Source organism: Rhinolophus hipposideros (assembly GCF_964194185.1).
Source record: "Rhinolophus hipposideros genome assembly, chromosome: 14".
Classification (NCBI taxonomy): domain Eukaryota; kingdom Metazoa; phylum Chordata; class Mammalia; order Chiroptera; family Rhinolophidae; genus Rhinolophus; species Rhinolophus hipposideros.
In genome coordinates, this window is record NC_138060.1 from 7,464,160 (window position 1) to 7,536,248 (window position 72,089).

The following is a 72,089-nucleotide window of genomic DNA, read 5'->3' on the forward strand; positions in this document are numbered from 1 at the left end:
GGAGCCTGACAGTGAGAGAGTGAGGCTTGGAGATAAGGGGAGGAACAACGGTTCACGCAGAAGGAATTGCCACTGCGAGTGGGGAGCCTGTCTGTGTTGAAGGCGCAGCCAGGAGGCCAATATGGCAGACACTGAGTGTGGGTGGAGGGGAGGTTAGGGGATAAGGAGACCAGCAAGGACTAAGGCAGTAATGCCAAAGAGGTATTGGTGGCTTGGATTAACCAGATGGAGAGAAGGAGAGGAAAGGGTCATTTTCAAAGTATAGCTAAGAAGGTTGATGGATTAGGTTAAAGAGTGTGCAAAAAAGAGAGAAGTCAAGAATGACTCTAACTCAGTGGTTTGCAACCAGGGGTGATTTTAACCCCCAGGGACATATGTCAATATCTGGAGATATAGGTCACAGTTGGGGATGGGGCTGTGGTTTGCTACTGACATCTAGTGGGTGAAACCAGAGATGCTGCTAAAGATACTACACGAGGCCGGGGGCAGGCAGCCCCACAGCACAGAATTATCTGTTCCAAACTGTCACTAGTGCCTAGGCTGAGAAATCCTGCTAAGGTGCTGGGCCTAACTAACTAGGATAAACAACAAAGAAAACCAGACTAAAGTGATTAATTTGACGTCAGCCTCAAGACTGGGAAACAAAACAGAACAATCATAATAGCTATACTTAATAATAGCTAACTTTTATTACTATGCTCACTACTTCAGGGATTGATGATCCCATCTAATTGTCACAACAGTGCTATGGAGGATGCTTTGATAGTCCCCAGAACAGGTGGGAAGATAGATGGTCTAGTCATTTGCCGTACACGGAGGAAGTTGGGTTAAGCCAAGATCTGCTGGGCTATGAGGCTCAGGGCCTTAACAGCCTGCCACATGGACCTCCGAAATTCACCTCGTTTCCAAGGAAAGCCACACAACAGAGGTAGTGCAAGCAAAAGCTACATATACATACACACATACATATTTATATCTTTCTATTTTTGATATTTTTCTCAAAGCATGGGTCTCACCACATGAAAAAAACAATCCGCAATGAATTGCCACCATCAAGATGTCAGATAACACTGTTAGCTGCTTAGAACAGTAAGAATGGTGAGAGATTCCTACCATCAAAAATCTTGCGTCTGGCTTTATACTTAGAAAGCTGCTGGTGGAGAGATTTCAGACGTCCTCTCAGTAGCTGTATGTTTCTGGCCTTGGGTTACCTCCTAACCCACCAAAGCCCATAGCTACCTGGGTAATTTTTAGATTTGCAAGAGAAATGATTAAGAACAAACAGAAGTAGGTTTTCCAGAAACTCAGATGTACAGCCCATCCAGGCATGGGTGTCATCCTTCATTGACTTAGTGGTGGGGGCTGGGAATGGGGTAGGGAGGCTGGGCGCTGGCTGACAACAAAGTCCAGACAGCCGTGTCTAACATGAGACCAGCCTACCGGCTGGAAGACAAAGGCCAAGGGATCCCTTCCATGGGCAGCGACAAAGACGGCAGCATTCCTGTCCTGACTTTGTACTACTTCCCAGGACTTCTGAACCATGTTTGGAAAGAATGAAAGGAAAGGGCAGGCAAGAAAGGGACTTAGTATGTTCTCCTTTTCTGTCGCTACGCAATCTATTTTCAGACTAGTGATTATTTCACTCTAGTTTTGCCTTCCCGTACATGTTTTGAATTATAGGAAATATTTAGCAAACAGAGCTGCTTTTAGACTGTAAGTTACATTCTTTGGATGATCCTAGAGATTTGGTTTTTGCTCTGCCCTCATAAATAAGGAACTACATTTAATAAGCCGACCTAAACTATGTACTTCAAGGCTCAGCTCAACTCTTCCTTCCTCCGTGGTGTGTCTGAGGGCCTCTCCATCCACACAGGTCTCTCCCCCTGAATCCCATCATCCCCTCTTGCCTGTGCTGCTCATTCATTCAGAAAAAGGGGAAAAGAATATTGAACACTAAGTATGTGCTTGTTACATATATGAGCTGAGGATACTGCAGTGACAAAACACCCGTACTCCTAGAGCTGATGTTGAAGTCTGTCATCAGTACTGGTTAAATGTTCCCTCAAATGCTGGTTAAGTTTTTGTGTATATCATTTGTCTCTGCAATTTTTTTTAAAGAGTGTAGATATAACTTATATATTTTATTTTATTTTTTGTACCCTATGCTTTGACTAGTTTATCCTCAGAGCAGTAAATGCTCATTAAATGTTTGTTTCAGAATTCAGGAACAGAAGCATTCTCGAATCCTGCTAGTAATATACTCACAGGAAATCATTGTTGGTGGTTCCCATTCTGAATGGGTGATGATTTCCACCATAGTTAGCAACTTAAAGTACCCACAAAGGATGTGTTCATGAAATAAACAGCATCTTCCCCAGCTTTGGAAAACACCCTGACTAGAGCAGAAAAATTACATGGTGAGACCAACATCACTAGTTAATGGAGGATCTAAGTTTGTGTTGTCATGTATGTTTTTCGTCTCTTATAATGTCTGTAAGGTGGTTCTGTACCTGAAGAGTGGAGATTTACCACGTCGGCTGCAATGTTACTCAAGTCAAGTGAGATCATGTATGGTGAGAGTACAAAGTGCTGTGATTACCATGGACAGTTACACGTGACTTGGAGTAAAGTGAAGCCAGTGGTTACATGGTGGTTTAGGCAGCTCCTTACATGGGAAACTTTTGGTCTAAGAGATGCTGTTTTAGAAAAATAAAGGACCATTTGGAAAGCCCAAATCTCAGTTGGATTTAGTTGGCATGTATTGATGAAATGGCATTTGGGAGAAGGGTTTCAAGGAGAGCCACTACTACCACCCAAAATAAATTCCCCATCTGCTTACTAATAGTTTAGATAGGGCTTTTTTTTTAATCATAACTACAGAAAGCTTAAAAATTCAACTATGAAAAGTTATACATATATTCCAAGGGGATAAAAAATTCATTACTGAAGGCTTTTAAGGCAATGGGTCTGTCTGAGACCAGATCATCCTAGATAAATCCATGTGCTGTAATCTAATACCATTTATATAAAGAAAAAAATATCTTGAACAAACCACAAATTCATCTCTTGTGTCAGAGTTTTCTACTTTTTAGTAATTTGATATATATTTTTTTCTGCCAAAAGTACAATAAATCTGTATCAAATGATGGAAGTTGTAAGGTTATCTTTTTATTCCTAAATAGTGTACTTAATGTAGAGTTTTGGCACATGACCATATGAAGAGGGTGTATACAATTTTCTTTTTTGTACTGCCTTATGTTGTTTTTGCTTCAAATATTGTCAACGAGTAACCTTTCTTTTTGATACTTCATCTGCCCTATAAGAACATATTCCGATTTAATTTAGCTCCAAAATTTTTGTTGACTGCTGGCCCAGTGTTAGGTGCTGGAGGAGCAAGAGCCCCAAAATAAGTAAAGCGAGAACTGTGTTTTCTGAGTGAAATTCATATACTGACTTCACAAAACTGGAATCCCAAGTAGCCATAAAAACTAAATTATTGGCACTATCATTAAAAAGAAATAATTGTACTCAAAACTGATCCGAAGTTACAAAGCAAGTGCCTAACTTTTGTGTTTGTGTATTGATATGCTGATTTATTTTCAGATAAAATTGTATCAAATGAGTAGGTATGCATTTTTTGCAGAAGTCTTTTGTTTGTTCCTGCTCCTGCAACAGTTTGCCCATATTTTGGCTGTTGCACTATGATTATTGGTTAAATAAATGTGTGAAATTATTTGTCCACTCTCCCTGACTGGAAGTGAACTCTGCCAGGCCAGAGACTGTCTTTGTCATTTGTGCTCATGTTCACGTCCACAATATCCAGTACCACACCTGGGACAAAGGAAGGTTTATTACATGTTTTTTTTAGAATATATTCTTCAAACGTCCTGAGTTTATGTCACAATTCCGTTCTTTGTCACTACATGGATGGATTCAGAATACATAGATCTTTTTCCCACTTCTTAAACCAGGATTAGGTTTGTAAATAAGAGTTGGTTTATGCACGTTGCATAGAATTATTATAACTGAAAAGATTTTTTTTTCCTGACACTATCTTCATCTATTCCAACGGAATGTCTATCCCACAACCATTTCATGTTTACCTTGTAGTTTTTTCTCATCTCTTTCTCAGCATCTCGTATGAGTAATAATAGAAATCTTATTCTCCTTCATACGACTGCCTTAAGCTTCACTGCCTTCAGGAGTCCATTTATATTCAGAGGCTCCAATAGTAAATAATTTCAACAGGATGAGGCTCTTTAATCCGATTTTTTTATCTAAAAGGCATGCTGAATACTATCTACTGCCTTCTCTTAAGAATCCAATTTCCTAAGGTTATGTTCCTGAGACTGAGTGGAAATTTTCAAAACCTAGAGTTCAAAGTTAAGTATAAGATTCCAACAAAGCCCACACAATCCAGGCTGAGACTGATTGGTGTGGCCGTAAAGAGCAACCAAGTCTTTCAGTGGCTATTGATATAATTACTATGATGATGGCCGAGCAAAGTCGAGTCTCTATCTTCTGGCCCTGAGCATGTGTGGGCTGTTTATCCTCCACAGAATTTTTAGAGAATGTAGCACTCACAATACAAGCAACCAGAACATGATAACAGAGATCCATGTAAGTACTAGGTATCAAAACAGTGAGCCATAATTTGAGAGTAAATTCGGTTATAAATAAAAATTCTGTTGCTGAGACACAGAAAAGTAGCATCTGGGTAGACTCCTAGGGAGTACAACTAGTGGAGGAAGCTTCTAGTCACTTCTGGCTGCCAACTTTCATCACCAACATGCTAAGGTCAAGTGATCTTTTCTAAACCATTTTTTTGTGTGTCCATGAAATACAGAGATGAAGAATTAATTGTGACTTGGGTAAATGTAATGAAAGTTAAAAAACAAAAATAAATTGAGCAGGTTAAATACCCTTAAGCTGCTGGTTTACTGAAGTTTCTAGCTAATACTTAATTCTAAAATCACTAATTGACCAAGGCACTTTGTAATCCTTATAAGCACTTCACTACCAATTGGATCTTTCTTCTTATGTTCTTAGGAAGCATATTTGTGTGACTAAGTAGCATAGTTGAAAGATCTACAAGCATCTTATCTATCTCACTTCTAGCGAGTTAGTAATCACTTGTCCTACACACATATCTGTTCTTTATTGAAAATGATCAATGCTGCAATGGTAAGGGATTAGTGAAGACATTTATTTCTGTATCATGGGGAAAGTTTGAGTTAAAACCATCTGCCCTTTAGATGATCAATACAGGTGAATATAGGAATTATGTGCCACCAGAAACCAACTTTCATTTCTGAAAGTCCAGGATGAGATGGAGCCCGCGTAAACATGAATCCACCAATAACAAGTTACTCCAGTTTTACAGCCCCTTAGCCAATTCTTAAACTATAAATAAAGTGAAAAGAAGGAAATAAAAATTCAGATAAAATAAGTGTTTAATAAAGAGGTTGAGGAACAGAAATAAGACTATACGGCTTTTTTTCAGAGAAGGTTGTTAGAATACCCTAACTTCCAAATAGGCAAATTCCACTTCTTCAGGAGTTTGAATCATTTGTATAATTGGAGATGAGATAAAATTTGCCCATGCCAGTAAGTCCCATCCTAGACATAACAGGACTCCTTAGCAATTTCTCTCTGAAAGGGGCTGGACTTTAGGCACAGCCTGACATCTTCCTTGGTCTTTGCTCCCCATGGAAAGGACTCTGCTGCCCTCTATCGTCACTTACAGCCGATGACACGGAGAGAAATAACTTCCCTGTGAATGCGAGAGGAAGGGAATCCCTCCTCACTGGAAGGCCAGACAAGTCAAAATTCCTTCTGAGGAAAACAACCCCAGGGTTGTTTTCCTCAGGTTGAAGCTGATCCTTCAACCTTACTGACAGATGTGGTACAAATGTGGTGGGAGCTCAGTCAGATTTGACATATCAAACCTGAGAGATGAGACACTCCGTCTAGGTGGGCAAAGTTTCTTTTAAAAATTGGACATTATCCAAAAAGTTGGTTACGAGAAAACAGGAAAACCCATTTCACCCATCTGTCCATTTATTCCACTGTAATAGAAATGGCAGTGACAGAGGATTCAATACCAATTTAAGCGGTTCTTTATGGACTGTTAAGGGGAGAAGACCCTTGTCCCCATACACACACACACACACACTCACACTCCCCTGTCTCAGCTTCACCCAGCCCAGTGCTATCAGAGGATGTGCAGAGCAGCGGTTAGGAGCTCATGTGCTGGATCCTGACTCCTGGTTTTGCTGCTTAGTAGCTATGTGACCTCGAGTGGGATACTCAAGTTTTTGTGCCTCAGTTTTCTCATTCACAATGCAAGGCAGTCATGAGGATTAAATTAGTCAATGTCCAGTGCTTAAAACAGTGCCTGATGTATATAATCAGTGTCTAATGATGAGAGCCATCTGTGTGGGACATCTCTTATCTGTCACTATAAAAGTCCTCTCAACCACTACTTGGTGACAGTTCTGTGCAGGTTTTGACAGATACAGTGGCAGAGTCCTACACTGGGCCACAGCCCTGTCCCTTTGCTTTCAGTCCTGGGGCTTTTTGGAAGCCACAGCATGGGACATCTGTGGGACCTGCTTTACCATCACAGTTTCTCATCCCAGAAATGCAAAGGAGTTAATCCAGTGGACCACCTTTGACCTAGGAGAAAGGGAAACAGAAGATTTCCCCCCCTTTTTGTCCCTAGGTAGGCAGTTCTGAAATGTGTTTTATGAGATTTTCAGGAGGTTCAGTGGAATTAAGTACCAGGTGCCTGTACAGAAGGGGACCCCCTTGTTTAAACTTCTCTTCCTACCTGTTTCCCTCCTGCTCTCTTGCACTCCTGCTCTCTAGAATCATATTCCCGAATAAACTACATGCACTTGAGCCTTTGTCTCACACTCTGATTTCAGGGTGACCCAGGATAAGACACTACTATTTTTTCTCTTTCTTTGAAGAATGCTTATCCAGTTATTCATCTGATATGTCCATTTCCATGATGGCCTTGCCTCAGGTCCTTATGACCTTGACCCTCATCTCTGGCATCTCCAATCATACTTCTTTGTTTGGTTCCTTTTCAGTGGTTTAGAAACATGAGCAAATTCTCTACATCCTGCAGAGATCTTCCCCGACTCAAGCCATTGCCCAATTTCTTGACAGAGGAGTCTGCTTTTGCTACCTTCATTTGCGTCACTCTCCTTCACTCCTCGACCTACTGTGACCTGGAATCCATCTCTTGTACCACTCTAAAGCCACTCTCTAAATTGACCTGTTAAGTGATGACTCCAGTTACCTCAGAAGTAAAGTGAAATTATTAAGCTGTGGAAGGATGAGTTATTATGTAAACTGGAATCCATTCTGCAGAGTTCCAAGAAAAATAAGAACAAATATGATAATATTAACATATAATGAGTGCTTACAATATTCCAGGAATGCTGCTAAATGCTTAATAAGCATTCTCATTTAATACTCAAAACAAGCCCATGAAGTAGAAATTATTACTACCATTTTGCAGTTGAGAAAATAGATCCCCTGAGGTTAACTTGTCTGACAACACACAGCTAGCCTGAGCAGAGCCAGGACTTAAATTCAGGTCATCTTCCTAGATGCTCGGTTCTTACTCAGTTCACTGAGATCGAGACCGTCTGAACCTGTGTGTTTAATCCAGTCCTAACACTACTCCTCAGCACTGTGAGATAGAGATTTTCTTTCCTTGGTTTAAAAGGCAGGAGTTAAAAGGATCCCGTTATATAGCAACAGAGAGTAAATTAGAGGTTGCTTAGAGCTCAAGTGTTAAGGGGAAATGGATAGTGACTGGGTTTCATTTGGGATGATGAAAATCTTGTAAAATTGATTATGGTGATTATTGCACAATTCTATGAATATGCTAAAAACCCTTGAATTTACACTTTAAATGGGTGATTTGTAGGCCGGGGGATTATATCTTAATAAAGCTGTGATTGAAAAAAAAATCCCACTAGAGGTATTTAGCTTACTTATCTGACAGCCAATACAACATATGTATGCAATGTAGATAATGCCACTGTTATTTATCAAATTCACAACCAGTAATCTTCATAAAGTGGTGCTTGGTTTACACTTGCAAACACTTATGGGGTGCAGGATTTGGGGGTTCCAAAAGGTGTTCCCTTTTAGATCATTGCTGAGCAGGCACAGAATTACTGAGACCCATTAGCCAGGAAGCCTTGCAAGCAGCTCTGGAAACAACCAGACTCTTCCGTTTCTTAAAAAAAATAAAAATAAAAACAAAAGGGAAGAAAGATAATCAGGCCCTGAAAGAAAGCAGCACCAGGTTATTTGAATCCTGCCAGTGCTGCTAATGGCCTTAGTTAGGGGACTACATCCAGATGTTTCATCAATTTTGATGACCACACTGCCTCCCAATACGTGGTTATTGTCCTAACTCCCAAAAACAAAAGGGAAAAGAAAAAGCGAAGGGCAATTCAGTTCCACCACCTGAGTGCTGTTCATTCCCTTCCACTGGATGTTGACTTTTAATGGAGCCGCACGGTGTGAAGGGTGGCTTTTAGCTTTGAAAATTTGAACTCAAAATGAGCCTCTGTTCACCCAAGGGAGGGGCATCGTGCGCGCAAGACAACTGGCTTGGCAGCACTGTTAACTATCGACTTAGACTGGCCCAATTACTTCCGTATCTTGATGAATTTCTCCCTAAACAGGGTAGCAGTGGCGAATTTCCTCATCTCCACCTGTGATCTTATAACTAAAGATTGCTCAGAGTTGCCTCTCGGTCCTAAACCACCCTTAGCCCCCACAATTTTCCTTCTTACTCACAAAACTAGAGCTGATGGATATAGCAGCACAGAAGGCCTGGTATCATCTTGTGTGAAATAACTTTTTCTCAGCTTCCCCCTCACTACCTCCCCAGCTCCAGGAAGAGAATCCCAGAATTGGAGGTTGTTTTCTCCCTACTGCCTAGTCCTAAAGAGGAAACTTCTCTGGGTTGGAAAAAATGCCTTGTACTTCTACATGATGAAAGACCAGAGAAAGGCATAAAGGGAAGATTGAGGCAGTAAAAGATGGCTACTCGGGGGTGGGGGTGGGGGGGGTGGGGAGGGGGCGGCCTGTGCTGGGTGAAGGAGGAGCAAGGCAGGGACGTAGATAAGAAAGGCAGGGAGGGTGTGTAGTACTACAGATGCCCCTCCTACCATGTTTCCCCGAAAATAAGACCTAATCTGAAAATAAGCCCTAGCATGATTTTTCAGAATGACATCCCCTGAACTTAAGCTTTAATGCATCTTTTGGAGAAAAACTTAATATAAGACCTGGTCTTGTTTTCGGGAAAATACGGTATATTCCTGAGCTTTGAAAGAGGGATTTGAGCTCTCAACAATTCTTCGGATCATGAGCCTCTCATGTCTTTGCCTGATACACTGCCCTGAGACTGACCATAAGAGTCAAAGATTCTCCCAGGATGTGCCCATGGAGGGGACCCCTTAGATTTGTTTTAAAAAGCAATTGGTGGTGCATTTAGACAGTAAGCTGTTTTAGAACCCTGGGGACAAAGTATAAGGACATTGCACCTACCTAAAGGGAAGCAGACTTTCTCGTTGGTGCACCAGAATCTGATTTTCTAAATCAGTAAGATTGGACAGGATTACTACAGTTAACAGTTTGCTTTATAAAATGCTAACTAAATTGATAAAACTTTTAGAATGGATGCGGGATAAGTAGTGAAAGGTATTTTGTTAGAGGAATTTCAGATTCCTCATTACATAGGAATTGTAAAAGTCCTTCAATTTTATTTTCTATTTTTTAAAAAATGTAGGAAAGAGCTTTGACCCTGGGGAGAGAAAGTCTGAGAACAAATCCTTGACCCACTTCTTAGCTACGGGACTCTAGGCAGGACAGGTGACCTCTCCAATTGTCCCTGTTTTGTAAATGGGTAATGAAGAAAACTATTTCATCAGCCATTCCTACATTATTGTTACCATAGGGAGAAAGAATGGGGCCGTGGGGAGAGGGGAGAGCTCAGAAAGGACAATGTGAAGGGAGAAAAAGGAAGGTGGAGATGAGATCATTCTTAAGAAAAGATGCAGCTACCAGACCGGCCAGAACTAGATTTTGGTGACTCAGAACACCATCTTGCCCTCAAGGTGAACTTTAGTTAATTGTAATGGATTATAATACCATTAGCATTGCCTGCAGGGAAAAGTCTCCACCCCCTGTGTTGCCATGACAGTTCTGACAAGGGCCCAATGAGGACCAGGGAATCCCACCTCCCTATGGGAAGGAATGGTCAGCGAGGACCCACCTGGGAATACCTGAGACACCACCCCTAAATCTTGAATATTTCGCACCCTCATTCTAATACAATCCTAAACCTCTTTGTTCTTCAGTGCAGTTGCCCTCCCAGTATTTTGAGAGTGTACTCTTTTCCTTTCTTTTAATAAATCTGCTGCTTGCTTGGCTTATTCAGTATGTCCTTGAATTCTTCATGTGAAGTTCACCAAGAACCCATTTTGGGGGGGCGACATAATTACTATATTTAATTTATTTCTTATGTGAATTCACTATATATAAATATATATAAAAAGAAAAGGAAGAAATAGTAGCATCTATTGAGTGCACCTGAGTAAGGAACTTTATCATTTTAGAGGGGAGCAAGGTAGGTCTCAGAAAACTATACAAAGTCAAACAAACACCTAGGAAGTGGCAAGACTAAGATTTAAGCCCAGTTTGTCTCCTTTCAAAGTGTCTCTTCCAGTGATCACGGTCCCTTTCATTAAAAATGAAGTATTTATTATACATGGTAGTGTTATTTAGATCACCAAATTTTCTCTTGACAATTTTTTCTTTGTCTGATTGAAGATTTGTGTTATAATCAGCAGTGTTGTTTCTCTCAACATAATTGTGAGTTGCTTTTGCAATATAATCTTTCAATAGCTATGTTTTTTAATATCACATTGAGTTTTTCAAGGCTTTGTACCATTTACAACTAGCTGAGACAATCCTGATGAAAATTCAAGTGGAACTTTGCCTGTCCTGTAACATCTCATAGTTAAGCTTCCCTTCAGTAACTGAAAATGCACTAAATGAATGAATATCTTTGTTTAAACTCAACTTGGGTTTGCAGTGGGAGGCAGCTGACTGCAGAATAATGGTATATATACAAAGTAATTTATGATTTTCTTTGTTCTTCTTTTCCTTATTCTTCTCAGCAAGAAAGACAAAAGAGTATTCAAAGAGATAAAAAGACTTTTGTTTGGCCCTAGGTAACAACTTTCCTGCTTTAGGCATATTCTACAAGTTAAGCATAATACAAAACTGCTCATAAAAAAGGTTGATGATTAGTCTATCAGTTGCTGGGTATTATCTACCAGCAATTCAACCTCAGTTAACAAGCAAAGTTCAGATTCCTTCAGCTAACTTAAATAACCCATTAAAAAGTGAAAACATAATCAAATTAAAACACCCACGAGATTTCAAGAAAAAGGAGGGAGGTGGAAAAACTTTGAAGAGGTCCAGGAAGAAATGCATCAGTAATTTCTCTGTCAGGTAACACTTTCTCAAACTGGCCTGAAAGCCAAAGATGAAATAGAAGTTTCTGTACCAAACAGGAATATGAAGGAGGGCTGACCTTTGATCAAATGTCCCTTTGTAGTTTTGACACGGAAATTTGCATGAAAAAAAAAAGTATGCTGGACACACTACATGAAAAGTTAAGTTCCAGCAATGCAAAGGAAGCCAGAGGTCAAGCTTCTTAAACAGCCTTGTCAGATAAAAGCTGGATTCCTTCCGCTGTGCACGTGGGAAGTTTTACAAGCTGCAGATAATTTTTAAGGAGGACAAAGTATTTTTGTTCTGCGCTTCAACACAAAGTACTTTCCATATTTTCAGGCCTGAATTTGGGTTCATAATTTTTCATCTTAGACATATTAGGGGTTGGGATGGAGAAAAGCAAAAATGGTAACATAAACATTATCAGGCATTTAATCTGCCTTTGGTAGTTATTCTATAGGAGAATTATTTATAAACGTATCAATTCCTGTTTAGTTTCCCCTTTAAAATGCTATCAGAAGACTAGTAGCTGTTTTTAAGTGTTAACTAAAAATGATCTGTGTGTTACATAACAATCCAAATGAACATGAAAATATTTATAAGTAAAATCACTGTGGTACAGAAATATGACTATTTTCGTATCATTCATAGTATTTGTCTGATAGTTGGTCGTAATCCTATTTGTACAGAAATCCTTAACATGAAATCCAACTACACTGCTAACTCAAAATAGTTAAAATGATATAGTGCAATTTCCCCTGACTTCTCACTGACTCAGTTTTCCATTCTAAGTATGCAGAGTGTTGTAAAGACTGTGTTTCAGGCACATGGCCGGCAGTTAATAAATATTGGTGGAATGAAAGAATATTGTACACAGTGTTAGCAGTTATTTGGAAAAGGCAAATGAATGAAGAATGTTCTGCTTTTGTCTTTGTCACAGAGGTCTTCACTGGATGAGACTTATTTTCAGTTGGGAAAGCAATATAGTATTATGGTGACCAGCATGGGCTTTAGACTTTCACATGTTGGTGCAAATTCCAGATAAAAATTACCAACTTGGTCACCTTGCATTTAGTCAATAAACCTCCCTAAACTTACGTTTCTTTCTCTTTAAACTAGAGATAATGGCATCTATCACATAAGATAATATATATAAAGAGCTGGGGTGTAGAAGTGTGGTAAGTGGCAGCTACATAGTTTTTCAGTTTTATGAATGATCCCAGGTGACTTGTCCACAAAATTCCCATTCTTGGCTCCACCGTCTTCTGGGTCATACCTTTAGATATGTGCATTTGCTGTATCTATCCATCCATGTTAACACAAGAGAGTGTTCTTTCAGTTGGCTTATTGGTCCTCTTCCTTGTGGTATGTACCATAGCACTAATCTGTATATAGACGGTATGCCTGATAAACAATTTTGTCTTATGAGGTGACTTCTCCCTGTGAAGAGACTGAACTGGTGGCAGTTGTCCATAAGAAGGGGCTTAAATGGATTATCTCAAAGTCAAGATAAAAATAAAAGTATTTTCTAAAAATCAAAAGTTGAAATAAATATCTAGCTCCTGATTATTGGTTTGTTTCTACTATAAGCTTTGCTATGCAAACCCGTTCTTTTTTCTTTAATAGTCCCTCCAAAAGACATAAGATGGCGTGAAAGAATCTTTCAGTGTGTGATAACGGGTTTCTTCAAATAGCCTGAGGCTTTTTTCTTTCTTCTCTGTGTCTACTTAATCTAAGAAGTCAAAAAAGAAGCAAGCAGGGAAATGGAATCTGAAATTAGAGTTAGTGACCTAGGCCTTGCCGCTCTCCATTCATGAAATATTTATTTCATTACTTATCCTTGGAAGCTTGTTAGCCTAGTGTTTTGAAAGTAAGCAATCCATAATTTAGGAGTCCAGATGAGCTAATCTTACGAAGACCAACATCTGGCACAGAGGAATAGGGGAGACGCTTAAATGTGCTTCTTTGATTCTAACCAAAAGGGTGAAAAACATGACATCTCGTCTGCTACCCACAATTCTGACCTATTGATGATCTTATATTACAAATTGAACACTTTGCAAAATAAGACTTCTTATAATTTTTCATAAAGGGCCTTAAAATTGTTATTCCACTGAAGAACATTTACAGGGCCAGAACTGACCACACCTGGGAATGTTGCTTATTATGGGCATACTTAAAGATTCTTAGGAACATCAATTTCTGCAATGACTAATTATGCTGAACTCAAGACATTAAATTATATTACTTTCTAGAAAATAATTCTGAATTAATTGCTAAATAAAGAATAAATATACCAATATCTCTTAGTGTGAAGGAAATACCATGTTTCCCCAAAAATAAGACCTAGTGGGACAATCAGCTCTAATGCGTCTTTTGGAGCAAAAATTAATATAAGACCCAGTCTTGTATTATATTATATAAAGCTCTGTATTATGTTATGTTATATTATATTATGTTATATTATATTATATTATATTATATTATATTATATTATATTATATTATACTCTGTCTTATAGTAAAATAAGACCGGGTTCTTACATTAATTTTTGCTCCAAAAAATGCATTAGAGCTGATTGTCCAGCTAGGTCTTATTTCGGGGAAACATGGTAGGAGGAAAGCAAACTCTATATCATCAGTACATTTGGCCTGACATGTCTGCCACAAGTTTTCCTAAAAACAGCTATATTGAGATCTAATTCACATGCCAAAAAAATTCACCTTTTTAAAGTATACAATTTAGTGGGTTTTTAGTATGTTCATAGAGTTGTACAACTATGAGCACTATTTAATTCCAGAACATTATCATCACCTCAAAATATCACGTTATTTTCAAGATTATTTCAGCTATTTTGGGTCCCTTGTATTTTAATATGAATTTTAGGATCACCTTTTCCATTTCTGAAAAAGTAGCAGGTGGTATTTTGATAGGAAATAGGTAGAGTCTGTAGATCAATTTGTACAGTATTGCCATATCAACAATGTTAAGTCTTCTGATCCATGGATATGGGATGTCTTTCCATTTATTTAGGGGTTTTTTAATTTCTTTCAAAAATATATAAATGTATTTTAAATTTTTATTGGGGAATATTGAGGAATAGTGTTTCTCCAGGGCCTATCAGCTCCAAGTCCGTTTTCAATCTTTAGTTGCAGGGGGCGCACCCCACCATTCCATGCATGGAATTGAACCAGCAACCTTGTTACTGAGAGCTCGCACTCTAACCAACTGAGCCATCTAGCCAACCCTCAAAAATATTTTATAGTTTTTGGTGACAAGTTTTATACTTCTTTTATTGCACTTATTCCTAGGTATTTTATTATTTTTGATACTATTGTAAATGTATTTGTTTTCTATTTTTATTTTATAATTATTCATTACTAGAGTATAGAAATACAATTCATTTTAAAATTGACTTTGTATCGTGCACCCTTTCTGAACTCACTTATTATATCTAATATTTATTAGTGGATTCCTTGGGTTTTCTATATACAGATCATGTGATCTGCAAGATCACATGTGATCATTTTACTTTTTTCTTTCTAATCTGAATGCCTAATTGCCTAATTGCCCTGACTGAAACCTCCAGTACAAGGCTGAATAAAGGCATCAGAAGTGGACATCTGTCTGGCTCCTGATCTTAGGAGGAAATCGTTCTGCCCTTTACCATGATGTTAGCTGTGGGTTTTTCATAGATAACATTTATCATGTTGGGGAAATTCCTGTTTATTCCTAATTTGTTGAAAGTTTTATCATGAAAAAGTGTTGGATTTTTTGTCAAATGCTTTCCTAGATTTCTTGAGGTGATCACGTGGTTTTTGTTAGTTATTTTATTAATATGGTATATTACACTGATTTTTTTTCATATGTTAAATTACTCTTCCATCCCTTGGGGATAAATGGCAGTAGTTGTAGAGTTTTGTCAGCTTTTGTAAAATACTTTATAGCCTACCGGATTTGGTTTGGTAGTATTTTGTTGAGGATTTTCACATGTATAAATCATAAGGGATATTGGTCTATTGTTTTCTTTTCTTATGTCTTTGTCTGGTTTTGGTATAACAGAACTACTGGCCACGTAAAATGAGTTGGGAAGTAGTCCTTTCTGTTTTAGATCTTGGAAAAGTTTGTGGAATATTAATAATAATTCTTTCTTAAACATTTGGTAGATTTTATCAGGGAAGCCATTTGAGCCTGGGCTTATCTTGTGGAAATTTTTGATTACTAATTTAATGTCTTGTTCTTTATCTGCTCATACTTTGTTTCTTGAGTCAGTTTCAGTAGTTTGTGTCTCCCTAGGAATTTTATCTAAGTTATCGAATTTGTTGCTGTACACTTATTCACACTATTCCTTTATAATCCCTACTACATCTCTAAGAACATTAGTGATGTACCTCTTGCATTTCTGGTATAGTAATTTGAATCTTCTCTCTTTTCCCTTGGTCAGTTTAGCTAAAGTCTTGTCATTTATTATTAATCTTTTCAAAAAGCCAACTTTTGGTTTTAATGATTTTCTCTATTGTCTTTCTATCCTCTATTTCATAAATTGCCCCTATAATCTTTATTAATTTACTTCCCTCTGCTTGGGTTGAGGTATTTTTCCCCTAGTTTTTTTTTTAAAAGGTGCAAAGTTAGATTATTGATTCTTCCTTACTAATGAGGGCATTTACACTTATAAATTTCTTTCTAAGCATTTCTTTAGCTGCATCTCATAAATTTTAGTATGTTGTGTTTTCATTTTTATTCTTTTCAAAGTATTTTCTATTTTATGAGTTTGTTGTTTAATTTCCACATTTTTATGAATTTCCAGAATGTCCTCCTGTTATTGATTTCTAATTCCATTGCATGGTAGCTAGAAAACATACTTTTAATCCTTTTTATTTATTAAGTTTTATTTTATGGCCTAACTTGATTAATCCTGGAAAATGTCTTGCATTTCAGAAGAATGTATGTTTTATTCTTGGGTGAAGTATTTTGTGGGTGTCCATTAGTTCTACTTTGGTTTATAATGTTGTTCAAGTCTTCATTTGCCTTGTCTATTCTCTGCCTACTTGTTCTGTTCATTATTGAAAATGAAATTTTGAATCTCCCATTATTATTGTGGAATTGTCTATTACTCCCTTTACTTCTGTCAGTTTTTGCTTCATGTATTTTGAAGTGCAGTTGTCAGATGTATGTATGTTTATAATTGTTATGTATTCCTGATGAATTGATCATTTTATTATTATAAACTGTCCTTCTTTGTCTCAGTAACATTTTTTTGTCATAAAGTATATTTTTTACTGATATCAACCACTGGTATTTTGTTTAAAACTATAGCCACAACAGTATTCTTTTGGTTATTGTTGGCTTGGTATATCTCTTCCCATCCTTGTTCTTCCAACCTATTCAAACCTTTGAATTTAAAGTATGTCTATCATGGACAGCATATAGTTGGACCATAGTTTTTTTCCCTCCATTTTTCCAGTTTCTTCCTTTTGATTGGAGTGCTTAATCCATTTATACTTAATATAATTTCTGATATGGTAGAATTTATACCTACCATTTTATTATTTACTTTCCACACATCTTATATCCTTTTATACTTATATCCTTTTATCCTTTTATATCCTTTTATACTGTTCCTTCATTACTGACTTCTTTTGTGTTAAAAAGCTATTTTTAGTATACAATTTTAATTCTATTTTTGTTTTTTTATTACGTATTTTGTTATTTTTTTAGTGGTTTTCCTGAGAATTACAATGAACACCTTATAAAAATCTAGTTTGGATTAATAGCAAGTTAATTTCAATAGCATACAAAATTTGGCTCCTGTATAGCTTTATTTCCTCCCTACTCCTTTGTGCTATTATTGTAGTACAAATTACATCTTTATACATTATAAGCTTTTCAACACAGTTTTATAGTTATTGCTTTATGCAGTTGTCTTTTAAGTCAGGAGAAGAAAAGTGTTACCAAAAAAAATCATCATGCTGTTTTTCATATTTACCTATATAGTTACCTCTCCTAGCTCTCTATGTCTTTATGTGGTTTCACATTTCTGTCTGGTGTACTTTTATTTCAGGCTGAGGTACTCCCTTTAGTTTATTGTAAATCAGGCCTGCTAATAAGGAATTCTGATTTTTTTTTAATCTGATAATGTCTTAAATTCTTTGTTTTCAAAGGATAATTTTGTTAGATATAGAATTCTTGGTTGACAGTCTTTTTCTTTCAGCACTTTGAGAATGTCTTCTGGCCCCCATGGTTTCTGATAACAAATCGGTTGATAATCTTATTGAGAATCTTGTACATAATGAATCTTTTTCTTGTTACTTTCAAGATTCTTTATCATTGGCTCTGACAGTCTGATTATGATGTTTCAAATGCTTTGAGTTTATTTTACTGAGAGTTCATTGAGCTTCTAGAATTTATAGCTTAATATTCTTCATCAAATATGGAATGTTTTCAACCATTATTTCTTCAAATATTCTTTCTGCCTCTTTTTTTCTATCTTTTTCAGGGATTCCCATTATGCTTATATTGGTACATGTGCTACAGGTCTTGGAGATTCTGTTAATGTTTTCTTAATTATGTTTTACTTCTCTTCCTTGGCTCAATCGACTAACTTTAAGTTTGCTAATTCTCTATTCTAACAATTCACATCTGTTGTTGAATCCCTCTATTGAATTTTTTTCATTGTTATTGTACTTTCCAACTCCAGAATTTCTATTTGTTTCTTTTCTGTAATTTCTCCTTATTGATAATCTATATTTGGTAGATTATCAATTTATACACATGCTTTCTTTTAGATCTTTAGATACTATATTATTTAGTTCTTTGAATTGGTTGACTTAAAGTTTTTGTCAATTATATCCAATATAGTTCCTCATGGACAGTTTCTAGTAACTGCTTCTTTCCCAGTGTATAGCCCATACTTTTCTATTTTTTATTTATGTCTCATAATTTTGTTGAAAACTAGATATTTTAAATAATGTAATATTGCAACACTTATAATACGATTCCCCCTTCTCAGGGTCTATTGTTGTTGCTATTTGTTGTAGGTCTTGCTGTTTGTTTGTTTAGTGCCTTTCTTGAACTAATTCTGAAACATTTGTATTCTTTGTCATGTGTAGCCACTGAAATCCCAGCTTGGTTAGCTTACTAGTCAGTTAATGATTGGATAGAAACTTTCTTAAATTCTTTCAACAAATAAGTCTCTCAGCCTTTGCTTAGGACTCTTTGTGTTTGTTGGGGCATGTTTTCAATGCTCTAGCAGGCAGTGTACAACCCTGCATTAGCCTTACTTCCCACTTGAGCAGAACCTCATGTTCATCTAGAGGTGACAGATTAGGGTCTTCTCAGGTCTTTTCTAGGCATGTCCACAGCCCTACACATACATGTGATCTTCTGTAACCCCTGGAATTATATTGAAGATTTTCAGAATGCACTATGGACATCTCATTTCTCTGCTTTTCCTTTTCTCGCGTCCATCTTCTGTTGTATCAACTGGTATCTCACCTCAGACAGCTGTGATGTTAAGTAATTACCACTGATTATTTTCAAAAACTGCTCCAGAGAAAAAGTTGTTCGCACTGAGCAAGCTCTGATTCAGGTTAAATAAATACAAGCCTTGCAATTGGGGCTCCCCAGGGAGCTGCCAGAGAGGACAACTGTGGAAAATTCTCTAAAAATGAGGCTTTTGGGGTAATTCTAAGCCCATTTTATCCCCTCCAGTGACTGCTAGGCTACTGCTTTTCACAGTTACTCTCGTTGTAAGGCTATTGATTTCCAAGGCTACCCTGAAACTGGAGGTGGGATCAGGGCAAGATAAAATGCCAGAAAGCTCCCTGTTCTTACTCAGCATCCACCATTCTTTCTGCATAATATTCATTGGATTTTTGCAAACCTTTGGTTATTTTTCAGAGTTCTGAAAAAGTTGATTTTGACAATTTTTGCCAGTGTCCTCATTGCTTTTATAGATGAGCAGATTGTCTGAGGCCCTTACTTTCTGTCATTCTGAAAGTTCTTTATACTTTATTTTGAAATAGAGAATTGAAACAACTACATTTTATTTTAAGCATAATTATGTAGGTGCCCCTATTTTATAGTATCAATCCAGTTGGCACAACAGATGCATTCACAGTCCCAACAAAGAAAGTGATTCATGAAGTCCGAGGCTCTTCCCTGACAGAACAGGACCACTTCTTGTTGGGTTAAGAAAGGACTTAGTTGTGAGTAGAAAGATTAGTGACTTTTAATGATTTTACAGCAGGGAGAAGTTGCTAAATGCTTCTTAATGCCTGATCATCCTGCTGCTGCCATGGGCAAAAATGTTGTTCAGCAAATCTAACTTCAGATAGCAAGATTTTCAACACCCAAGTGTACAATCATTGGCATATGATTAGTTTCTGTACCTGGGTTTCTAATAAGAAAATCATCAGCGATCTGGTGTGCAAAGGGGTAGGGTGGGGAAAGGGTGGAGAGGTGTATATTGTAACTCTTAGAGAATTTGGCATATTTGAAAGAGAAATAATATATTTTGTCCTCATCTAAAGTGTAAAGAAAGTGAGGAACTATTAATTTGAATTGTTATGGGGATATTTTTAAAGAAAATGAAGTAAAAAAGTGAATACTAAGAAACCTATTTATGGATCAATTTTAAAGTTTGTCTAATAATTAACATTGGGACATTTAGGTTTCCTCTGAAGAAAAAATAAATTTTATGAATAAATTTTATTCATAAGCAGCCACAAGTTTCTTAAAGAATAGTCGGAAATTTTTGTCTCTTTCAGGTGGGGCAGAAAGTAAATGACCTGAATGACTTTGAGAGGAGAGAGGAAGTAAGAAACAAAGTGATGGCATTCACAGTACAAAAAAAGTAAAATAGTCAGATTTATTGAAATGTGTGACAAAGACTTAAATAGCCAAAAAGGGTTATAAATCACTGTATACAGATCACGGTCACTGAAGAATTCCATTGATTGTAGAAATATGAAACTATCTGAAATAACAACCTGAATGTTTTTCCAAGTTGGGAGACTTTGTACCAGTTTCTAAAAAAGGAAAGCATTAAAAATAGAGCACCATCTATGCCTTATTTATTTTTTTAAATAGAAAGTAGCAAGGAAGGAATAGATTTTATTCTGCTGATCGTATTCAGAACTGAAGTAAAGTGGGCCATTATAGGGGGTGAGGAGGTGGAATCAGTACTATATAATGCCTGAAGCACGAGGAACTAAATGGCTGTGACACCTGGTTATCCTTTTCTGACTTCTGATGCAGAATCTATTATGGTACTCTAATTATAGAACTCATTGCTAAAGGTTGAAGAAATACAGCTGTTTGAGTTATTTGGAATAAGAGTGTCAGAATTTAAGTGAAATGCCATTTACCAAAGTGTATTGTGTTTCCTAATACCTTGAAATTAAAACATGACTGCTGAGAAAGAGAGACACATTTTTATGAGCCCAGATGGTTTTCTTTCCCCTTTTACCTACCATTCTCTCCAGATTGCTTGAAACATGCTCTCTTATCTTTGGGTTATTTTACAAATATTCTTATTGTTTATTTGTAGATTTCCTTTTTTATTTCTCCTTCTTGTTTTATCATTTTATTTATTTTAGGTATGTTTGATAACTGCCACTATCATATCATAGCTTTATCAGAAGTCTCTGTGGTGCTAACTCTTCCATTTTGTTTTTGTTATTTTATTTTTTTTTTTTTGCTGAGTTTTACTCATGGTTGCTCATTTTCCTTTATGTTTTATTATGTATGGCTGTGTATTCAGTTTCAATAGACCTTGTTTTGTATATGTGTATGTAAATCCCTTGTAATTGAAGTGCCCTTTCAGGGTGGGTTTTACGGTCCCTTCTTGGATAATCCAGAGGTAACACTGGGCCATACAAGTTGCTGCTACTTTCTCAGTAGGGGTAATACCTGTTCCACTTGAGTAGCATAGAGTTTGACTCTAAATCCACGAGGGGTGTAAGTTCAGAGTTAGGTTCTTTCCAGCTTTTTTGAGATATAATTGACATATAACATTTATAAGTTTGACAAATGTATATGTTGTAAAGTGTTTATCAAAATACAAGTTATCGTATCTTTCACTTCAAATAATTACCATTTTGTTGTTGTTGTTTTTGTTATGGTGAGAGCTCTACTCTCAGAGCAACTTTCAAGTATACAATGCGGTATTGATAACTGTAATCATCATGCTGTATATTAGATCCATGGGCAAGTTTAGAGTTTTGATTTACCACAGAAATTTTAATGTATCTTTTTCCCACTCAAAGCCAAGACACAGAATTAAGCTTCCTATCACTTCCCTGAGCTAGTGGGTCGAGATTCGTTGGTTGTTCTCTTTACACTGGAGTTACGCTCTTTGAGGGCCCAGCTTCATGAACGGTCTTTGTGCTCACTGCCCAGCTTAGCAAGCCCTATGACTTACTTTTTGTTTTATGGCATTAAGAACCAAACTGAGAGCTGTCAGCAGTTCAGAAATCTCTCAGTATGGGTTCAGGTCAACTCACTTGCCTAGCGCTTTTATTCTCTATAATCTGTGTTGTTGTTTAGTCTGTATTTGGAGATTTGCATTTCCTACAATCTCAACCATACACCAATAAATAGTCAGTTTGGGCTGCTACAACAAAATACAATAGACTTGGTGGCTTAAATAACAAACATTTATTTTTCAAAGTTCTAGAGGCTGGGAAGTCCAAGGTCCAGGTGCTGCCAGATTTGGTGTCTGGTAAGGGTTTACAGACAGCCACTTTCTCACTGTGTCCTGACATGGTGGAGAGAACTTTGGTCTCTTCTTATTATTATAAGGACATTAAATCCATCATGGGGGTCTCTGCCCTCATGAGCTCATTAGAACCTAATTACCTACCAAAGGACCACAAGCAAATATCACATTTTGTATTAGGGCTTCAATATATAGATTAGCGGTGGGGGAAAACACAAATATAGCATAAATTATATCCTATTTTATCTACTTTTCCTAGATACCCTTGCTGAGTGCACCATCTTGCCAGAACATTAACCTTCTGGATTCTCACTTTTTTCTTCTCATGCCAGTGGGCAGCATGTTTGTAGATGAGTGTCTTTGGGTCTAACTAAAGATTCCCAGAGTATCCATGTCCTTTGTGCAAAATTGAGGGGCGACTGTAATCTTTCTTCTCCTCAGATGGTTCATTCTTATTTTATAATCCCATTCAAGAAATTCAGCAAAGTTATAAAATACAAGATCAAATTAATTATATGTCTATTAAAAATGAGCAATCCAAAAATGAAATTAAGAAAACAGTTCCATGTACAATAGCATCAAAAAGAATAAAGTGCCTAGGAATATACTTACCAAAAGGAGTATAAAACTCACACACTGAAAGCTATAAGACATCATTCAGAGAAATTAAGAAAGATCTAAAGAAATGGAAATTCTAGTTTCATGGGTCAAAAAACTTAACATTATTAAGATGCTAATTAACTCCCTCAAACTGATCTACTGATTAAGTAGAATCCCTATCAAAATTTAGCTGCCATTTTTGCAGAAACTGCCAAGCTCATTCTAAAATTCATCTAAAATGCAAGGACCCAGAAGAGCCAAAACAATCTTTAAAGAGATCAAAGCTAGAGAACTCATATTTCCCAATTTCAAAACTTTCTATAAAGCTACAGTATTCAAGACAATGTGCTATTTCTTAAGGATAGAAATATGAATCAGTGGAAAAGAATTGAAAGTCCAGAAATAAACCCTTTCATTTATAGTCATGATTTTGACCAGGGCCAAGAAAATTCAATGGGAAAAGATAATCTTTTCAAAAAATTGTCCTGGGCCAATTGGATACCCACTTACAATAGAATGAAGCTGTCATTCCTCACACCATATATAAAAATTAAATAAAAATATATGATATGCCTAAATTTAAGAGCTAAAATTATAAAAACTTTAGAAAAAATAGCATAGGAGTATACCTACATGACTTTGGATCAGGCAGTGGTTTCTTAGACATGACATCAAAAACACAAGTAACAAAAGAAAAAATAAACAACTTCATCAAAATTAAAAGATTTGAGCTTCAAAGGACACTATCCATATAATCCATGGAATGGAAAAATATTTAAAAATCATATATCTGATAAGAGGTTTTTATCAAGAATACAAAAAAAGCTCTTATAACTCAATAATAAAACTGAAAATAACCCAGTGAGTAAAGGATTTGAATAGACATTTCTCTAAAGAAGGCATATAAATGGACAATAAGCACATGAGAAAAAAAAATGCTCAATGTTGTTAATCATTAGGGAAATGCAAACAAAACCACAGTGAGATATCACCTCACACACAGATGAATGTCTAAAATAAAAAAGACAAACAATAACAAGTTTTGGCGAGGATGTGGAGAAATTGGAACCCCTCACATTGCTGGCAGGGTTGTAAAATGGTGCCATCACTTTGGAAAAGAGTTTGGCAGCTCATCAAAAATGTTAAGCATAGAGTTTCCATATGACCCAGCATTTTCATTTCTAGATATATACCCACAATGAATGAAAACAATCACTTGTAGCTGAATGTTCATAGCAGCATTATTTATAATAGCCAAAAAGAAACAACTCAAATGTTCAACTGATAAATGGATAAATAAAATGTAAAATAGTCATGCAATGAAATATTATATGACCATGAAGGAATTAAGTATTTATATGTGCTACAACATGGATGAACCTTGAAAATCTAATGCTAAATGAAAGAAGCCAAACACCAATGGCCGTGTTGTGTGAGTCCATTTATATAGACTCTCTGGAATAGGCAAATCCATACAGACTGAAAGTAGATGAGTTTTTTTTCAGGGGCTGGGGGAGGGGTAAAATGGGGAGTGACCACTGAAGGGTACCAAATTTCTTTTAGGGATGATGAAAATGTTCTGGAATTAGATAGTGATGATGATTGCACAATTCTGTGAATATGCTGAAAAGCACTGAATTGTACAGTTTAAACGAATGAATTTTATGGTATGGGAATTATATTTCCATAAAACTTTCTTTAAAACATCACACTCACAAACTATACGTTTAGAAAATAAAGATGAAGATTGAAAACAGGCAACCATCCCACAATTTATAAATTGTCTTCTGGGGACAACTTAACGCGTCTCCTGCTTGCATTTTTTAATGTGTATATATTATTTATAATTTTCATATACATTTAACTTTTTATTCTGATTTTTTGTCACTTTACATTAGTTCTAAGTGGTGTTTTTCATTTTCTTGCTGGTCTTGCTAACTACCATCAATGAAAACCACTTAATTTCCACAAGTGGATATACTACACTTAGCAGTTCCTCTACTTGCCATTTGATTTATTTCCATTTCTTTGCTAGGATAAAAATGCAGCAAAAATGTCTCTGTGTATATAGTTTTTCTCAGTATATGGATTATTTCCTTAGAGTAGTTTTTAAAAAGCAAAGTGTTAATGCTCTGTCGAAGGCTATAAATATTTCCTGATTCTTGGTGAATATTGCCAAATTTCCTTCCAAGAGTTTATCTGTCCTTCCATTAAGTACTATGTAGCCAAGTAACTCTTTGTTACCATTAACATTATGCCCAGAGGATTTTCTGCAGCCCCCACATGTGCAAATTCACCCCAGGCCTTCGAGAAATTGGTCATGTGCCATTAAAAGAGTGAGAGCAAGCATGAAATCAGTTATGAAGAGGTGCATCGCACAATTGATTATCCAAGCCTCAGTCTCTTCTATAATTAATCATAGGCTCTTTACAAGAGTCATGTTGCAGATAAGCCCACCGCTTACAGCGCCAGGAAGGCACATGGTGTCAGGAATTAGGAAAGGATGGAGGTTCAGAATGAGCAGAGATGAAGAAAACGGGTCAGAATGTCATTTCAGAGCAAGTCTGTTCCCGTGGGTCTAGTGACTTCACATCATGACAATTCCCTGAACTGCTTCCTGTCTGAGCATTTAAATCACCAGAATACAAGCCTGTTCTCTTAAGGAGCTCTGTAATTGCTGAGGGAACCAAATCCCTTTGTGCCAAGTCCCTGCAGACTTTGGAAGTCTCCTTTGGAAAATACCCACGCCACCCTTAGCCACAAGTTTTTCTATAAGATGCTTTCCTAACGGAGAGTTTGGTTATTGACCTAAGTGTTCCTGGCCGAACATGTCATATGGAAGCCCACAGGCTTCTTTGAGGCTAAGAAATAAGCCATTTTCTTTATTCTTTCAATATAGAACTGAGTCTAACACCCCGTTCTAGGTGGTCCACCGAAAACAAATGGTGGTGTCAAACTGAACAACTGGCACCTTTTGCAACGTGAGTTCTCAGGGAGAAAAGCTTAAGGCAAATCACCAACTGGCACAACATTCTAATTTCTGACAGATGTATTAATCACAAGTTTTCCTTTTCACATACCCACACCCTCACTTCACTCTTGCATACATTATTCATGGTCTTAGTTTGTAGTTCACATTGGTTAAACCTCTAGGGTGGATTCAGTTAGAGTTTTGATTGACTAATCTCCAAAGTACTTATATTCTCATGCACCTTTCAGACTCAGTCCAAAAGGCGTCTACATTTCTACCATAAATGTGAAGACGTGTTACCGGTGTCACTGCTTCCTTTTCCTTATAGTTTGAAAAGTCTTTGGCTCATATTTTTCTTACTGTCACAGCTTTTAGGGAAGGTTTTCATAATTCATCCATTAATTCCCTTTGTTTATAACATATCTTGTCTGTCATTATTCATGTTTTCAGAATCCACATTGAATCTATTCATTTGAATGTATTCTAATCTATTTGAATATATTCATTTGAATCTAATCTGTTTGAATATATTCATTTAAAATTCTTCTCCAACAGTCCTGTTCCATGGCTTTTTTCTTTTATTCACTTCATACTTTTTTATATTTATCTACTAACATAAAATCATTTTTAAACTAGTATAATAATAATCACTATAGTACTATTATTTTTGATGATACTTCAACTTATTTTTCATTCATTTATTCAACAGCTTTTAATTAAGTGCCACTACAATCCTTGTGCTTTGCTGAGCACTGGGGAGCAGGTAGTGAACAAAAAGAAACTGTGTTCCTACTTTTATGCAACTCATAGTCTAGAATCCTCATAGTCTAGAGTTCCATATAGGTACATTAGAATATGATTTTTTAAAAATTTTAACTGCCAAAAATACCCTGAAGGAGAAGTGTCTGGGCTGGGAGGGTATATGCAAGGAGGATATAACCTGATTAGGAAAGTGAGGGAAGTGACATTTGACTGAGCTGAAGCATGAAAGATAAACAGAGTTTTCCATGTGAATGGGGGAAGGGAGATAAGAATGTTACAGGAAAAGAGAACAGTATTTGCAACTTTGGCATACGAGCAGAAAGTGTTCACGACTCTGAACAAAGTCCAGTATAGCTGAAGTACTCATACATGGCAGCAGGAAGGAGTGTAGTAGGCGATGAGGTTGGTGAAAAAAGTTGCCGCCTTATTAATATTTGTCTTCATCCTAAGAGCAGTTACATTAATTTTAATTACCACTGTCTTAGAGAGGCAAATGTTGATAATATATAACCATTAGAATCATTATCTCAGCTGTTGATTTTGCAATATCCAACAAGTCTGGATTTAAAAACTCATATGGCCTAAAGTATTTTCTAGTGTTATTTTGTAGTTTGATATGATGTTTCTTGCAAATGATATTGAAAATATTATTTAAAAAAACAATAGTTTTCTGATTCTATATTTTCTTCACCCAATCTTCTGTCCTAGTGGGGCCTAGCATAGCACTTCATGCTTAGCTAATGCTCAGTAAACATTTGTAGAATGGCGAGTGATAAAAAGTTTGAGGTTGCCAGAGGCTACTCTGTGAAGAAGTCATTAAGAGACATGATCTGATATTTACCTACAAATTCATTTCTGATACAACAAAAGAAAAAGAGAGTGGAACTATGAACATGTTTCAAATTGAACTATATTTTCCTCTGTGAATCGTTACTCCTTCTTCCATTGACTCTGCCTTCTAAAATGACTCCTCTCTTTTCACACTCACTATATTGATGTTATCTTGGTCAGGTATTGGCTGATGTAATCAAGAGTAGACAGGATGCCCACCTCTTTTGAGCATATCTCCAGCCATAGGAATGTGAAAGCGTAACACCTCAAACAGCTTTACAGTAGACCCTCCAACCTGTGTTAAGCGATAATCATTTCCCCAGAGTATTGGGAGGCTTTATAATAACTTGGCTAAAACCCAAGAAGTTAGTTGAGCTCATTTCAGTTCTGCAGACCTTTACAAATGGTTTCTATGTTCAAGAGACTGTCCTATGTGAACCGAGAGATACAAATATGAATGTGCTACAACTACAGCCCTTCTGAGGAACTCACAATTCCATGCACAAATATAACTCTAATTCAAAGCAGATGTGATATTTACTATAGAATTAGTATACATGGAGAGCTCTGGGAATGAATGAAAGAACTCTGCTTGTAGATAAGGTTCATAGTTGGTATCTTAGTCCCAAACCACTTATATTTTGACCAAATTTGTTTACTCAGCAATATCTGTTGAATGCCACATCCTCTGCTGGGTGCTGGAAGTAGGAAGATGAGACATTTCCTGCCTGTGAGGAGCTCACAGACTAGTGATGAAAACACAAATAGATTACGATCCTAAAATGTGGCAACTACAACCTCAGAATTATGGGTATAATTCTAAAGAAGCACAAAGGAAGGAACCTGTAGCCCAGGGTGGAGCTGAGGTTACTTTTTTAACAGAGTTGGTAGGAATTGGATCCTGAAAGATGAGATGGCAAGGGACAGGTCAAAAAAGACATTGAGGGCAGTGAGAAGAGAATGTGAAAAGACACAAAGGAGTAGAGTGTGTCTACTTTGGGTCATGAATAATTCTGGATTCAAGAAGTATCCTCTTTCAGCAGGTGGGGGATGCTAGACAAGTTGCTTATAGGAAGACTGTAAGCTAACTTAAGGAATTTGGACATTATCATATAGGGCAGTTATGAGTCATTGAAAACTGCATCCAGTGACATGATCAAATCCACATTTTAGAGGAAACATGGAAGAGAGGGGTCTGGAGGCAGGAGTCCAAGATGGGAGGTGAATACACTGACCAAGCCAGAAAAGGTGAGGGCAATATCAATGTTACTGCCGACCTTTTTCTCTGTCCTCGGAAGGCATACGATAAAAAGGTGTTTTCCTGTTTTGGTTTTTTTGTTTTTTTAAACTGGCTGCCATAATATACACAAATAAACTATAGCATGCATTAGATTCCTTAGAGATTTGCTCAGTATAGTGAAATTAGACTGAGTTAATTTTCTAAGGGAACCAGAATCAAACTCAATTGATCATGAGCACCAACAAGGTTCTTAGTTCTCATGTATAAGTGGGGATAACAGTACATTTCTCATAGGGCTGGTCTGATGATTAAAAAGGATGATGTCTGCAAAGGATTGTACACTGCACTAGCCATAGCAGACACATGTAAGTGTAAGTTGTTGTACTCGCTTCGGCAGCACATATACTAAAAAAAGTGTTAGTTGTTGTTATTAGTTCAATGGGTAGTTAATAAACATCTAGCCTGAGCCGTCAAACACTAAGCCAGACAATAGAGATCAAATCATGAAGAGAACAGAGACCCTGTTTTCCATAGTCATAGTCCTTTGGGAGAAAGCAATAAATAAAGAAAGAAATAACTACAAGAACGGGGCAAGTGCAAATAAAGGATATGAGGAAAGTGCTGTGGAGGTTACAGGAAAGGATGTTATTCACCCTGAAGACAAGGGCAAGGGCAAGGGTTTTCAGAAAAAGGGCCGTTTGCATCTAATCACAAAGAATAAATAGAAAGGGCATTCCAAGCAGTTGCACAGAGCCTTCCCATTCCAAGTGTGCTCGAAACCAGCAGGGAACTTGTTAGAAATGCAGAATTTGGACCCCACACCAGACTTACAGAAGCTGCATTTTAGCAAAGTTCCCAGATGACTTGTGTGAAAGCTTGAGAAGCAGTACAAAGATATAGTGAAAATTAACGTATTGAGTACAGAATGTGTTTATTTCTTGAATCCAAATGATTAATTTTTGAAAATCAAAACATGACAGGTAGGAAATTGGTATTTTTCTCTTCCATAATTAACTTATTGAACCAAATTACACTTTAAAATGAACCTACGAGGTTTGACAATTAAGTTCGCGAACTTGTTGCAGCAATGTTGCTAACCTTTTTTGACATCAGAGGGATTATTCATTATGATTTTGTACCACTGGACAGTTAACCAAGTTTACTTTTTCGAAGTGCTGAAAAGATTGTGTGAAAAGGTTAGACGACCTGAACTTTTAGCCAACAATTCATGGCTCTTGCATCACGACAACGCACCAGCTCACACGGCACTGTCTGTGAGGGAGTTTTTAGCCAGTGAACAAATAACTGTATTGGAACACCCTCCCTACTCACCCAATCTGGCCCTCAGTGACTTCTTTCTTTACCCGAAGATAAAGGAAATATTGAAAGGAAGACATTTTGATGACATTCAGGACATCAAGGGTAATATGACAACAGCTCTGGTGGCCATTCCAGAAAAAGAGTTCCAAAGTTGCTGTGAAGGGTGGACTAGGTGCTGGCATCAGTGCATAACTTCCCAAGCAGAGTCCTTCGAACTGAAGTGATATTCCACAATGAGGTATGTAGCACTTTTTCTAGGATGACTTCACAAACTTAGTTGTCCAACCTCATATATGAATAACTAACCGAAGGATCAAAGAAGACGTTGCAAAGGAAATTAGAAAATATTTTCAGATTAATAAAAATGAAACATATATACCAAACTTACAAGATGTAGCTAAAGGAGTTCTTAGAGGAAAATTTGTACCTATAAATGCCTAGATTAAAAAAGAAGTAAGGTCTCAAGTTAATAACATAACTTTCCATATTAAGACACTGCAAAAAAGAAGAGTTAACTAAATCTAGAGCAAGCAAAAAGAAGGAAATAAAGATTAGAGCAGAAATTAATAAAATAAAGAATAAAAACACACAAAAAATAATAAAACTAAAAGTTGGTTCTTTGAAAATATCAGCAAAATTGACAAGCTTTAGCTAGACTGATGAGCAAAAGAGAAACGATTCAAATTAGCAAAATCAGAATGCTGAGAAAAGTGCAGGGAGCATGGTAAGCACACAAAAAGTTTTTGAGTAAATGAATGAAGAATAATTGAAGTTATCACAAAAAATATTATTATGATTGTCATTATAATATAAAAGTTTGAAAATGATTCTGTTAGCAAATGAATATGAAAAAGTTTGAAGTAAATGAAAGAAAAATACTGTGAAACAGGATTGTTAGAGAAGAATTTCAAATGAATATATTCAGTAATGTAGATCCTTGTTTATGGGTACAAGATTTAATATCGTTAAGATGGCAGTACTCCCCAAATTGGTCTTCAGATTCAACAGAATTTCTATCAGAATCCTCACTGAATTTTTTTTTTAACAGAAATTGGCAAACTCATTCTAAGATTTAATATCGTTAAGATGGCAGTACTCCCCAAATTGGTCTTCAGATTCAACAGAATTTCTATCAGAATCCTCACTGAATTTTTTTTTAACAGAAGTTGGCAAACTCATTCTAAAATTCATATGAAAATGAAAGGGACTCAGAATAGTCCAAACAATCTTGAAAAAGAAGAACAAAGCTGTAGAAGTCACACTTTCCAATTTCAAAACTCACTACAAAGTTACACTAGTGTGGTACTGGCTTAAGGGTAGACACATTAGTAGAATAGAATTCCAAGTCCAGAAAGAAAGCATTGTATTTATGGTCAATTGATTTTTGACAAGTGTGCTAAAATAATTCAACAGGAAAAAGATAGTTTTTTCAAGAAAGGTTATGAGACAATTGGATATCCACATGCAAAACAATGAAATTGGATCCTTTCCTCACACCATATGTATAAATGAACTCAATATGGATCCTAGACAAACTATAAGAGCTGTATTGATTAGACTGTTATAAGAAAACATAGGAGTAAATCTTCATGACCTTTGGATCAGACAATGGTTTCTTTGATATGACATCAAAAGCACAATTGAACAATAAAAACAACAAAAAGATAAACTATACTTCATTAAAATTAAAAGCCTTTATGCTTCATAGGGCACCATTAAAAAGTGAAAAGGCAATCCAGAGAATGAGAGAATATATTTATTTACATATATATTGTCCATAATATATAAAGAACTCTTGCAACTCAACAGTAGAAAGACAGTCCAATCAAAAATGAACAAAGGATTTGGACAAAGGATTTGTTTTCCAAAGAAAATATGCAAATAGCTAATGAGTGCATGAAAAGATACTCAGTATTATTAGCTACTAGAGAAATACAAACCAAAACCACAATAAGATATTATTTCACTCCCTCTAGGATAGCTAAAATAAAAGAGGTAGATAATAACTAGAGTTGGTAAGGATGTGGAGAAATTGGAGCCCTCATAATTTGCTTTGGGAAAAATAAAATGGTACAGCTGATTAGCAAAATAGTTTGACAGTCCCTCAAAATGTTATAGGTGGAGTTGCCATATAACCCAACAATTATACTCCTATGTATATACCCAAGAGATTTAAAATATGCATGCACACAAACACTTGTACATAAATGTTGATAACAGCATTATTCATAATAGCCAAGGAGTGGGAACTATTAAAATGTTGATCAGTTAATGAATAGATAAACAAAATATAGTCTCTCCTTACAATGTAGTCTATCCATGCAATGGAATGTTATTCAACAGTATAAAGGAATGAAGTACTGATACACCAGAATCACTGATGCATCTTGATCAGTATCATTGATACTAAATCAGAATGAACCTTAAAAACATTGTAAAGAACATTTGTAAATAACATAAAGAAGCCAGTTGCAAAAGACCACATCCTCTATGATTCCATTTATATGTAATGTCCGGAATAGACAAATCTATGGAGGAAAAAAGGTAAACTAATGGTTACCTAGATCTAGGGGAGACTGAGACTGAGGAGAAATGAGGAATGCCTCCTGATGGGGTTTTGGGTTTTTGGGGGATGCCAAAAATGTTTTAAGATTGATTATGGTGATGGTTGCATAACTGTGATATACTAAACACCACTGAAATATATACTTTCAATGAGTAAATTATATGGTATAATTATATCTCAATAAAGCTGTTTTAAAAAATGAATCTATATGAAACAGGTTTTTAATTTGATGTCTGTGAACTCTAGTTTAGAGCTAATTGTCCTGTGCAGTAGCCACATGTAACTCTTTAAATTTAAATAAACAAAATACAAATTCAGTTCCTCATTTGTACCTGTCATATTTCAACTGCTCAGTAGCCACGCGTGGCTCGTGGCTACCATGTTGAACACTGCAGATACAGAACATGTTCATTACAGAAAGTTCTTTTAGTCAACACTGGTGTAGAGCCTACGATATAAAGCTCTCACTGAACCCATGAAAATCTGAAAGTGTATACAAAACTTTGGGCCTATTTGCATCTTTTTTGGGGAGGAGGGGCATGGCTTTCGTAAGATTCTCAAACATGTTAAGTATACCAGGGTTAGCACAGCATTTTCTAAAAACACTAAACTGGACTATTAAAACATCAAAGTCACGTCCTGCTAGTCCTGAATGGAACTGAATGTTCATTTTATTTGAGGGCCTGATTTTACTGCCTATCAAAAAATCTGTAGGACTGATTCTTGTTGTCACTGCCCTGCTTTTATGTGAGAAACAAAGGATTCCAAAATACAATCTCTTTATTGTTTCTGTCTTAATGAAATCAGGACATACAAATGATTATGACCTAAAGCAGTAAGAATTATGCCATGGCCAGCCCTTTGAAGCTCGCAGGACAATGACCCACAAAGGAAAGCGAAAGCGAATGTCATGTTGAATTGGAATTGACAGGAAAGTGGGCATATTGACAACTGATGATGATGAGAACAGGCACAGTGGTGGGGAGCCTGGCACAGGCAAACCTGAGAGAGATCTCTGGCAGCATTCAGGAGGAGTGTGAGCCTGGGTGCAGTCGCTCTCTGGTGTGCCCTGCCTCAGCATGAAGGTAAATTCCGTGGAGAATCCTTCAGAGAAAGGCCATCACAAATCATACGTTATTGTGGAGATGCAAAGGCTTCGTATCTGAAACTCTTTAATTTCATCTGGCACATTATGCTTTTACCAGCTTGGCGGAAAAAATTGAAATCTGCCACCACAGCTGTCCCTACCACTGTGTGTTTCTAAAATATCAACACCTGGCATCCCACAGTTGCTCTCTCACAACGACGAATTATTGCTTTGACTAAAAGGATAAAGCGTGGCAACATCAAGCACGTGTGACCGTGGCTGACAAATGGCTTGTGTCAAATTCTCTGGAGAGAAATATGTGGCCCCTCCTGAGGGCCTGCACAGATGGTTCCTCTTACAAATGCAACTTCTAGTGAAAGACAACTGGTTGCTGTTTCAAAGGATCTCTGCTTAAGTCACAACACCTCCAGCTCTGACCTCTCAATAAAAAGGAGCCAACATCCTTGAGGGCCATCTCCCTTCCTTCCCCTGTAAACCATACCACCAGAAAGATCCTAGATTACCTCGTCAAATGCAAAACCAGGAGGTGTGCATTTGGACATCAGGTGTCATACCTACATGCGTCGGTATTGTTAACTACGCCATTTCAAACGGGGAAATGCTTCTTTCCCTTTGGCATAATATTCACTTAATTTGTCAAAGTTTTCAAAAATCCACAGTCTGCTTTCTTTTTCCTTCAGATTCTCCTTGAACTTGTTAACATGCAGCGTAATTAAAATAATGGCCCTTAAGAGTCTTACACATGAAACTTATTTCTGCCACCCCCTCACTGTGTGACCTTGGGCATGCATTCTACTGCTCTGATCTTGTTTCCTTATCAGAGAAATGCAATACTATAGCATCTGTTTTAAAGGGCGGTAAGAATCAAATGATGGGATTTAAGTATAATTCATGACAGTGCCTGGTTCAATATGAGAGTTCAAGATGTGACAGCTAGTGTAAAAGCCCCAAAGCTGTGCCAATGGATTTCCACATATTATCTCTTTTAATCTTAATCTTGATGCCCATGGATGAAATCAGGAAAAAAATGACAATTGGGGAAAGTATGTCTTCTGAAAGTATTTTTGAAAGAAAAACTACATTGATATAAGAATATATATCAATAGTTTTTGTGTTTTGTGTGTCTGTTTTCACGATACTTGGAAAAAGTAAACTTTTCCTATGAATCAGGTTTTTTCAACCTGTCTGATAAAGTTAGATCTAGATGGAATTGATCTAAATCCTTTGATATTTAGACTTTCACCATGAGAACTGACCGTTTTGCTCAGTTCAAGGCCACTGACCTCAGAGCTGGGAAATGATGTCATGAAATTGCAAAAGGAGAGAACTCTAGAACAAACAAATAGGTCAGGAGTAGCTGTAGGAAACTTGTGGTTTGGGTGGCTTTTGGAGGTCAGAGGAGTATAAGGAAATATGATGAAAAGATAAATACATTTCAGGACTCAAACTGTTTATTTCAAATGAGAGATATAATTTTTGTTCCTCTATAGTGATAGCCTGAAACTGGAAACTATAAAATTTGAATAGTTGCCAACAACATAATCCAATAAGTTTTATGATGAATTTTTGCTTCAACATAAAGTTCCCTTGAAGATTTAAATTAATCTAAAACTCATTTATTAATAACTAAGAATTAAATTACATTTGTCGCTGACCTCCTATGGGTTGGTCTGTAACTAGATTTCAGTTAAATGACAGAAGAGCTATTTAATAATCCTGACCTTTGGATTTCTTCTCTTGAATGGTAAGATCATTACAGGCCCAAGAAAAATACCGGATCCTCTGTAACATGCATACCATAGATTTCTGCTTCAAGGAGTCAAATTGGAACTCAACTCCATGTTACCAATTCATATGAGAAAAATGTCTGTTTTCAGAAAAAAGAGGACTAAAGGTGCATCTACTTAATTCCTCAGTATCCTTTTCATTTATAACCTTAGAAACTCTGACTTATGCATAGAATGCTCAAGGACCTGCCCTTCCTTAATTTTACAGATATGAAATAAGCTGCGAGAAAGGAAGTAACCTGCCCAAGGACACATGGTCTTATTGTGGTTGAGCTGGACTTAGCAGTGAGGTCTTTTGATTCCTGATTCAGCGCCTAGTTCAGTTAATGAAATGACTGTATAGAGAATTTGTGGGACATTTCTAATGTGCTATGTTTCTTTAAAAATATATCCATGTTGACTTTCATCAGTAGGTTTACTTGAAGCCTTCCTAATTACTCCCCTTTGTGATCAACATAGAGCTTCTGTAAAGTGACTTGAGATGTGTGTAGTTCAGTATTAACTTTTCCACAGAATAACTGAATACATAATTTTGGTGTACCAGCTACCTTTACAAACAGCAGAAACTGGGCAACTTAGGCCCAAAGTGAACGTGTTGAGACACAGAATCTAAGCAACAGTGAAGAACAAGACCCAGAAGGAGCCACACCAGGGTTGCTCTAGGATCTGGAGATCCAGGTAGTGGAATTGAATCAACAGCTTCTCCAAGTGATGAACAGTTTGTGTTGATGTTAATCTTTTTTCTTGTTTGTTGTTTTTTGTTCTTAATTGTTTTGTTTTTTCCTTGTGTTACTCTGCTCAGATTTGAATTCCCGAGAGGATGAGTCCAAGTGGCATAGCTCCAGCCACTTGTCTGCCCCATGACATCAAAACAAGAAAGTGTATCTTGAGAGAACGGGAGATTAGAGGCTTGCAATGAAGTTCAGGATGGTGTTAACAATGGAAGGGCTAGGCTGCTGGGCCACAGAAACCAGCACCACCCTCAGCTTCCCTGTGTGGCCATGCCACCCTCCTGCTGAAGCCTCTCAAGGCTCAAGCACATTTAGTTCACACATATCTTTTAGAAGATATGGCATGAGGACAAGGACCACATTCTGTGTGGCTTCCGTGTCCTTCCGCATCACCACCTGTTCTCTTCGGTGCCACAACAAGGAATCACTAGGCACTCATTATTGAATTGACTTGGACTGAACCACTTCAACTAAACTCACCAGCAATGGTTGGCTCATAGTCTTATGGAATATTAGAACTGGGAGAGCTACTTCATAGGTGTTTGCAGTAAGTACTGTAGACTCTGCAATATCATGTAAGCATAGCATTTATTGTATCATTATTATCAATGCTGGGAGGAATTAAAAGCACAGGTGCTCCTCCCGTGTTCATTACAGCAGTATTCACAACAGCCAAGCTATGAAAACAACCTAAGTGTCAATGGATGAATGGATAAAGGTATGATATATAAACACACACACACAAACACACACACATACACGAATATTATTCAGTCATGAGAAAGAAGGAATTCCTGCCATTTATAATAACATGGATGTATCTAGAGGATACTATACTAAGTGAAATAAGTCAGACAGAGAAAGACAAATACTATATGATCTCATGTATATGTGGACTCTAAAAAAGCTAGACTTATATAAAGAGAGAATAGAATGGTGGTTTCCAGGGGATTGGGGGTGGGAAGATGTTGATTAAAAAGTACAATATTCCAGTTAGAAATGAATAAGTTCTCAGGATGGTGATTATAGTTAATACTGTATTATATTGTTGAAAGTTTCTAAGAGTAGATCTTAAATGTTCTCACCATAAAAAAGAAATGGTAATTATGTGATGCGATAGTGGCATTAGCCAATGCTAATCATATTGCAATCGATAGATGTATCGCATCAGTACACATACACCTTTAACGTATGCGATGTTATTCGTCAGTTATATCTCAGTGGAGCTGGGGGTGGGGAAAGCCCCGTTTGAGCTGTATTACCCAAGTGTGTGCAGTTGCTCCACTAACCAGCTGTGTAACTTAGGCAAGTTATTCCAACTCTGTATGCCTCAGATTCCTCAGCTGTGAAAATGAAGGTTAGATAATTATCAATTTTGTCATGAGGAGTAAACAATATCTGAAGAATGTTTAGAATGCCCAGTTGGTGTCAACTTACTTGTTATCATCACCATTATTGTCATCATCACAGAAACTTTCAGACAGCATTGAAATTTTGGTGAAAATGGGTGGCTTTTCCCAGCTTCTGTGGCGTTTGTTGGGATGGTGGCCAGAGGTGGACTGTAACAATCATGTCCATGTTCAGTAGGCAACTTCATTCAGAACTTGTGCGAAAGATCTGCTTTTCCCCTTGTCTCTTAAGCGCTTTCTCAAAAATGGCCTTTGCAATTTTCACTTTCTTTAAAAAATATGAAACTTACAAGCAGACTCAGCCGAACTCAAGAAGAGTCTGTATTTATTTCTTTCTAAGGGTTTGAATCTGCACTTACAATGGCTACACATTTAATCGGGCAATTGTCCTGTGAGTATTCACTGCACATTAATCAGTTTGCCTCCTTAAAAAGTGACAAATGGTGGTTCCTTTTAAGTTTCAAAGAGGCCAGTTTAATCTGGGCCTTCTGTTGCTTTGTTAGGGAAACTGAAAGCCTGCAATTGTTCTCCAGCTCTCCCTTGTTGCTCTGAGGTCATGGGAAAGTAGATGTGAGAACCCCAGGGTGATTCATCATTGCCACGAAATAGTGTGACATCCAGGCATAGCATATGACTGATGGTACTCACTTTCTCTGCTTGTCTGTGAAATGATCCATTCACAAGTAAACGCAGTAGTGACTGAGCAGGAAAGGTAATATACGTGGTCATACCTGGGGTTACAGCTGTCTCCACCTGGCATAATCTAAGTGACAGAAGTTGATTGTGCTTTACAACCCCATTTTGCGTCTGTCTCAGCGAAGAATCTTCCCAAGACCTTCCTCCTTCTTTCCTTGAGACTTTACCTTTCATGCATTAGCGGTAAAGGCTAAAATAACTGCCTTAGTTAAACCTTGTATTCCATGTCAAAGAACAGTCTACTTTAAGATAAGCTGTCTAAAATGGCTTTGTGTGTCTCTGTCTATGTCCTGTAGATTTTTATGTATAGGTCAGCGTTTGCACAACGCATTTCATTACACAGGAAATGTTCTTGTTCTCTCAGAATTGGTGTTTGACAAATGTAAGTCTCTTTATCAGTGGTCAACATGATGACTTCTGTTTTCCCTCTTTTTTTCTGGCTCAGGAGAGGGATCTTTCCTTGCGCCCCAGAAAAGAAGGAAATTTTCATTTTTGGAGGCAGAAAAGTACCTGGAAAGTATCTGAGAAAGGTTCCTAGAAAAGGTACCTGGAAAAACACCTTCATGCTTTCAGAGAAAAGCTCCTTGCTGTTTTCTTTTTTCTTTCTTTCACTCACTCACTAAGCATTTACTTTCAGCCTCAATGAGTCCTCGCTATACGAAGCCCCTGGGAAACAGAATAAAAGAATGTCCTGTTCCTGCCCTCAGTTTGCCCAGAGACAGGCAAGTAAACTAAAGAGGTTATGGCCTCTGTAGTCCAAGTGTGGGCGCCTGGGAACTTGTTACCAACATAGGATCTCAGTCCCACCCTGGACCTAAGTGACAGTCAACATTTTTATAAGATCCCCGGGTAATCTGCATGCACATTAAAATGCTGTCAGAGACATGTGCAATGTACCCTTAGGGTACAGAGGGGCACGTGAGGGCAAAGGGTGGCACAGCCTTTGACCACCATGAGCCCCTTGCCTTGCTCTTCACACTCCCAGAGCAACTCTGCTGACCAGTGAGCATTGTGTCCCCTAGGACACTCAGTTTTCAGTTACACTGTGCTAAGAGTGTGGGACAAAGGAGGTGGAGTTATACAGACTGTAGGCCACAACTCTAGGGGATGTGAATTGTACCCCCGTAGGTACAACACCATGGCCCGGAGACAAAGAATAAGCATTTTTCTCTGCTATTCACCCATAATCTCTATAGTGAGAAGGGGGAAACTTAGGTCAATGATCAAAGGCTTCTGAGTAGCAGGTGAATAAGGTTGATCTGATTATAAGTATTTCTCTGATGGGTTTTCTGGTTGTGCCCTGAATTTCTCACTTTGAGAATTGGATGAAAGCTATGTCCCTGGTTCCCAAACACTCGCACAGGGAAGACACATGAATCTGCACATCACTTAGGAGAATCACAGCTCCGCTCAGGCCCAGTCCATGATGCCCTAAGGTGTCCGTCCCGCAGGTGAAGAACCTCTGACTCACAAAAATGCTAGATATGCCGGGAACTATACTGACTAATTTACATACATATTATTGCTTCCTCTTTGCAAAAGGGCTGTGTGGTAAATCTTTATCATCACCATTTTACTGATGAGGAGACCGAAAGATACAGAGGTTATTAAATTGTCCAAAGTCTTACACTATAGTAAGAGGCAGAAGTGGAAACCAAGTGCTGAACTCTCTGACTCTAGCACCCAGACCCTAACCGCAATGCATGCTCTTCCCAGAATGAAACACTACCCTTAAAACTCAGGCAACAAATGTATTCAATGCCACTAAATTGTACACTTAAAAATGGTTAAAGTGGTAAATTTTATGTTAAATATATTTTTCCACAGTAAAAATAAAACAGGGCAAAAACCCATGAATCCATACCACACATAGAATAAGATGTTTGGAAATATTTGATTTTTCCAAGTCCCTCTAAACTTTTATTCACCATTCCTCTTTCTGAAAGTAATGAAATAACCAAACCAAGATTTAGGCAACCCTGCCCCTTGTTCACCACTATTGGAAAACTTCACTGCATGCTGCTCAAACCACAGACCCATTAAAGTCCCCGAGTGCTGTTGTCAAGACCCATCTCAGCTGTGGTTACCCTCTAACATGCCACAGACTTGACATATTCGTGCAGGCTCTGCCAGGGAGAGAGCTTTTTAAGAAATATCACTGTTACTTGTTCTGTCCAGTATGAAAACTCCTGCCCGATAGCAACCATCAAGTATCAGATCAGATTCCCAGTGCTGAGGACCCCCTAGACTAATGATTTAAGAACACAGATGCGGACTATTACAATTTTTGCGCTTGCTTCTTACTAGTTCTGTGATCCAGGATAAGTTTTAATCTTTTTATGGCTCCCTTCCCCCCATATTGCTAAAATGAGGATAGTAGTAAGATAAACCCTCTGTGGTAGTAGGGAGGATTATAGGAAATAATGCAAGTAAACTTTTGTGGACTTACCGCTCCATGCAGAGTGAGCAATTAATAAACGCTGATGGTGGTAGTGAAGGTGATGGTGATATTCACATGTTATTCAGAGTCTGAAGATTCTCCTGAATCACTTTGGCATGACATCTCATGTCATGCTGCCTTTGATAATCCATCCCTGTGACCATGACCTCTGTAGTATCTTTATTACTGACCCAAAAAGCCTCTTTTCAGTGTTTGGAGGTATAATTGAAGTATACCGAAATGTACATATTTAAAGTGAATAATTTGATGAATTTTTACATACCCATGAAACTATCACCGCAATCAAGATAATGAACATATCTGTCATGCCCCAGAGTTCCCTTGTACCCCTTACACCATCTCCCCACCAATGGTTCTCCCCAGGCAACCACTGTTCTGCTTCCTCACAGAATAATCTTTAGGTATAATGAAACATACTGGGGTTTCTCTGCATTTTCTACATAACTGAGCATATCATCTTGCTCTCCCTTTAAATTTAATTACATGTTGAGCTTTCCTTAAAAGTTGGAGAAGTTTTTTATGGGAATGTGTTCTGCATAATAACCTTTAAGATCAAGAAGTCAAACCTGCCAACCTTTCCTCACTTTAAACTCCTATGAGTTATCCTGTCAAATTCTACAGATTTTACTGTCATCCTTTGTGTTCCTTGCTATGTTGACAACAGTGCTCATTTTATACTTACCCAATAAATGTTTGTTTCACTATTGTAGCACAGTATTGCCATTTGAGAAGACATTTTAGGCAACTGTTAGGTGTCCAAATTTCAGGTAAGATTCAAATGATCATCCTAACTGAGGTGTACCTTCTAGAAATGGATCAGTTCACTTAATACACAAGGGAAGAGAACTATGTCATAATGTATTCTTTTTCCTTGTAGGTTTCTTTTAACATTAATTGTAATATACATCTTAATTTCTAAAATATTAAATGTGGAAGGAGAGATTTGCATTTTATAGCACAAGAAATGTGGTAACCATAAATTGTTTGACATTGTTATTAATCTTTTATATTGCTTAAATTATTTTCTTCCTGTTTAAGAAGAAGGATTATAAGTTATATTTCTTTATACTCCTAACATAGTGCTCAAATACATCTGGACCCACAGAATTACATAATGGTGCAGAGAGAAAGAAAACAAACTTTTTTAATCCAGTCCTCTCACATTGCCCACGGGGAGAGGCACACAAAGAGAGAAATATCTTGGCCAGGTTCACTTCATCTTTCCAGAGTCAGGATTTGATTCTAAGTCCCCTGATTCTCTGCCTGGTGTTCATTGTCGTTGAGAGCATCACTGTCAGAGTGGGAATTGGGAATGGACACTTAAAAATCTCTCCATGAAATTCTTATATGCACTGGAGTTTGACATGCTGCACACAAGATTCTCAAAATTTAAACTCTTGGTTTTTCCAGTTTCAAAAATACAAAAGACTGCAGCAGGCATATGATATAATTACTTATAATTTTACTGAGCCACTTAGTGGAATTACACTGCAGGTCACAAAACTAGTATTTGGGTATGAGTCAATTTCCTAGTGACTGAGGCTTACAGATCTCCCCACATTGACATTTAAACTCTCTTTCCTTCTTTCCTCCATCTTTCCCTCCCTCCCTCCTTCCTTCCTTTGTTCACTCATCCATTTAGTCATTTACTAAGTTCTTTCTTTTACCAGGCAATGTTCTAGGATTTTGACACTATTATGAGAATTCAGTGGTAGATAACCCTAGCAAGTTTCCTGGCTTCTGGTATGGAGGACACAAACTGTAAATAAGTAAACAGATAATTAATAAGACAGATAAACAATATTGCATTTGCAAACTTTAATAAAGATTATGAAGGGAAATAATGGAAAGTTGAAACCTGCAGGATGAGCAGAAATCTAGGTGAAAAATAACTCCTATCTGATGATGTAATCTCAATATTTAATTTGGACACAAGCACAATGTATTATCAATGTTTAATTTTGACTCACACCCCGTGGTTCTGAAAACTGGAATTCATCTAATGCTTTTATTCCAGATATTAAATTCCTGATGCCTAAAAGACTCTGAATAAATGTTTCACAGATGCCTTGGGAAGGAATGGAACAGCTTTGACAGGGAATTAATTGTTCATGAGCTGAATGAAACCCTGATTTTTTTTCTCTGTATTCCCAGTCCTTCCTCAACACTGGCCCAGTTACCAGGAATCTGACAATGCTCCTTCAATGTCTGAAGGAGCCCTTAAATGCCGATCACCTTGACTGCATGATAAACTGTGGTGGCATTCCATGGAGGTGTTTGGGAGATTTAGGTTCCTACCCCTTACGAAAATTGATGATCTGCGGTAATGTGCTCATGCCCCACATGGCGTTTCTTCCCAAGGAAGCTGTCTTGTTTAATATCTGCCTCCTTCATGTGTTTTACCTAACATTTATTATTCTTTTAACCACTCCCTTTGAGGAGTGTGTTAATTTCTTTCTCAAGCAAATATCTGGATGAATGTGTTTAAACTACATACTTGTTTTATAGGCTATTGTAGTTATAAAATAAAGCACTTCACAATTTGAGGTGAAACATGTTTTCACATGTACCAAAGCCATATGAATATCAGAGGTAAAATGTTTTTTTACAGAATCACATCTAAACATTAGTTTTGTTTTCACCACAGGCTCTGGAGCCAGTTGCCTGGATTCAGCTCCTGGCTATGACGTTTTATTTGCTATGTTGACCTTAGACAAGTTACTAAACTTCTCTGAGCTTTACTTTTTGCATCTGTACAATGGGCATAATATCATTAGTGTTGTTGTGAGAATAAAGCAAAATGAAATGAGGTAATGCATGTAAAGTGCTGGTGTTAGTTTTTGGGGAAAGGGTCAGCCCTCAATAAGTTAGCTGCTGCCATTTTTTTCTGGTCTACTTACTAGAGGTTGGTACTTCATAAGACAGGATGAAATCCCCTGAGAAGTGAATCACATTTGTTTATACATACTAATAAAATGTTGCAATCTTTCTCTATACTAACATTAGCCCTTAAATTTCAAAAAATTTGAATTCTTCTTTGTGAATACCAATGAAGATCAATTTAAAATATTTTTAGAAGACTAAATTTTAGTCATGCCATATACACAATGATTCATGTTCAGATCATTTCAGATTCTTCAAAAATTATTGTTCTTAGATTTGCCAAAAATGCATATGGACTCTGAAGAAGAGGCAGCTCCTCTATGTATATACTTTGAAAACTTAATACCAATGATAACAAAACGCATAAGCCTTGATTCTGTATATATTTTACTATATTGGTTTTTTCCCTTTATCCCCACCCCCCACTAACAATATATGACAAACGTCTCTTCAGGATAATATATAGAGATCAAATTTGATCTTTTTATATTTTTGCTTTATAAAAATGTATTTTTTTCAATTATAGTTGACATTCAATATTATATTAGTTTCAGGTGTACAGTATAATGATTAGATGTATATATACCTTACAAAACAACGTTGCAAGCTCAAAGACAGAAGAAAAATACCTTCAAATTTTTTAGGAAAAAGTATTCTTTTTAAAAATATTTATTAAATTTATTGTGGTGACATTCATTAGTAAAATTATATAGGTTTCCAGTGTACATTCTATAATACATCATCTATATATCGCATTGTGTGTTCACCACCCAAAGTCAGTTCTCCTTTCTTCACCATATATTTGACCCTCTTTACCCTCTTCTACTTTCCCCCTCTCCCCTTACCCTCTGGTAACCACTGAGCTGTTGTCTATTGTCTATGAGATTTGTTTCTTTGTTTGTTTGTCTTGTTCATTTGTTGCTTTCAGGTTTATATCCCTTAGGTGAAGTCATATTGTTCTCAACTTTTTTGGTCTGACTTATTTCGCTTAGCATGATAATTTCAAGATACATCCATCTTGCCACAAATGGCAGTATTTTATCTTTTCTTATGGCTGAGTAATATTCCATTGCATTTATTGTACTATTTCTTTATCCAATCATCTATCAAAGGACACTTTGGTGATTTCCATGTCTTGGCCACCATAAATAATGCTGCAATGAACATAGGGGTACATATATCTTTACAAATACACGTTTTCAGACTTTTTTGAATAGATATCAAGAAGAGGCATTGATGGGTCATATGGAAATTCTATTCTTAATTTTTTGAGAATGCCCCCATACTGTTTTCTATAGGGGCTATACCAATTTACATTCCCATCAGCAGTAGTGTATGAGGGTTCCTTTTCTTCCATAGCCTCTCCAACACTTATTATCACTTGCCTTATTGATAATAGCCATTCTAACAGGTGTGAGGTGGTATCTCATTGTGGTTTTGATTCATATTTACTTAATAACTAATAAAGTTGAGCATCTTTTCATAGATCTGTTGGCCATTTGTACAAGGTATGGCAATTAAGTTCGCGAACTCAACCTAGAAAAAGTGCTACATATCTCATTGCTGAATATCACTATGGTCACCTTTGAAGTACTCCCCTTGGGAAGCTATGCACCAATTCCAGCGCCTAGTCCACCCTTCAAAGCAATTTTGCAACTCTTTTTCTGGAATGGCCATCAGAGCTCTCATCGTATTAGCTTTGATATCCTGAATGTCATCAAAATGTCTTCCTTTCAATATTTCCTTTATCTTCAGGTAAAGAAAGAAGTCATTGGGGGCCAGATCAGGTGAGTAGGGAGGGTGTTCCAATACAGTTATTTGTTTACTGGCTAAAAACTCCCTCACAGACAGTGCTGTGTGAGCTGGTGCATTGTCGTGATGCAAGAGACATGTATTGTTGGCGATAAGTTCAGATTGTCTAACTTTTTCACCCAGCTGAAAAAAGCACTTCCAAATAATAAACTTGGTTAACTGTTTGTCCACTTGGTATAACAACTTCATAATGAATAACCTCTCTGATATCAAAAAAGTTTAGCAACATCGTTTTGACTCTTGATTTAGACTGACAGAACTTTTTTGGCTGTGGAGAATTGGCTGACTTCATTGTACACTTTGACGCTCTGTTTCAGGGTCGTATAGGTACACACATGTTTCATCACCAGTGATAATGCGGCCCAAAACATTGTCTTGTCTCTTTAAAATGTCTTGGCAAACTTCGACTCTCCTTTGCTTTTGTTCATTGGTGAGCTCCTTTCGGACCATTTTTGTACATACCTTTCTCATGCCAAGATTTTCAGTTAAGATTTTCCTGTTTCTCTATCGATGTTTACTTGGTCTGCTATGCTTCTCACAGTCAGTGGATGATTTTGACACACAATTCGATGAATTTTTGTAATGTTTTCATCAGTTCTGCTGGTTACTGGCCGCCCTTACTTCTCTTCATCAGTGACATATTCTCTACCCTCAGAAAAACGTTTAATCCGTTTGCACACTTCCGTTTTCTTCATGCCATTATCCCCATAAAGTAGGACTAACATGCTCCTGATTTCACTTCCACTCTTGCCAAGTTTAACAAAAAATTGAGTGTTTGTTGCTCTAATTCAAGCTCAAACATTCTCGTGACAGCACACAAAAACACGCAACAACAGTAATGAATGCCACTCAGCAAGACACTGCCACACGTTGACATGAACACAGCTGTGAGACACTGATATACCAAGGTTATGAAACCTTTCTGAGCTGTTTGTACAGTGCTTCCAATGTAAGTGCAGGTGGCAAGTTTGCGGACTTAATTATGAGACATCATGTGTCTTCTTGGGAGAAGCGTCTGTTCTGGTCTTCTGTTCATTTTTTAATTGGATTGTTTGTTTTTTTCTTGCTAAGTTGAGTGCATTCTTTATATATTTTGGAGCCCTTTATCAGAGACATTGTTTGCAAATATCTTCTCCCATTTGGTTGGTTGTCTCTTTGTTTTGTTGATGGTTTCTTTTGCTATGCAGAAGCTTTTTGGTTTGATATAGTCCCATTCATTTATTTTTGCTTTTAGTTCCCTTGCCACTAAGGCCAAATTCAAAAAATCCTCTCTGAACCCGGGTCCCATATGTTTAGTACCTATGCTTTTTTCTATGCAATTTATTATTTCAGGTCTTCTGTTTAGATCTTTGATGCATTTTGAGTTATAAGAATTTTGTTATATGGTGACAGTTAGCAGTCTAGTTTCACTCTTTTGTACGTGACTTTCCAATTCTCCCAGCACCATTTACTGAAGAGTTTTGCTTTTCTCCGTTGTATGTGTTTAGCTCCTTTGTCGAAAATTATCTATCCATATATATGTGGGTTCATTTCTGGGTTCTCAGTTCTATTCTATTAGTCTGTGTGTCTGTTTTGTGTAGTCTGCGAGTACCATGCTGTTTTGATTATTTTTGTTTTGTAGTATAAATTGAAGTCAGGGAGTGTGATACCTCCAGTCGTATTTTTTTTTTTCCTTAGGATTCCTTTGGCTATTCAGGTTTTTCATGATTCCATACAAACCTGATGAGTTTTTGTTCTATTTCCTTAAAAAATTCCATTGGGATTTTTGATGAGGATTGCATTAAATCTGCATATTGCTTTGTGTAATATGGCCATTTTCACTATATTGATTTTTCTATTTATATCTTCCTATTTCTGTGTGTCTTCAATTTCTTTTAACAATGTCTTACAGCCTTCAGTGTACTGGTCAGTCACATTCTTTGTTAAGTTTATTTCCAAGCATTTTATTCTTTTTATTGCAATTGCAAAAGGAATTGTTTTGTTTTTTCATTTCTCTTTCTGAAATTCCATTGTTAAGATATAGGAACACAGTAGATTTTTGTACATTGATTTTTGTATCCTACAAATTTACTGTATTTGTTTATTGTTTCTAATGGTTTTCTGGTGGCATCGTTAGGATTTTCTCTATAAAGAATCAGGTCATTTGCAGAAAGTGACAATTTAACTTCTTCATTCCCAATTTGGATGCCTTTTATTTGTCTTTCTTGCCTGATGGCTCTGGCGAGGACTTCTAAATCTATGTTGATAACAGTGTAGCAGGGGGCATCCCTGTCTTCTTCCTGATCTTTGAAGAAGAGCTTGCAGTCTTTCCCCATTAAGCATGATATTAGCTGAAGGTTTGTCATATACAGCCTTTATTATGTTGAGGTATTTCCATCTACACTCATTTTATTGAGTGTTTTAATCATAAATGGGTGTTGTATCTTGTCAAATGCTTTTTCTGCATCTATTGATATGATCATATGATTTTTATCCTTTATTTTGTTTATGTGATGTATCACATTGATGGATTTGCATATATTGAACCATCTTTGTGCCCTGGAATGAATCTGACTTGTTTGAGATGCATAATTTTTTGATGTATTCTTGTATTCGATTTGCTGGTATTTTCTTCAGGATTTTTATGTCTGTGATCATCAGAGATAAAGTTGTTCTTTAGTAGCATGCTGTTTAATCTCCATGTATTTCTGGGTTTTCCTGCTTTCTTTTTACAGTTGATCTCCAATTTCAAAACATTGTGGTCAGAGAATATGCTTGGTATGATGTCAATCTTCTTAAATTTGCTTAGGATAGTTTTCTGTCCAACCATATGGTCTATCCTTGAGAGTATTCCATGTGCACTAGAAAAGAATGTATAGTCTGTTGTTCTAGGATGAAAGGCTCTGTAAATATCCATTTGGTCTAATGTGTCACTTGAGGCTGATATTTCCTTATTGATTTTCTGTTTGGATGATGTATCCATAGCTGTCGTGGTATATTTAGGTCCCCTACTATAATTGTGCTTTTGTCAGTTTCTCCCTTTAGTTCTGTTTATAGTTGCTTTATATACTTTGGTGCTCCCTAATTAGAATCATATATATTGATAAGTGTTATGTCTTCTTGTCATATTGTCCCCTTTATCATTATGAAAGTCTATTTTTGTATCTTGTTACCTTTTTTATTCTGAAGCATGTTTTCTTTGATATAACTATGGATACACCCACTTTTTTTGTGGATGCCATTTGCTTGGAGTATCATTTTCCACCTTTTCACTGTGAGTCTATATTTGTCCTTGTAGCTGGGATGTGTCTTTTGAAAGCAGCATATGGTTGGGTTTTATTTTTTGATCTGGTCTGCTACTCTGTGTTTTTTTATTGGTGAGTTCAGTCGATTTACACTGACAGCGATTATTGATATATGAGGATTTCCTATAGTCATTTTATCTTTTATTTTCTGGTAGCTCAGTGTCTCCATTGTTTCTTTGCCTTTGTGTTTCTGTCTGTTATATTAGTTTGGTGGCATTCTATGATTTTTTTCCCCCTCTGTTTCCTCTCATTTTATATCATGTGTCTCAGTTCTGGGTTTTTTTGTTTGTTTGTTTTGAGTGGTTACCATTACGTTTATGTAAAAGAAACTTTCATATACAAGGTGTGATCAAACAATATGGTGAATGTTTAAATTTTAAAAATTTATTATGATAAAAAATTGTCATTAATCCCCTTAAAAATACTCCCTCTCTCTTCAAACACACTTATCTCATCATTCTTGCCACTTTCTGAAGCAGTTCTGGAAGTCCTCTTTCGTGAGTGTCTTTAGTTGTGCTTCTGTGGCTGCCTCGATGTCATGAATCATTTTGACTTTAGGGAAGAGCCAAAAATCACACAGTGCCATCTGTGGTGAATAAGGTAGATGAGGATACACTGTAATGTTTTTATTTGACAGAAATTGCCATACTGGAAGTGACGTGTGACACAGAGCATTGTCATGACAGAGGATGATTTATGGGACACATTAAAACACACCTTTTCTCAACTGTAGCTCACCCCCAACTGACTACACTGAACAAGTTGAAACTTGTCACACACTGTTACTAAGGTTTGACACACTGCTTCCCATATTGAAGATCCCTGCCTTTCCATTGGATGGCACTCAACAGCAGCATTCACCGTATTTTGTGATCACAATAGAAAGACTCCATGTCACACATCGTTTCTGGTATGGCAATTTCTGTCAAATAAAAACATTACAGTGTGTCCTCATCCACCTTATTCACCGGATCTGCCACTGTGCTACTTCTGGCTCTTCCCCAAAGTCAAAATGGCCATGAAAGGAAAACGTTTTGAATTGATTCAGGACATCGAGGCAGCCATGACAGTGCAACAAAAGACACTCATGAAAGGGGACATCCAACTGCTTAAGAAAGTGGCAAGAACGATGGGACAAGTTTGTTCAAAGCGATGGGGGAGTATTTTGAGTGGGATTAAGGGCAATGTGTCTTTTACTAAAATAATTTTTTTTTATTTAAACATTCACCATATATTTTGATCGCACCTTGTATACAGTAGTCCTTTTTCTTCTGCATGGAACTTAGCTCTACTTCCCTTTGCAAATTCAGGCATTTACCTCCTCCCCTTTTATGTTTCTGTTGTCACAAATTATCCATATTTATGCTGTGAGTTCATTTCTGAATTGCAGTAGCAAACTGTCTTCTTCTCTTTTTCTTTTTTTATGTTTTCATCTCCTTTACCCTTTATGTTATGTTTAAGTGTATAGTGCCCTATTCTGTGTAGGTGTTGCCATTTCCTGCTTCTGTCTGTCTGTTAGTGATCTTACTCATAGTTTTATATCCTTTTGTCTTTTTGTTTTGGGCAGAATAACCTCCTTCATTATTCCGTATAATGCAGACCTTGTGGTGGAAAATTCCCTGAGCTTCTGTATATCTGGAAGTGTCTTTGTTCCTCCTTCATATCTAAAAGATAATTTTGCTAGATATATTATTCTTGGCTGGTAATTTCTGTCTTTCAATAGTTTGAATATTTGTTTCCACTCCCTTCTGGCTTGTAGTTTCTGCTGAAAAATCTGATGATAATCTAATGGGCTTTCCTTTGTAGGTTACTGTCTTATTTTCCCTGACTGCCTTGAGAATTCTCTTTGTCATTAATTTTTGATAGCTTCAGTATAATGTACTTTGGAGAAGGCCTTTTAGCATTGAGGTAATGAGGTGCCCTGTTTCTTTCTTGGATTTGAGGATATAGTTCTTTCCATAGGCTTGGAAAATTCTCATCTACTATTTGTTTGAATAATCTCTCTGTGCCCTTCTCCCTCTCTTCTCCTTCTGGTATACCCATTATTCTTATATTGCTCTTTCTGATGGAGTCAGATAGTTCTTGTAGAGTTCTTTCATTTCTTTGAACTCTCAAGTCTCGTTCTTCTTCCATCTGCATCCTTTCCAGAGTTCTATCTTTGATATCACTAATTCTTTCGTCCATCTGGTCAGCTCTATTTCCTAAGCTTGCTATTTCATTCTTCATCTCTTTTATTGAGTTCTTCAGCTCCAGAATTTCTATTTGGTTCTTTTTTAAAAATTTCAGTCACTTTGGTAAAGTATTCATTTTGTTCATTGATTTTATTTCTAAGTCCATTAAACTGCCTATCTGAGTTTTCTTGCATCTTGTTGAGTTTTTTTCAGAATGGCAATCTTGAATTCTCTGTCATTTAAGTCACACATTTCCCATGTCTTTAAGTTTATTTTCTGGAGATTTTTCATTTTCTTTCTGAGCTGCCTTGTTATCTTGGTTATTCATGATAGTTGATGAATTATTTCTCTTCCTGGGCATTTATGGAAATGAATTCTGCAGCAGTTTGATATGAAGAGGTTCTTCTTTTATTTTCCAGTAGGTAGCACTGGAGCATTTTATTATCTTTTGCCCTGTTCCGGCTACTCACAGGGAAGATTTTCTGGGGAGGTGGACATGTCCTCTGTCATCAGGTTGCCTTGGTTTCAGGACACCACCCCCACCCCCATGGGAAAATGTAGTAGGTAATGGGGTTCTGAGCCCCTGAAATCCCAGTGCTGCCCCTGCAGCCTGACACACTTCAGTAGCTCTGGGTGCCCCCACTGGGATCAAGCATGAAAAGTAGAGGCAGGGTAGGCTGACAAGGGCATCTGGTATGTTTTTGTCTTTGTTCTCCTCCAAGTAATGGTGACTGCCAGACCACAGCTGCCTTGCCCCTTGTCACTAGAATTAGCCTCAGTGTGTGTCTGCTACTCAGGAACTATCTCTCCGGTTCTCAGGGCTATAGATGTTCTGCTCTTTAATCTGACGCTGCTACAGTTTTATTTTTCTGGGGTCTGCTGTTGACCCTGGGAGGATGAGGGAAGGTAGCCAGGTTCCATGGCTTCATTTTCTGCTTAGCAGTGAGGGCTGTTAGACCACAGTTGTCATACTTCTGTATTCTATCTTTGCCCTTAGGTCTCTGCTCTGATCACTGGGTTCAGCTGTATTCTATCCAGATCACTCAGGCAGGATTGCACCTACAGTCTCAATCCTCCTTTATTTCTGGACCAGAGTAAGCTTTGAGATGCATTGGCTCCCCCATCTCTTCACTTATCCCTTCACTCCTTGCCTGTTCACCCCAATTCACTTTTGATGTGTGGATCTCTCAGACATGTTTGTTTGTTGCATAGGGAATCATTTGTTGAATTATAGCTGTTCAACTTGTTGTAACCGGAAGGGGAACTCTCATGCCACCATGTTTTCTGAAATCACAGATCAAATTCAATCTTTTTAATGACTATGTAATGTTTTATCATATAGATAAGCCAGCTCATCTAACTCTGGTGAATTACAATAATTAGTTTTTTGATGTTAAATGAACCTTGCCTTCCTGGGATAAACCCCACTAGTTCATGCTCTAGCATTCTTTTTATATGCTGCTGAATTCAATTTGCTAGGATTATTAAGGATTTTAAATCTATGTAGATAATGTATATTTCTCTGTAATTTTTTCTTTGTAATGTCTTTGACAGTTTTTTAAAATTTATTTTTATTTGTTTTTTGTTTCTAAAGATTTTTTAAAAAATAAAGCTAACATACAATATTATATTAGTTTCAGGTGTACATCATAGTTATTCAACAGTACCCACCAGGCACTATACATAGTTATTACCATATTATTGATTATATTCCCTATGCTCAAGAAGTGATCACTATGATAAGTCCAGCAACCATCTGACACTGTACCATGCTATCACAATATTATTGACTATATTTCCTATGCTGTATATTACATCCCCAAGAATTATTTGTTTTATACCTGGAACTTTGAACTTCTTACTCCCCTTTATGTTCTCCCCTTTTTAATTTTTCAATTACAGTTGACATTCAATATTATTTTATATTAATTTCAGATGTACAGGATAGTAGTTAGACATTTATGTAATTTAAGAAGTGATCCCCCTGACTAGTCTAGTACCCACCTGGCACTATACATAGTTATTACCATATCATTGACTATATTCCCTATGCTTTGCTTTACATCTCCTTCACTTTTTTATAACTACCCATTTGTACTTCTTAATCCCTTCACATTTTTCAACCTGCCCCCAACCCCCCTTCCATCTATCACCCCTATAGATCTAGTACCCATCTGACACCATACATAGTTATTACAATATTATTGACTATATTCCTTACATGACTACTGTGTAACAATCAATTTGTACTTCTTAATCCCTTCCCTTTTTTTTACCCACCTCTTCAACCCCCCTCCCATCTGGGAACCATCAAAATGTTCTCTGTATCTATGAGTTTGTTTTTGTTTTGTTTATTTATGTATTTTGTTCTTTAGATTCCACTTATCAGTGAAATCATGTGACATTTTTCTGTCACTGTCTGACTTACTACACTCAGCATAATACCCTCTATGTCCATTCCTGTTGTCACAGCGAGATTTCTTTGTTTTTTACAGCTGAATAATACTCCATTGTATATATGTACCACCTCTTCTTTATCCATTTATCCATTCGGAGACACCAAGATTGCCTTCATACTTTGGCTATTGTAAATAATGCTGCAATGAACATATGGATGAGCATGTTCCCCTGAAGTAGCATTTGGGTTTCTTCAGAAAAACACTAAGAGTAGAATTACTAGGTCCTTGTTTTTCTCTTGTTGTAGTCTTTGATTTAAAGTCTATTTTATCTGGTATAAGTATTGCTACTCTAGCTCGTGGTTGGTTGGTTGGTTGGTTTTCATTTCATGAAATATTTCTTTCCATTCCTTTACTTTCAGTCTGTGTGTGTGTCTGAATCTGAAGTAAGTCTGTTGTAGGCAGCATATGTAAGGGTCTTCTTTTCTTATCCATTCAGCCCCCCTGTTTTTTGATTGGAGCATTTAATCCATTTACATTGAAAGTAATATTTGATAAGTATGTAATTATTGCCATTTTATTATTTATATATGTGTGTGTGTGTGTGTATACACACACACACACTATATATATATATATATATATATATATATTTTTTTTTTTTTTTTTTTTTTTTTTTTCACCTTAAAGAAGTTCTTTTAAGATTCCTTGTCATACTGGTTTGGGGGTGATGAACTCCTTTAGTTTGTGTGTGTGTGTGTGTGTGTGTGTGTGTGTGTGTGTGTGTGTGAAGCTCTTTATCTGTCCTTCGATTCTAAATGATAACTTTGCTGGGTAGAGTAACCTTGGTTGTAGTTCCTTGCTTTGCATCATTTTAGTATGCAAAGCAAGGAACTGCCAATCCCATCTGGCCTGCAAAGTTTCTGTTGAGAAATTCACTGATGATCTTATGGGAGCTCGCTTGTAGGTAACTAATTGCTTTTCTGTTGTTGCCCTTAATATTCTCTTTTTGTGTTTAACCTTAGACATTTTAATTATGATGTGTCTTAGTGAAGGCTTGTTTGGATTCGTCTCATTTGGGACTCCTTGAACTTCCTGGGCTTGTATATCGTCCTTCACCAGGTTATGGAAATTTTCAGTCATTATTTCTTCAAATAGGTTTTCAATTCCTTGCTCCCTGTCTTTTCCTTTTGGTACCCCTATAATGCAAACGTCAGTGTGCTTGATGTTGTTCCAGAGGCTCTTTAAACTCTTCTCGTGTTTTTTTTTTTTTTTTGATTCTTTTTGCTGTTCTGATTGGGTATTTTCTTCTACCTTATCTTCTAAATTGCTGATTCAGTCCTCTGTTTCATCTAATCTACTGTGATTCCCTCTAATATATTCTTCATTTCAGTTTTGTGTTCTTTATTTCTGACTGGTTCTTTTTTATGTTTTCTGTCTCCATTTTTATGTTTTCTATCACTTTGTTAAAGTTCTCCCTGAGATCATTGATCCTTATAACCAGTGTTTGGAACTCTGCATCTGGTAGATTGTTTGTCTCCATTTTGTTTAGTTCTTCTACTGGAGCTTTGTTCTGTTCTTTTATTTGGGACATGTTTCTTTGTCTCCCCATTTGGGCTGTCTTCCTGTGTTTGTTTCTATGTATTAGATAGGGCTGCTATGTCTCCCAGTCTTAGTATAGTGGCCTTATCTAGTAGGTGTGATGTAGGGCTTAGTGGCACAGTCTTGGTGCAGTCTTTCTTGTCACCTGAACCATGCATTCCAGGTGCGTCCCTTGTGTGTGTTGTAGTTAAGCCTTGGTTACTGTTTGCATGTCAATGGGAGGAATTGACCCTTATGCTCATTGGTTGTGAGGACTGGCTTCAACTACAGTGGAGGAGGTGTGGTGCGGGTGTTGACCCTACAGAGCAAGATCTGCCTCAGCAGGACTCTGATGCCTGACCAAATTACCCCTTGAGGGTATCATCCTGAGAGGTGACTGGGTGATGCTCTAGCTTATTTCTTGTCAGATTTTAATAACAGGATCATGCTCGCATTATAATATGTGTTGGGGAGTACTCTCTGTATCCTATTTTCTAAAATAATATGTTTATGATTAGTACTACTTCTTCCTTAACAGTTGATAAAAATTACCAATAAAATTATCTGGACTTGGAATTTTTGGACAACAAATTCAATGTCTTTAGTAGAAATAGAGATGTTCAACTTTTCTATTTCATTGGGTATTACTTCTGGTAAGTTGTATCTTTCAATAAACTTGTCTATTTACTTGAGTTGTTGACTTTTATAAATTTCAGTTGTTTATAATATTCTATAACCAACCTTTTAATGCCTAAGATCTCTCTCTCTCTCTCTCTCTCTCTCTCTCTCTCTCTCTCTCTCTCTCTCTCTCTCTCTCTCTCTCTCACACACACACACACACACACACACACACACACACACACACACACCATTTTCTATATTGGCTGCACCATTCTGCAATCCCACCAACAGTGCACAAATCTCCTTTATCCACATCCTCACCAACACTTGTTGTTTGTTGATTTATTGATGATGGCCATTCTGCCAGGTGTGAGATGACATCTTATTGTGGCTTTAATTTTAATTTCTCTGATGATTAGTGACATTGAGCATCTTTTCATATGTCTATTGGCCATCTGTATGTCCTTTGGGGAGAAATTCTATTCAGATTCTCTGCCCATTTTTTTAATTGGATTGCTAGTTTTTTGGTGTTAAGTTGCATAAGTTCTTTATAAATTTTGGACATTAACACTTTATTGAATGTATCACTGGCAAATATCTTCTCCTATTCAATAGGTTATCTTTCTATTTTATTTGATGGTTTTCTTTGCTGTGCAAAAACGTTTTAGTTTGATGTAGTCTGACTTGTTTATTTTTTCTTTTGTTTCCTTTGCCTGAGGTGACATATCAGAAAAAAATATTACTAAGAGCAGTATCAGAGTGTTTATTGCCTATGCTTTCTTCTAGGATTTTTACAGTTTTGGGTCTTACATTTAATTCTTAAATCAATTTTGAGTTTATTCTTGTATATATCATAAGAAAGTGGTCTAGTTTTGTTTTTTGCACGTATCTCTCTAGTTTTCCAACATCATTTATTGAATAGACGGTCTTTACCCTATTGTATGTTCTTGCCTTCTTTGTCATAGGTTAAATGACCATATAGGCATGGGATTATTTCTGGGCTCTCTATTCTGTTCCGTTCATCTATATGTCCATTTTATGTCGGTACTAGCATGCATTTAAAAAAAAAATTATTATAGCCTTGTGGTATAGTTTGAAATCAGGTAGTGTGATGCCACCAACTTTGTTTTTTCTCAAGATTGCTGTGGCTATTCAGTGTCTTTTGCAGTTCCATAAATATTTTAGGATTATTTGTTCTAGTTCTGTGGAAAAAATCCCATTGGTATTTTTATATCAATTTCATTGAATCTATAGATTGCTTTGAGTAATATGGACATTTTAATTATGTTAATTCTTCCTATCTATGAGCATGGTATATGCTTCCATTTATTTGTGTCTTCTCCAATGACTTGTACTTTTCTGAGCTTTTTACCTCTTCAGTTAAATTTATTCCTAGGTATGTTATTTTTTTATGCCATTGTAAATGGGATTGTTTTCTTAATTTCTCTTTCTGATAATTTGTTATTAGTGTATATAAAATGCAACTGATTTCTAAATATTAATTTTGTGTCTTGCTACTTTACTGAATGCATTTATCAGTTCTAGTAGTTTTTTTGTGAAATTTTTGGTGTTCTTTATATGTAGTATCAAGTTATCCGCAAATAATGACAGTTTTTCTTCTTGCTCTCCAATTTGGATGCTCTTTCTTTCTTTCCTTTTTTAATTTTATTATTATTATTATTATTATTATTATTATTATTATTATTATTATCTGATTGCTGTGGCTTGGACTTCCAACACTATTGTAGAATAAAAGTGGTGAGAGTCTTGTTGTGTTCTTGATTTTAAGGAAAGTGCTTTTAGCTTTTCATTATGATGGTAGCTGCAGGTTTGTCATATATGTTAAGGTATCTTCCCTCTGTTCCCACTTTACTGAGAGCTTTTATCATAAATGGATGCTGGATTTTCTCAAACCCTTTTTCTGCATCTATTGATGTAATCATATGATGTTTATCCTTCATTTTGTTTATGTAGTGTACCATGTTAATTGATTTGTGGATATTGAACCAAACTTGCATCCCTGGAATAAATCCCATTTGATCATCATGTGCGATCTTTTTAATGTATTGCTGAATTCAGTTTGCTAATATTTTGTTGAGGATTTTTGCATCTGTGTTCATCAGAGATATTGGCCTATAATTTCCTTTTTTGTAAAGTCTTTGTCTGGCTTTGGAATCAGAGTAAGGGGGCCTCATAAAAGGTTGGGAGCCTTCCATCCTCTTGAATTTTTTGAAATAACTTGAGAAAAATAGGCATTAATTCTTCTGACTGTTTGGTAAAATTTACCTGTGAAGCCATCTGGTCCAAGACTTTTGTTTATGGGGAGTTTTTTAATTACTGATTTGATTTTGTTAGTAGTTATCAGTCTGGTCAGATTTTCTCTTTCTTCTTCATTCTGTCATGGAACATTGTATGTTTGTAGGAATTTCTCCATTTCTTCCAGATTGATGTATTTATTGGCATATAATTGTTCATGAAATTTTTTAATAGTCCTTTGTATTTCTGTGGTGTCAGTTGTCACTTGTCTTTCATTTCTGATATTTATTTGGGTCTTCTCTGTTTTGCTTGATGAGTCACATTAAACATTTATCAATTTTGATCATTTTTTGAAAGAATCAGCTCTGAGTTGACTGATCTTTTTGTAATATTTTTATGGATTCTATTTCATTTATTTCCACTCTGATCCTTATTATTTCCTTCTTTCTACTTTGGGCTTTGTTTGCTGTTCTTTTTCCTTTATTTTAGGTGTATGGTTAGATTGTTTATTTTAGATTTTTCTTATTTCTTGAGGTAAGCCTGCATTGGTATCAATTTCCCTCTTATGACTGTTTTGCTGCGTCTCAGATTTTGGGTCATTGTGTTTTCATTTTTATTTGTCTCAAAATATCTTTTGATTTCTTCCTTGATCTCATTTTGTTAACCCATTCATTGTTGAGTAGCATATTATTTAGCCTGTATGTGGTTGCATGTTTTTCAGTTTTTTCTTATTATTGATTTCTAGTTTTATACCATTGTAGTAGAAGAAGATGCTAAGTATGATTTCAGTCTTCTTAAATGTATTGAGACTTGTTTTGTGGCCTAACAGGTGGTCTCTTTTGGAAAATGTTACATGTGCACTTGAAAATAATTAAATTCTACTGCTTTGGGGGTGAAATGCTCTAAAATATCAATTAAATCCATCTGGTCTAGTGTGTCATTTAAGACTGCTGTCTCTGTGTTGATTTTTTGCCTGGAAGATCAATCCATTGATGTCAGTGGGTTGTTAAAGTCCCCTACTAAGATTGTATTACTGTCAGTCTCTCACATTATGTTGTATAATGTTTGCTTTTTATATTTAGGTGCTCCTATGTTTGGTGCATAAATGTTTACAAGAGTTATATCTTTTTGTTTTGTTTTGTTTTTTACAAATTTTGCCTAATTGTTTCTTTTTTTTACTTAAAATTTATTGAGGTAACAATGGTTAGTAAAATTACATAAATTTCAAGTGTACAATCCTATAATATATCATCTATATATTACATTGAGTGTTCACCACCCAGAGTCAGTTTTCCTTCCATCATATATTTGACTCCCTTTACCCTCTTCTTCTATCTCTGCCCCTTTACCCTCTGGTAACCACTAAACTATTATTTGTGTCTATGAGTTTTTGTTTATTTGTTAGTCTTGTTCTTTGTTGTTTTCAGTTTTATATTCCTTATGTGAAGTCATATGGTTCTCCACCTTTTCTGTCTGACTTAGTATTTTGCTTATCATAATAATCTCAAGATCCATCCATGTTGTTGCAAATGGTACTATTTCATCTTTTCTTATGGCATAGTAGTATTCCATTGTGTATATATACCACAACTTCTTTATCCAATCATCTTTGGTTGTTTCCATGTCTTGGCCACCGAAAATAAAGCTGCAATGAACAATGGAGAACATATATCTTTATGGATAAATGTTTTCAGAGTTTTTGGATATCTACCTAGGAGAGGGATTGCTGGGTCATATGGTAATTTTATTCTTAATTGTTTGAGAAACCTCCACACTGCCTTCCATAGCGGCTGCACCAATAAGCATTCCCACCAACTGTTATGAGGGTTCCTCTTTCTCCACAGCCTCTCCAACACTTGTTATTATTTGTCTTGTTGCTGATAACCATTCTGACAGGTGTGAGGTGATATCTCATTATTATTTGTATTTGCATTTTTCTGATGATTACTAATGTTGAGCATCTTTTCATATGTCTATTGGCCATCTGTATGTCCTCATGGAGAAGTATTTATTCAGGTCCTCTGCCCATGTTTTAATTGGATTGTTTGGGTTTTTTTGTTGTTGAGTTGTATAAGTTCCTTATATATTTTGAATATTAGCCCCTTATCGGAGGCATTGTTTGCAAATATATTCTCCCATTCAGTTGGTTGCCTTTTTATTTTGTCGATGGTTTCTTTTGCTGTGCAGAAGCTTTTTAGTCTGAGTTATATTCTCTTGATGCATTGATTCCTTTATAATTATGAAATATCATTCTTTGTCTCCTATTATAGCCTTGTTTTTTAATGTTTTGTCTAAGTATTATTACTCCAGCTTTCTTTTTTTTGTCCTGATCCCTTCCAGCTTTTTTGTTTTTGTTTCCATTTTTATGAAATATCTTTTTCCATACCTTTACTTTCAGTCTGTATTTGTCTTTCAATCTGAAGTATATCTCTTGTAGACAGCACATGTATAGGTTTTGTTTTCTTATCCATTTAGATACTCTATATCTTTGATTGAAGCATTTAATCCATTTTACATTTAACATGATAATTGATAGGTTGTTATTGTCATTTTATTATTCATGATTATGTTCTTCCCCCCACCCTCACTTCTCTTAAAGAAGTCCCTCTAACATTCCTAGTAATACTGATTTGGTCGTGAGGACCTCCTTTAGCTTTTTCTTGTCTTATCTGTACTTCAATTTTAAGTGGTAGCTTTGCTAAGTAGGGTAGTCTTGGTTGTAGTTCCTTGCTTTTTATCACTTTGAATATCTTCTGCCAATCCATTCTGATCTGCAAAGCTGATAGTCTTATGGGAGCTCCCTGGTAGGTATCTAACTAACTTTCTCTTGCTGGTAGGTATCTAACTAACTTTCTCTTGCTGTTTTTAGAATTCTCTCTTTGTCTTTAACCTTTGGCATTTTAATTGTGATGTGTTGTGGTGTGGGCCTCTTTGGGTTCATGTTGTTTGGGACTTTATGTGCTTCCTGGATTTATGTGTCTATTTCCTTTGCCAGGTTAGGAAAGTTTTCAGTCGTTATTTCTTTTGATCATTCTCATTCCCTGTTCTCTCTCTTCTCCTTCTGGTACCCTCATGATGTGAATATTGCTATGCACGATGTTTTCCCAGAGGTCCCTTAAATCACTCTTTTTTTTTTTTTTTTGCTGTTCTGATTGGTTTTCTGCTACCTTGTCTTCTAAATCACTGATTCAATCCTGTGCTCCATCTAATCAGCTGTTGATTCCTTTTAGTGTATTCTTCATTTCAGTTATTGTATTCTTCATTTCTGACTGGTTCTTTTTTTATGGTTTCTATGTCCTTTTTTTGTGCTTACTATCTCTTCTTTATAACATTAGTTATAGTACTTCTGTTCAGCTAGTCTTCAAATGGTTCTCCAGGTTGATTGTTCTATAATTTACTTACAATTTTAATGTGGTCACAGAAGGAGGCAAGCACAGAGTTCACCTACTCCATCATCTTGACCAGAACTACATAAATGTGTCTGCATTCTTTAGAGTTGCTTTAGGGATTACAGTATTTATCCATAACTTTTCAATATTTAATCTATTTAGACTTAATATTGTATCATTCCATATAAAATGTAAGGTAAGAATTATGCAATATTTATCTCCATATTCTCATCATTTATGTTTTAACTGTTATATGTATTACATATACATGCATTATAACCTCAATTGTAAATTTTAATTTTCCAATAAATAAATTTATGAGTTTTGAAGAAAGTATAAAGAAAAATAATATTTTAAAGATGTTAATGCACCTATTGAAAAGGTCAGATTATTTTTATCCTTCATTTTGTTAATGTGGTGTATTACATTGAGTCGTGGATGTTGAACCATCCTTGCATCTCAGAGGTGAATCCTACTTGATCGTGGTATGTGATCCTTCTAATGTACTGTTGAATTGTTATTTCCTTTCTTCCACTAACTTGGGCTTAATTTGTTCTTTTTTCTAGTTCTTTGAGATATAGAGTCAGGTTGTTTATTTGAGATCATTATTTTTTCTTAATACAGATGTTATACACTATAAATTTCCCTCTTAGAACTACATTGTTGCATACCATAAGTTTTGGTATTTTGTGTTTCTATTTTCATTTCTCTCAAGATATTTTTTTTATTTTGATTTTGATTTCTTCTTTGACCCATTGGTTATTCAGGAGTATGTTGTTTAATCTTCATATATTTGTGAATTTTTCAGTTTTTTTCTTGCAATTGATTTCCATTTTTATAACATTGTGGTAAAAAAAAATGCTTGATATGTTGTCAATCTTCTTAATTAAGACTTATTTTGTGGCTTAGCATATGAGTCTGGAGCATGTTCCATGTGCATGTAAGAAGAACACGTGTGACCTTGATCATGTAGTATTCTGCTGCTGTTGAATGGAATGTTCTGTAAAAATCCCTTAGGTTCATGTGATCTAACATGTGGTTTAAGACCAATGCTTTCTTATTGACTTTCTATATGGATGACTTATCCATTGTTGAAAGTATACTTGGTTTATTTTTGTGGTTTCCTTTTCTCTGCTATATTTCCTTTAATTTTACTCATTGTTAGCATTTTCTTGATAAACCTTGTCTTTTAAACCTAATATCTGAGTCATCTTGAAGTTGTTCTCTGTAGATTATTTTTTTTCTCTTCAATGGATCATGTTTTCCCATTTTTTCAAATGTTGAGTAATTTTTAGATATTTATAATTCTCTCTGGATTATACCCCGAGAGTCTGTGCATTCTGCTATGTTCCTTTGAATAGTTACTGATTTTATTTTTCGAAAGCATTAACTTGACTTAACTTGATCTGTAACATCTTTCTCCACTGCAGTGGTTGCAGCTGAAATCCTAATAAACTCTTTTTGTAGCCTTATTTGGACTTCTTGGAGTCTGCCCCACATATGCATATGTGTAGTTCAGGTGTCAGTCAAAAATTGGGGGAGAATTTATACATAGAAATTGGTGCTCTCCCTCTCTGAATCTCTCCTTCTGGAATTTTCTTTATCATTTTCCATCACCTGTAGTTTCTCTGAATGTTGTTCTCTGATTCTTCAAGCCATTAAGACTACAGATGTTCTATCTGAATTTTAACCACCTAGGAAAAAGACTAAAGCTTGCCATTATGCTGAAAGATGTAAAAGATCAGGAAATTCACCCAGTACCATTCCTTTCATCTAAATGGTGATTCTCCTCCAATATATACCCTCCTTTTGTCACTCTCCATTGCCTCCAGATACTTGCTTTTTATATTTATATTTATGCATAAGGGTTAGTCTGTTAGAAACTAATTGGTCATTAGAATCAGACTCTGTATATCTATTCTTGACATCTTTTAAAATTTATCTTCTCTTACGCATTCATTCATCACTCTGTTGAGAATCTATATATGTTCACATTTTCCCCTTGTTGTGGCATGTCCTTTAATTTTATTTCTCTTATCATCATAATATCCCCTAAAATAACTGCCAAATTCCCAACAGCCCAATGAAATGTTGATATTCTTACCAACTGAAACTTAGACATTGATATTCAAATAGTTTTTCATTCAGATAATGTATTAAGTGTATATGGTCTTGCTCTGTTGGCAAGCTGGAGGGTTTAATAACCTAATCTAATTCTGATAACAAATAAATATCCTTCTGTATCATACAGTCTGGTTCCCCAAATCAGAGTAAAGACTAGTAAGATATACACATGAAGATGATGGTAATCTTTATTTGAGTTCAATCTCTGCAACTTGTAAGCTGTGTGACCTTGATTAAGTGGTCCCCAATTTCCTCATCAGCAAAATGTAAAACACTGGTTTCTAGCACTTAGTATACTATTATTAAATGTTAGCTGTATATTTTGTGTTTATGTAGTTTGATTACACTGATACATTTGATGTAGTGGGAGAACTAAATTATGTGATGATTTAAGTTTAGACTCTGGCACACACTACATTCTTGACTGTTGTTTCATTGGAAGAGATTTGATGTTATATCATGATATGATTTATGAGGTGATATGATATATTATTTCAAAAAAAGAGAAAATAATTTATCTCCTCCACTTTGGAAGTGATTTAATCTGTCATTGGGACCAAAAAGAAGGGTAGGCTGTTTGATCTTTCTTCTCTCACTGGTGCAGAGCCAAAACAATGGATGAAGAATTTCTCTATTTGGTTTGGCTTATGGAGCCCAAAGTAATCCTGGGAGGCTGGAGTAGACACTGGCTTTAGAAGTTTAAGTGACAAATTGTGCCTCTTTAGAAGGTAGAGACTGCTGTTGGGGTTATATTACAGAAAACAGAAAACCTATATGCTTTCTCACATCATGGTTAGAATTTTAATAAAATATTTATGTAATAAATTAAATAATTAATTTCTGGCTGTATATTGTATTAATTAGTACACATTTCACATTCTCTCTTTTAAAAGGAAGTGAAGAGAACAAATGAATACCAACATCTCTTGGTTCTTGTAACCTTAAAAATCTTGGGAAAATAGAGGTCATTCTGCCAAAACACTCAAAAAAATCTACTTTCTATTAAAAAATAATTTCTATTATTAACTTATGCAGTTATAATAGGCTGTGTGTCTACTAAATAGTCAATAATACATTTTTGTTACTACCTGTTATTTTATAAATGATCATTAATATGACTATTAATCTTAAACTTTTATTATACTTTTCAAAGTAGCTTCTTAAGTGAGCTACTTCTTATAACCTTGAAAAGTTTATAGGACAGGTATTATTAGTATAAAACCTGGCACATAATGAGATAGTGTCTCCTTCAATTCAGGTAGAATTAAACACAGCGTTCTATCTCCTGAAGAGATCATTATCATCTACATTATTTGTTACTCTTTTAAAAATAAATTTTATGGGATAGCATTCACTTTTTTTTATGAGAATGACAACAAACACTATGTAGAAAACACAACAATAAAACAACTTTCCTATTATCTAAGATAATTTGTTAGTCTTCTAGGTTTTTCTTCTGTGCATAAATGGATATATAAAATTTATTTTACCAAATTGGAATATTATATAATACAATCTTTTCCACTTACTGTATTGAGAAAACTTTTCCATGTCATTAAAAGTTCTAAAACATGTCACTTCATGGCTCTTTAATATTCCATCATGTGAGTGGACTAAAATTAATGTATGTAATCTCTGTTGTACTTTTATTGTCTCTGCATTTTCATGCTGTTACTGGTAATGCAGTATTGAACACATACATGCACAACCTCAGTGTACATCTCTGATAATTACCTTAGAAAAAATTTGTAGCAGTCTGATTACCATATCAAAGAGTGAGCTATACAATTTTAAATACTATCTCATACGGCTTTATTAATAGACAAAGATTTGAAGAGTTTACTAGCTATGAATCTGGGCCTTTCTGAGATTTTATAAAATAAATTGGCTAGAATGCTATATTTCTCATTCTGTGATTCACATGGCAGGGGTAAAGATATACATGACATACCCCCAAAATATTACCTATACATTACAAATGTATATTAAAATGATTAAATTGAACCTAAATGTGTTCTGAAAATGTTATAATATCCCTTGAGATAAGTGGTGACAAACATGTATCAAAACCAGGTTTAAGAATTACTGGCCTAGGGCCCAAATATCACCAGAGGATTTAGGCTTGTGACTTTGCTAAAAGACTTCTAAAATTGTTTCACATTATTTTGCTAATTTCCAACAACTATCACATTTTGGTAAACTATCTGCCCAATAGATGTAAGCACTAAACCTCTGCTCAATTATGTAAATCTAGTGCCAGCTCTCATAGCTTAGACACTTCTGTTATAATTTGGGTAGTTTAACATGATAAATGCCAAAATGCTTTATGTGGCTGGGTAATTTCACAGGATAGATGACGACCATTAAAATATTATGTTGTTTATTTCACTTGAGATAAAAATGAGTGATTAACTGAGAGCTGAGAGATGAAAGTGACATTGAGGTATTCCATTTCTTCTCTAATAACAAGAGCAGGTTGTTTTCTGCATGCTAGTCATATACTATTTGGAAATTTTAGTTGAGTATAGCAGAAATGCACTAGAGATAGTTGAAGCAAAAGCAAGGGATTGTCATAAAAGATAGAAATGCAGCTGTCCTAAAAATTGAGCTAACATCAGAGCCTCAAATATCAGAAGAAATGCCGGTAGTCTTCTCCCTCTTATTTCTGTGTCTGCTGTGTGTGTTCAGAATATATTATGGCTTTTTGTATATTTCTACTGCAAAACAAAAAATGGCCACCAACATTAGCTAGATTTACATTTCTGCCATTCAAGAGACTAGAAAAACTGAGACTGAGATTGCTCAATGCTTATTTTAAGTTTCCAAGATGCAGGGTACAATAGCATCAACAAGAATAAAAATACTTAGGAATAAATTTAACAAAAGATATACAAACTTGTTCTCTGAAAACTACAAAACATTATTAAAGTAATTTTAAAAGATCAAAATAAATGGAAAGACACCTTATCTTTCTCCAGCTCTTCATTGATCTGAGACAATATTTGTTAAGCTGGCAGTAGTCTCCATGTGGTGCAACAGATTCAACCTCTGTCAACATCCCAGATGCTACCTTTGCAGAAATTAGCAAGCTCATCTTAAAATTCAAAAGGAAATGCAACTGACCCAGTATAACCAAATACAATCTTGAAATAGGAGATGAAAATTCAAGGATTACCTTTCCTGATGTCAAATCTCACTGCAAAGCTGCAATAGTCAAGACAATGTGGTATTGGCATAGATCAATTGAGTAGAATTGAGACTCTAGAAAGAAACCCTTACTTTTATACTTAGTTGACTTTCTACAAAGGTGCCCAAATACCTTGCTGGAAAGAATAGTCTTTTCAACAAATGGCACTGGGACACCCACATACAAAAGAATGAAGCTAGACCCTTACACACTATGAATCAAAGACCTAAATATAAGCAGTAAAACTTTGAAACTCTCAGAAGAAAATATGAGTATATCTTCATGACATTCACTTAGGCAATGGTTTCTTCATGAGACACAAAAAGCACAAGTGGCAAAAAAAAATAGATAAATTAGACTAAATCAAAACTTAAAATTTTCTCCTGAAGGAAAGTGATAAGACAACCTAAAGAATGAGAGAATATGTCTGCTACAACTCAATAATAAAATGACCTAATAAAAAAAATGGCAAATTATTTAAATAACGTCCAAAGAAGATATGAAAATGTCCAACAAGCACATGAAAAGATACTCAACATCATTAGTTATTAGAGAAAGGCAAATCACCACAATAAGAATCCACTTCACAACTACTAGGATGGCTAAAATAAAAAAGGATGGACAATAACAAGTGTTTATGAGGATTTGGAGAAATTAGAACTCTCATCCACTGCTGATAGGAATGTAAAATGGTACAACCACTTTGGAAAAGAGTTTGGCAGTTCCTCCAAATATATGTCCCACCAATTCTACTTCTTAAGTGTGTATCCAGACAAATAAAAATATACATCCACATAAAACATATACAAATGTTCATAGCAAGCAACATTATTCATAATAGCTCAAAAATGGAAACAACCCAAAGGTCCACCAACTGATGAACGAATAAACAAGATACAGTACATCCATATAATGGAATATTAAATTATTCAGCCATAAAAAGAATGAAATATTGATATATGCTACATCATAAATGAACCTCAAAAACATTATGCCAAGTGAAAGAAAGTAGTCACAAAAGACTACATACTGTATGATGACATTTTTATGAAATGTCTAGAATAGGGAAATCAATAGAGATGGAAAGTAGAACAATAATTGCCTAGGCTTGGGGGTACAGGGAGGAGGAAGAAAGGGAAAAGGTTGCTAATAGTATGGAATTTCAATTGGGGGGATAAAAATGTTCTAAAATTGATTATGGCAATGGTTGTACACTCTGTGAATGTACTTTAAAAAAATGAATGGAAAACAATTCCCTAGGGAAGAATTCTGAATGCTTTAGTTTGGACTATGTACCTATCCCTGGACCCATCAGCTTTAAGCAGAAGAGTCATGTTATGTGCGTGTCTGCTTCCATAAGTATGTGGATGGAAGGACAGGGAAGGGGCAGTTTTCAAAAAGAACTGCCTGGCTCGATGGAGAAAACAACAGATGACTCATAACTAAATATTCCCTCAAACAGAGCACACTAGTAAATAAATATGATGGATATGAATACCTTGTATTTAACTCTCTTTAATTTAGTCCGTTTGGAAGGCAGCTAGAACTTGCTTGTTAAAAACATTATTGACTATAATAAGCAATACCTTGACTTATAGACAAGTTTGACTCAATATGTTTTTTTCCTTCTGTCCCTGAAGAGACATTTTAACTAAAGGCTGTTAGTAAAGAGGCAACTGACGTTTGCTTTATTTCCCTGTCCCCACAAACACAAATACGCCTGTGTGAAATGCCACCTGGAGACAGTGGCCATGGCCCATAAATTTAATTACTAACCTTTAATTCATAGCTGGCAAAATCAGTTCTTGAAGCATCTAAGCTAATCAGGTTTCTCTGACAATGCTAATCAATTGTTCAGCAGTCTACCTTTGGCTTAATTACTCTTGCACTACATTACATTTTCAAAATGTCAAGAATCCTCTTCTGGAAAAGCAATAAATCATTCCTACATGTTGTTAGTAGAGAACCTGCTATTCCCTCACACCTGACCTTGGCTGCATGAAGTTGAAATTGATCATTTACTGCAGTGGTACAACATTGTCAAGAAAGGAGATGCAATGAGAATCGTAATACACAGAAAACAGAGAGCTTTTCAGCACGTCCTTTCTTCACCTGGAGGGAACCAGGTGCTGTCAGATATTGTTTTTAAGGATTTGCATGCCCACAATAGCATTTGCTGAAACAGATAGGCTCTGTGGCTTCTTACACTTCTGAATTTCTGTGATCTAAGCAGCATAAAACCACCATCTCATCAAAAATCCAATTAATTTTTCTGCTGTAAATTCAAATCCCCAAGTTGACTGCTCTTTTCCTCATATTTTTCTAAAAAAAAAAAAAAAATCATCCACAAATACTTCTCAGAAAATCAGAAGAAAGAAGTAAAACAGAAGATTAAGTAGCATGTTTAGAGGTGGACCTGAGTTGGAAACCTGACTGCACCACTCACTGTCTGCACGAGCTGGGTGAGAAATTTAACCTCTGTAAGCCTCAGTTTCCTTATTCATGCCCTGGGCCTAATAATGGATTAATGCCACTAGAGCAGTAGTTCTCAACCAGGGGAAGTTTCGCCCCCAGAGGAAAGATTTTGCCATATCTGTAGCCATTTTTGATTGTCACAACTCGGGGAGGGGTGCATCAAGTGAGTTGAGGCCAGGGAAGAGGCTAAACATTTCACCCTGCACAGGACGGCCCTCATTACAAGGGATTATCCATCCCACAGCGTCAGTGGTGTGGGAGTTAAGAAACTGCTCTAGAGCAACTGGCACTGCTCACACACAGGAAATACTCAGTGAGTCAATACCATTATCATTTTGGTTTGCTTGATTTAAGTAAAGCCACTCTCATCAAAAAGGAAAATTTCTTCTTCTCTCTCCTTAACCAATTGCTACATAATCATGAAATGTAATAAATATATTACCTGTCGCTAATATTGGAATTATTTTCTTAATAAATATAACAGGGCTTTTTCTTTCTATTACTATTTAGTTCCTTTGAATTATGTGTTCTCAAAATAGTGATTGCTTTTCAGCTTTAAAATTGTTCACCATGGTTAAACATATGAATTGGCTTTTAAAATCTCATTTAGTCTTTGAAGGGTAAATTTTTCTTCAACTTATAGAATCTTGGAGATAAATCACACGATGATAAAAATCTTAGATGTCCTTGTCTAGTCTGACACGTAAAACAGAATTTGGTTTACTTTAAAATAATTATTTTATTATAACAGATCAGTAGACGCATTATCTGGCTTTTTAGCTTAGTGGGTCTCACACTTAGGTTGGAAGCTAGAGAAGTCAGAGTTTCCATGGGTTCCCCGTTCAATGAACTTTCCCCTGTCACTATCAGTAAACTTAGCTGGGGTACCATACGGGTCCCTGTTTAGCACGCCTCCTCTGCTCTGCTTTGTATTGCAGGGGCCTGCTTCTGCACACTACATTCTCAAGGTCCCCTTTCCAACTGGCCTCTAACAAGGATAGGCACTGACAAGAGAGAATAAGAGAGAACAAGAGAGGCAAAAGGGAGAAACCAGAGTGCATCTCTTTCTCTACCCCCCACCGACTCCCCAGCCCTCTTCAGAAATCATCTCCTCCATGGTCCCACCTCTAGCTAGGTTGGTTCCTGGATCTGGTAACAAGCACATCTTCACCTTGCCCTTCTGCCCTAGGGATGGTAGATACTTCCACTTTAACTGATCCCTGGGTTGTCTCACTGTCCCATTTTCAGATCTTCCAATATATTTTTTCCCCGACATCTGTTTTATAAACTAATATTTTGATGTTAGATGCCCTTCATTGTGCTTGTGTTACTTAAGAATATTCAATTCTGCTATAGAAAATAAAATAAAGAGCAAGTGAAAAGGATAGATGAAATTAAGTATAGAAACAAGTATCATATGATGTGTTAGACATTGAAAAGGTAATAGAGCATATATGTGCTGAATATAGGTAGGAAGGGGTGGAAGGGCCAAGTAAACATTACATATCCATGAAACACCAAATAATCACACTACACTAAATACATAAACATGAGGCTCTAGAGGCTCTCGATATGCATAAGGTCTTTAATTGGCTACCTATCGGTGACACCCATTTTGGCACCTTCTCTACCCAAGAAGCGCTTAGGCTAATTCATGAGCCAAATCTGTGACCATATTTATTTGGCCCTGCAAATGGTCGAGAAAGTGTGTGTTGGCTATGAGCACTTTCCATCTGACCCCTCGCTTATGGTCCTTTACCAGTGGTAAAGGTGGATGCAATACAGAGAGAAATGTGATATACAAACATTGCGTATCCCAGGTGTGCTCCTTCCATCCCACTTACACCCTATTCTAAGTGTGTTAACATCCTCTTTTCCTTGCTTCTTGGTATACATGGCAAAGTAATTCAAATGGATGATTCCAGCATCTTAACTAGGTCTATTTTCCAGGACTTCTGGGAGAGCTCGGTTCTTAGTATACTTGGAAGTCACCATTTCATCAACGCAGTTTCCCACATGTCATTTCGAATCAGGCTTTGGTCCACCTAGAAGACCTTGATGTGTTTCTAGGGTCTGCATATTGTAGCTCAGAAATCATCTCCCCCAATCGGAATAAGGGGTATTTTCCATCAGCTTTCTGAAAAGTGAAATCTCAGGATGCCTGAACTTGACTTGGGCTTCGTTTTTTCCAGCTAAGCATGGTAACCCTCATCGAGTAGGGCTTTTGACAAAATGCTCAAAAACTCAACCTTAAAAACACAAACAGGCCTGAAACCTGAGGCTATTCACCAAAAGAACACATACACCACACCAGGCTGGCCAATAGTCTTTAAAGTCTGATGTGAGCCTTGGTTGTCAAGATGAGCTAGACATTCTAGCCTAGTCCCAAAAAAGTTTTGTTTAATGAGGTCAACAATACATCTAAAATGTACAACAATACACCCAGCTCGGTACTGGTCACTTTGTATAATTATCTCCTTTAATCCTTACATAATCCCACAGGTAGACATTACAATCCCTGTTTATAGATGAGGCATGCAAGGTCCAGAAAAGCACAGGCCACGATTACAGGAGAGGGACGTGGACATTTAGCTGTAGACAGCAGACCATGGCACCTAGGGTCTGCGTTCAATTCCCAGCTCTGCCATTTTCCAGGTGGATGACCTCCAGTGCTTTACTTGATCTCTTGGTTTCCTCATCTGCAAAATGGAGCTAATTACAGTTTCTGCTCCAAAGAGCTGACATGAAGATTCAATGAGTTAATCTTTCTAAGGAACACATAATAGTTCATAACCTAGAGTAAGAGCTAAAAACGTGTTGGTTAAATTTTTAAAACCCAATGTGGTTGATCAGAAGTCCACTACAACCTGCTTCAACGATTCTAAAGCATTCTAGACTTGCTTCTCAAAGTTTGGCCTGCAAATGTCTCAAGTAGGTCTCCTGGAAGCAGAGCCCAAGATGGGGTTTATGTGGAAGTGCTAGGCAGTGCTCTCCGCAGAAACAGTTAAGGGAGAAGAGCAGGTTGGATGAAAAAGGGGCCCCACACTAAACCTGACAAGCTCAGGGGAGGCCAGCATGGCAGACCCTACAAACTCAGAGACCGAAAGTAACCACATAGGATCGTCTGAACATAGAAATCTCTAACTAAAAGC